Source organism: Saccopteryx leptura, chromosome 2 (assembly GCF_036850995.1).
Source record: "Saccopteryx leptura isolate mSacLep1 chromosome 2, mSacLep1_pri_phased_curated, whole genome shotgun sequence".
In the NCBI taxonomy this organism is placed as follows: domain Eukaryota; kingdom Metazoa; phylum Chordata; class Mammalia; order Chiroptera; family Emballonuridae; genus Saccopteryx; species Saccopteryx leptura.
Genome location: NC_089504.1, coordinates 83,829,135 through 83,901,223, shown reverse-complemented (window position 1 = coordinate 83,901,223; position 72,089 = coordinate 83,829,135).

Sequence of the window (72,089 nt, the reverse complement as noted above, 5' to 3'; positions counted from 1 at the left end):
GTTTTGATGGTGATCAACATGACTTTGGTTAGGTTATGTATTTTATCATTTTACTATTTAAGGCAAATAAGCTCAGTAAGAAATTTTTATTAATTGAAAGATGCCTCAATTAGAAAATGTCCAATGGTAACTTATTCACTATGAGCTTTTTTTTTTTTTTTTTTGTATTTTTCTGAAGCTGGAAATGGGGAGGCAGTCAGACAGACTCCCGCATGCACCCGACCAGGATCCACTCGGCACGCCCACCAGGGGGTGATGCTCTGCCCATCCAGGGCGTTGCTCTGTTGCGACCAGAGCCACTCTAGCACCTGAGGCAAAGGCCATAGCGCCATCCCCAGCCTCTGGGTCATCTTTGCTCCAATGGATCCCTGGCTACGGGAGGGGAAGAGAGAGACAGAGAGGAAGGAGAGGGGGAGGGGTGGAGAAGCAGATGGGCGCCTCTCCTGTGTGACCTGGCCGGGAATCGAATCCGGGACTTCCACATGCCAGGCCGACACTCTACCACTGAGCCAACTGGCCAGGGCTGAGCTTATTTTTTATGGATCTTCAAACTCAAGGATTTTGTAAAAATGTAGGCAATCTTACTGCTTATTATCTGTTTGTTATTTGTTATTTCTCAGCTTACTAGATAAGTAAAAATAAGAAAATTCTACCATTCAATGGAAAAATTTTTTTAAAAACCATTTTTTGTGAATATCCTTTCTCTCAATTTTTTTCAAAATCCATACTAGGGTTTCAGGTTAGACTTTTTTTTTTTTGCTGTTAGATGTAGATAAGACTAGTAGTAAAATAATCTTATTTTGCAGTCTCAAAATTGAGAATAAATTTTAGGTATGTTTTGTAGTCTGTATTAATCAGCCAATAATACATCATGGACATCTTTGAAAGTCGTTACACATGTACTCTTCTAAGACATCATTATTAATGGCCTCAATAGTAGCCCATTACATGACAGTGCCATGATGCATTTAACCAATATAGTTGGTGCATTCTTGATGCAATAATATTAGGGATATTGTAAATGGAGTCATTTGGGATAATTTATTCATATCTATATTTCCTCTGTGTTTCTCAATTTGATTTATTTGCAGCCCCCAGAGATGGACCACATTATCTTTCGTTCTGAGCTCATTGAGCATAAACTTACACTCAAGCCTGAAATTATATGTGTATGTTCTGTGTGTGTTCATGCTCTATTATGTACACATATGTAGGGTGCAATTAGATAGAGGTTGGGAGTAATTTTTGACCATAATCAGAGCAGATAAGGACAAACACAAGAATATTTTTCTCTTAATTCTGTCCATGATTCTAACAGCATCACAGGCTCAGGTTGATATCTTGCAGTAAAACATCAAAATGGCTTGGTTATGGCTTTTTGTCATGAAGACATTTTAGAAAGGCAAGGGAAAAAATGTAAAGAAATTCTGAATTAGAGAGTAACTACTTGCAAAGTTTTTATTATAAGGGAAAGGAAATTATATTCAGCGCCTGAATCATTTTGTCCTACTTAAAAGTGGGAACTGCTTGGTCTCCTTTATTTTAAATGCCTAGATTTAGCACTTGCTTACCTTCTGGAGCCTATTAACAACCAGAAGCATAATCTCTGTATGAACATAGTAAATGCTATAGATGCCACAGCTCTTTTCTTTGGCATTTCCATTTACATTTTCTCATTGGCATTGAAACATCACAAATGAAAGAAGAAAAATGTACAGGTTTTTCCTTCCTTTTTTGTTTTTCTTCTTTTTTTTTTTTTTAGATCAGCTTCAAAAATAAAATCAGAGAGAAAAGGTTGGTTTGTACTCAGGTACAATGGCATCCAAGAGTGCACAACTTTCTTCCTCTAATCACCCTTTTCTTCCTCTGAATGTTCATGGCTAGCATTCCCAGCAAAGAGCCTCCACTTGCTCATCATTCTCTGAGCCCTAAGCAACAATCATTGTGCACTCATGTGGCAAAGCCCTGGCCCTTCCTATCAATTCTCTTGACAAGAATGTTGTCAAGTCTTGTTTGTCCGTTTCTGAGCTGATGAACTTATTTCAGGAGGCTGGTAGTTATATTTAACATCTGTCTCTGATGTGACGGTGAGCCTTGAGGCTCTGTATCTTCTTTGATTTTTGAAGAGCCTTTGCAGAGATTACATGAGATATGCTTTGATGACTGCAGGCACAGGGTACCCATTCTCTATTGTCCAAGTTGTGCAGAAAGACTCTTTTGTGTGTGGTAAAGGGGTCTTAGTATGCATGCATAACCATAGGAAAGAAACAAGAGAGCTGATTTTCTTTTTTTGAGCACGTCAATGGGTAGGGGGCTACTGCTACCACTGGATAGATGGCCACCACACTGCTAGATGAAGATGCCATCATTTTCCAGCTTGACATGGACTAAAAGTGTTAAAACTTTCTAAAGTGCTGGGAAAACTACAGATTCCATTGGTGGTAATTCAATTAGTTTAGTCAACAGGCATGTATGCAGTGATAGCCATATAGTAGAAACCAGTTTAGGTGAATAAGATTCAAAATTCAGTGTTTTCTAGCTTCCTCCAGTTTGGAAAAATTAGAAGGGCAAAACATGAGGTAGTTTCAGTGTAAAGCGATGAGTGCTATGATGAAGGGAAGAATAGAGGAGGGGTACTCAGTCTTATTTGGAGATTAAAAAAGATATTCTAAAAGATATAATTGTCTTCCATTTTGTTTTCGTGACTTCCAATTTGGGTGTCAGAATCTATATTCTATGTTTGGTGTAGCTATACTGAATTTTCTTTTTTATATCTGAATATATTAATAGCATTTGTGACTGAAAGAAACCTATAAGTGGGCAACAGCAGTGGCTAGTTTAAAAGTAATTTGTGTTGTTGTGAGCACATACTTCAGTTTCACTATTTTATTAGCTCTGTGACTTTGGCAACTTAACTAACCTCTCTTATCCTCATTTTCCTCATCTATTAACTGGGGATAATATCACCTTCTACACAGAGTTGTGGGGTACAGATGAATCTCCTAGCAGAGGATTTCCGTATCTGGGTAAATTCTTCACAGAGCTTCATGTTAATCTTTGAATGTCAGGTGAGTGATACATATATAACTCATGTTATACATTCAAGGACATTTATTTACCTCTTGTTTTCATCATTTAACACACACATTTTCATATCTTTTTGTATCTTAGGTTCCATTCTGTTTCCTCATCTCATATTTAAGAGGTATAATGTTGGCTATACTCCTCCCTTTATAGCTAGCATAAGGATAGCTATTATAGAAAACACTTCAGGAAACCTGGAGCAATAGTATATATAACCAGCTATGACACTACATACTTAGGTTATGCAATAGCCACAACAACATCTGGATAAAGGAATTAACACTTCAACCATCACTTTCCAGAAAGCATCCACCTATGTGGACTTCCTAATACAGTGGAAGATGAGAATAAAGTTCCAAAAGAATGATGCTGCTGTATAGGTATGGAAGTCTAAGTCAGACAGACATAATGGGAATCCTTCCTTTGCTGCATATTCACTATCTGGAAAAACATAAATGTTTTTGGTTAGTAATATGGGTCATTGAGAGTTGTATTTACAATTAAAGTAACACATGAAAAATTGTGTGCTTATTTGCTGTTTCTTAGAATTGTTCTTCAAATCTAAGGTGTTCTTCAAATCTCAGGTTGTCTAATGAAGATTCTATGCAGCAAAGTGACCTCTGTCTTATCACTACTGCTCTGGCATTCAGTTTCCCACCTGGAGACTTTTCAGTTTACATTTTACGTGTGGATTCTTGATTTTATGTGTAGGCAAAGGCATTTGTAATACCATTGATTACATGTTAATTAATCCCATTTTGAATCCAATGTGTATATTTACACAAATCAAATGCTTATCAGAGCAGGCCTGATTCAAGTAAAAATAAACAAAAGCATAGTGCCAATCTCATTCATTATTCCAATTTAATGCCATTCCCAGTCCTTGGTTTCTGATCTTGCTATTTGCAATTCTGAAGCAATAGTGGCTAAAGATCACAGTTCACTTTTAAATGCCTTTTTAATGTGCTGATAAGGCATCCTCATTGACTGGCACTGTCCTTTCTATGCACTTTAACAATTCATTACAGAGGTAATTATTTGGTATTTATTCCAGTCTACCTATGTGATATCATTTTCTCCTTACCTTTAATAGGGGTTTGGAGTAAAAAAAAAAATCAGCATTTATTTAAAACTACACGGATATTGTTAAAATGTTGTCTGACTAATAAATAAACTTAAAAAAAATCAAGTGATTGCTCTTCATCTCCTAAAAGAAAAAATAAAAACAAAGAAAGAAAGATAGGTGAAAAAAAAAAGAGAGAAAAATCACCATGGCTTGTGGCTTAATGGATAGACTGTTGGCTCAATGGATGGAGCATTGGTCCTGTGTGTGAATGTCCCAGGTTCAATTCCTGGTCATGGCACACAGGAGAAGCAGCCACCTACTTTTCCTTCTCTTCCTTTCTCCCTATTGCCTCCATCCCCCCTCACAGCCAGTAGCTCAATTGGTTCAAGTGTGGCCTCGGGCACTGAAAATAGCTCCATTGGAGCACATCAGCCTTAGGGGCTCAGAATAACTCAGTACTCCAGCATTGGCCCTACATTAGGTTGCCAGGTGGATCTCAGTTGGGGAGCACACAGGAGTCTGCCTCACTGTCTCTCCTCTTCTCACTAAAGAGAGAGAGAGAAAAGAAAACTTTTCTTTTTGGTACCTGGGTACTCTGGGAATTAGATATAAATAAAAGTCATGACCCACTTGATTTTCTTTTCATATTTAAAGTAAAATCATATTCTACAGATCTGTTTCATTCTTTTATGCCTTCCCTTATTTTCCTAATAAACTTAACAAAAGCTTTAAAAAATGTATTAAAAAAGTGTTACCTGAAATCCTGAGACAGTGTCTAAAGTACATGTAGTCTAATAATACAGGGTTTTGTATTGTTAGTGCACTTTCCCTTTCTAGTATGTCTCATTTCAAATACCGGGCATTGAAGCAGTTAACAGTTTGCTGAAATACCAACACAATATGTGAATTTAGCTGGCTTGTCAGACAGGAAGTAAATCGGTAACTTTAGTATGACCTGCAAACTCAAGCTTTATTCTATTGGCTAAAAACAAAGGGAGTTATTTTGAAATAATAATGCTTTAAAATGCAAAATATAACTAGGTATTATAAAGAAAATCTACAATCATTAAAATTATACTAATCCATGTTTAAGCCTGACTCTAACATTTCTTTGTGTTGCTTTGAGTATGTCACAAATTTTCTAAACTTCAGTTTCCTTTTCTGTAAAGAAGAACAAAAGATGTTTCCTCAATGGGCTACTTTAAGGATTAAAAATAATATATGTAAATGACCTAGTATTTTGTTAGGCACACCATAAACAGTTTAAACTTGGGTGGTGGTAGTATTAATTATCTAGTAATCATAGCTGCTAATAAGTAGTTGGATTTTTTGAGTTAAAGAAAAAGACGCCTTATGAAGAACTGATCATTATTAGTAATTAAATTTGTTCATATGAATCAACTGAATCTTGGAGGAGCTTTAAGGAGGTTTAATTTTAAGAAGCTTATTCAAATAGACCTGTAAGAAAATCCACATTTCTTAATCCTAAATGTCTTAGTCTCTTAACAAATCCTGACCTTTGAATACAACAAACTGAATTATGTTAGTATCCTTTAAGTCAGTGGTCCTCAACCCCCGGGCCGCAGACCTGTACCGGTCCATGGGCCATTTGGTACCGGTCTGCAGAGAAAGAATAAATAACTTACATTATTTATGTTTTATTTATATTTAAGTCTGAAAGATGTTTTATTTTTTAAAAATGACCAGATTTCCTCTGTTACATTTGTCTAAGGCTCACTATTGCCGCTTGTCTTGGTCACGTGATACATTTATCTGTCTCACCCTAAAGGCCGTTCCGTGAAAATATTTTCTGACATTAAACCAGTCCATGGCCCCCAAAAGTTGGGACCACTGCTTTAAGTATGTAGTTTCCTATCACTACCTTTCCTTGCCATACCACATATCCCCTAACACTGGCAACGATTATCCATCGATATTATTCCTTCCAAGATCTGGAAAAGCATTGCAGAGTGAAGAAGTATTTTATTCTGTTTTCATGAAAAAATTAAGGGCAAAAAATTAAGTATATATTTTGTTCCTCTTTGATAATCAATTTCAGATATTATTAAGAACTTATTTTTTAGATATTCTTAAGGAAGTCAAATCAATAATACAATACTTGGCAAATAGCATAACATTTTCCCTTTAGGGTAGTTGTTTAACAGTGAATCTAACTGGTACTTGAGACAGTCCAGCTTCCTTTCTCCCTGTCTCTGTCCCTGCCCTGTCCCTGCCATCTGTCTATCAGGAAGTGTTAATGTCTACATGTCAGACTTTATTCAAAGTTCTGGAGATACTGTGAAGATGAATAAGGTGGGGTACATTCACTAAAGAAGATCATTCTGTTTTGGGGAAAACAACAGGTCATAAGGTTCTTATACTGCACCATCTGTTAAGGAAGTATACAGGTGAAATGCCTAATTCATGTGTGAGGTGCATCTGAGCATTTTTCCATCAGACATTATAATCCTCTTATTGAATGGTCAGTGTAATGTCCTTGCCTCTTGAATTTGAGTTTGGCCTTATGATTTGCTTTTGATAACAGAATGGGACTTGTAATTTATTTTTTATAACAGAATGAGCTAGAAGTGTCATTAGCCAGTTTCAAGCTTCAGCTTTAAGGAGCTTAGCATGTCTCTGCTTGCTCCTGTGTACCTCTGCCATTCCATGAGTAATAAGTGCCTATTGGTCCCAGGAGGAGAATAAGATGCATGAGCAAGTTTACCTAAAACCAGCAGAGTTACTCAGCTGAGTACAGCCTAGATCAATCAACAGCCATTTTATCCATAGATGTATGAGCTAAATAAATGCATATTGTTGTATGCTATTAAGGTTTTATGGTTGGTTGTAACTTAGCATTATTATTATATGAGTAGTTGGCTGATACGATCAGTGAAATAAAAAAGTAATGTATATGTCAGAAAGATATTGTAGAAGAGAAGACTAGGTTGGGAGGAGGAGTATGGAACATGTTTACATTCATATTACCAAGGGAGCCTGATGGGCCAAGAATACGGTTTGACTTTGACCAAACTGGGCACATAATACAATTTAAACTGAGTTCGCAAACACTCTGTGGTGATAGAAACCCTTTACAGGTTACTTTTTAAAAATAATGACTTAAATGTTGTTTATGAAGTAAACAGTAATCAGGGAGGACAAACACATGCTTCAACCAGCTCTGCCCTTAGGTAAAGTCTGGGAGGACTTCAGGAGATGATTCTGCACTAGGCACAGGATGAATGCACAAGAGAAGGCTATAGTTTGTCTATGAGCCTATGAGTTTGTAGAGTTTATGTAGACCTTATGGTGTCTTCCACTGACAGGGTATATGTACAGGTATTGCTCAGTGTATATTGTCCCACCTCTTCTACTTACTGCCAATTGATGCATGGGAAGAGGCCCTAGGATTGGGCAATTGTATAATCAAATCTCCTGGTGTAAGGATTTTTGTAACTGGCTTGAGTAGCAAAACATTGTGGCAAATTTCTATTTCCCTGGCTCCTTTCTTCCACCAACAAGACTATGGCACCACCAAAATGTTAGGGGAAGTAGAAAGAGTTGTCAAAACACTACACATTGAATTCTCATTCCCTTTTCTTTTTTTTTTTTTTTTTTTTTTTTTTTTTTCATTTTTCTGAAGCCGGAAACGGGGAGAGACAGTCAGACAGACTCCCGCATGCGCCCGACTGGGATCCACCCGGCACGCCCACCAGGGGCGACGCTCTGCCCACCAAGGGGCGATGCTCTGCCCATCCTGGGCATCGCCATATTGCCACCAGAGCCACTCTAGCGCCTGGGGCAGAGGCCACAGAGCCATCCCCAGCGCCCGGGCCATCTTTGCTCCAATGGAGCCTTGGCTGCGGGAGGGGAAGAGAGAGACAGAGAGGAAAGTGCGGCAGAGGGGTGGAGAAGCAAATGGGCGCTTCTCCTGTGTGCCCTGGCCGGGAATCGAACCTGGGTCCTCCGCACGCTAGGCCGACGCTCTACCGCTGAGCCAACTGGCCAGGGCCCCTCATTCCCTTTTCTAATAGTTCAAAATAAGTTTCAAATGTCAATTTTACATGCAGAGCTTGATAATACTCTTGCATTAAAAAAATAATCTTATTTTTCTGTGAAATCCCCTCACATTTTCCCCAGGACTCTTCTATAACATTTCTCACTTTCTATATTGTGTCAGGCTTTCCTTCCACTCACAGATTGCTGACTCCTGGAGAGCAGAGACCCTGCCTTATCTACTGGATGTCACCCAGTACAGTGAGTCTATCAGCCAGCACAATGTTTGTGTGTACACAATTAACATTGATATTTAATGTAGTTCATCTGCCCCTCTATCAAACCTCCAGTAGACCCACATGCCGCAAAAACAAAACTATTTTTTATTTTCTGGTTAAGTTGGAAGCACTGTCTCCCACCATTTGTGGAACTTTCTTTCTAGGGAGAGTGAGATAACTAAATCAAAGCAGAAATTCAGTTCTATTTCAATTTGGGTTTCCTCCATGCTTATAGACTCAGTTCACATTCATTCTGTATACTGTTTCCTCAAAAAAATTTGGACTTGATTTCACACATTCTAAAGTAAGAGATGCAAAAACTGCAATTTCTCATCATAGAGGAAAACAGAAACCAGTGAAGACTTGATAATTTGCCCTGTGCAAAGAAGATGCCTGTTATAGAAACCAAAATAAAGTGTGAAAAATCTAGCATTTAATTTTTTAAAGGAAGGCTATACTTGTTATTGCTGGCAAAATTATCCAGACATGAGGAGTTGTGACATGTTGCATCAAAATGTATATTAACGCCCTTTTATATGCATACACAAAGGCATTTAAATGAAGTCATTCATTCAAAAGAAAGATTCCTGGCAAAAGTCATATATTTCTATTGTATTTGCATTAAAAATTAGAAAAATTTTGGCTTAATTAAAACATTTCTTCTGTGTATTTTGATGCTTCTAGCAACATAATTCTACTGTAAAATCCAAATCAAGGGTTCTTAAAATTTCAGGAACATAAGTTCAAGTGGAATGATTATTAAAGATGCTAATTTCCAGATCACACTTGAAATAATCTGTATCTCTCCCCAAAATGACACTTTTTAACAACCACTGCAGGTGACTCAGCTGCTGGTCGTCCATGAACCAAGAGGCAGACCAAACCACCTATAGTATATATGAGTAAATTTAAGACCATTGGATCTACTGAAAAAAAGAAATCATCCTTTATTAAATATCTGATCTCTTTGCAGTTACTATAGTGGCTACTCTTTAAAAAGAACTGAAAATGGAATAGAAGTGTGGTTTTCTAGGAACCTGTTTAACTTCCACTAGAAATGAATCTAAATGGGCAATTAAGTTCACATCATTCAGCTTGCACCAACCATTTACTGTAACTTTGATTAAATCCTTTTTATCCTAATTTATTTAAAATAAACTGTTTTATATAAAAAATGTTATTAGCCACAATTTATTTGAAAAAAATACAATACAATAGCATGATCACCAACTAACATTTATTTTACTTTGTTCAAAACTAGAATTTGAATACTAAAACTAGAAAACATTCTTGTATTTTACTTTATTTTCAATTTTTGCAACTTTTTTTATTGATCTCTTCTTTAAAAAAATAAAAGGTGGAAGAACATATAATATTTGAATTTCTGCTTTCATTCATTCATATATATATTAATTTTATGTATAAAAGGTATTTATCAAAAATATATTACCATGGTGCCATCAGTTCTTATTTTTTGAGAACTGATTAAGTTCCTTGCCATATTTTTTATGTGTGTGTTTGTGGTGAATTGGCTTCAAGGCTAAAACTGAGAACATGAGATCTGAATTATGTAAAATTAAATGTATACAAACAAAATTAATATCAGTATGCCATAGAAGTGGGAAGAAAAAATATTTCTCTTAACCTAAATTTAATATATCTAAAAAGTGAAAGAAAGCTAAAAGAAGTATTTAGTGAGCACCTAGTAATTGACAAGTGCTATGGTAAATAGAAATACTGAGTTCAATACCTCACTGTGTTTATAAATTAGAAGAGAGACTAGTTGAGACAATACACTGTGCTTGGCACTACTTAGTCCAAGCCATTTAATTTTCACAATCATAGTAAAATATCTATAACATGACCTCATTTACATAACAAAAGTCATATATGTTGAAGCATATCTCATTTTGTATTTCTTATATATGATTTGATATATTTGTTGGCAGTTATATTTTGGTGTGAAGGTTTCTGAGATTAGAGCTATTCTACTTTGGTTTGAGTCTTGATTTCACCAATAATTAGGTTCATACCTTTGAACAAGTTTATTTACTCTTTCCAAGACTAACTATCTTCACTGGCAAAATGGACATGTTAATGGTTTATATTTAATGGGATAATTATGAGAGTCAACGTGATAGTACAAGTAAACCACATAGCCAGGTGTTCCACATAAATAAACATTCCATTACCTTTATTATTACTGTGTGACTATATGGAAGCCTCCTCTGAGATAAGTCACATAAGCTTTTAACAGTAGTTTGCTCTGGGATGAGGAGTGTAATAAGTAGAAGAGGATGAGGAATTTGAAGAACACTTTTACTAACCTGTCATTAACGTCTATGTTTAGTAACATGATTGTGTTTTGCTTTTGCAGTTTAAACAATAAAATTGAAAACATTGTTTTCAAATTCAAGAACATTATATTTAGAAATGGTCTAAAATTAGTCTTAATAAAATTATATTTTTGTTAACATACAATGATCCTTTTCTTTAGGTCTCTAAGTTCTAATTAGTGAGCTTAATGTTGGATTTATCTTTTGGTGCTTATTTTCTTTCTAAGAGTAGATAAATAATTGTTTTGGGCATAGGTGAAAGATATGCATATCTATATATAATAGATACTTTGTAAAACCTGTTGACTAATATTTGTTCATGGGTTCCAAGGATTTATCTTTTAACACCTCTATTTAATTTGAAATTCATTAAATAATAAAAAATGGATATGTTAAAAATGAAGTATTTTAAAATTTTCACATGGTTCCAGAATTTGCTTATGTTTCTTTTTCTTCTTTCTTTCCATGGTGTGTGGTGTGTGGTGTGTGGTGTGTGGTGTGTGGTGTGTGTGTGTGAGTGTGTGTGTGTGTGTGTTTGTGTGTGTGAGTGTATAGTGATATGATGGAAATCATGGGAAAGATGAAGTATCAACTTAATTTATACTATCACAATGACTCCATCATCTATGCTAATGTATTCAAAGCACTTTACTATATAGTGAGACTAGAGAGAATCATGGGAATATATTAATAATAATAAAATTCATCAGTAAAATTTCAATGATATAATACAAGTAATATTAAAATAGTGCATGTTAACATAGGAGTGGAAAGAAAAGAGAGCATTAAGAGGAGAGCAATTCTAATGAGAACAGGTGAAGATTTTTAATTGGATTTTGATGTATGGGTAGGAGGAGAATAAATATAGAGGAACAAGGAGGACTTCTCTAAAGACAACAATGAAGACATAGACCATAGATGCTAAACAAGAGAGACATAAACTATGTTTTCTATTTATTTCTGTTTTACTCTCATCTCCACAATCAACATCAGAGTCATCTAGGGGTATTTGTTCAAAATGCATAGTCCTAGGTCCCCTGTCAACCTATTAAATCAGACTTTTTTGGGAATTTGTATTGAACTTTATCTACAGGTAGCATACACTGAGAAAAATCTACACTCTCCATGAATGTCATAATGAATAGTATGACTTGATTTTAAATGTATTCATAGCCCCTTCTCCTCACTGTCTCTCAATATTTCACACTTCTTTGGAGAAAGCTTTCTGGTTTTTACTGAGAGGCCAAATGCCATCAGGCAAACATTCTGTATGTGTGCAGGATGGTGTTTTGGGCAGAAATCTTTCAGCTTTTCTGTGAACATTCTCATTACTAACTATACTGATTTTAACTGCACAGTTCATGGCTGTCTACAAATTCGCTGGCCACAAAGTTGACACGTCTTTAGGGTATTTGCACCTTCAATGAAGTCTTTCCATGTGTATAATCTAAGCTTTTGTTTTTTTCTATTATGGCATATTGTTAAAATGATGCTATCAGCAATTCATTCTAGACGTTTGTCAATCTCTTATCATCATATAGTGCTCATTCCCCATTATATAACTGTGTGTGTACAACTCAACTCTAATTTCAATGAGATTATGGCTAAGAGGATAGACAAATGTATGTACTCCATCTTGAACCTGAAAACCAGGTGGTCTTTTATATAATTTAACTTTTACTAATATGATGCATGTCAAGTAGAATTTTATTAATTAAATTCACAAGGCTTTGATTAATATGAAGACTGAACATTGCTTATTAATTTAGTCTTCTCATATATACATTAGACTTTGGGAGCAGCAGATTAGTTTTATGGCTGGTGTAGGCAAAGCAGCTGTTCACAGCTATACAAAAATGTGTGTTGCCAAGCTCTAGTTTCACAGAGTCTTTCTTTAAGGATGTCTATTCAGACAAAAATCTTCCTGTACAAAAGGGTACTTCTAAAAACAGGAAATAAAACTTTCTTTTCTAAGTTAATTTAATGTTCCCCTCTACTCTTCCTAAAATTTTGTAAGCAATATTAATAATCTTTGTAAAATTTTTTTATAGAGAATATAAAAGAAGTCTCTGGCCAGTCTAATCTTAGTGGGTCACCATAAATTCTGAATTAGTTTAACTTGAATCAATTGGTTTTTAATAAATAGCCCCAGAGAAGTATCATTTCCCTACATATTAAACTTGTTTCTGTCATGTAGATATTGAAAGTCAATCTTCCAGAAGAAAATAAATGGCAACGACATCATTCAGAGGTGAAGGGACAAAAAGTCTTGATATCATCCTTAAATTCTCTTTCCCCAACACCATCCATCCAATCTATCAAAAAGTTCCACCATCCAAATATATCTACCAGCTCACCATTTCCCCTCTCCACTCGATTTTATCTTCTTATAGGCTACCACTACCTTTTATCCAAATTAGAGTAATTATATCCTAACTAGAATTCTTTCTTTGTTTAGAAATTAAATATAACAGGGTGACATTGATCAAGAAGAGCACATAAGCTTCAGGTAAACTTTGCTATAGCATTTGATCTGTTGATTGTATTGTATGCCCATCATCTAAAATCAAATCATTTTCTGTCACTGTATATTTGTCCCTCTGTATTCCCCTTCCCCCAATCCTCTACATCTGGTAACCATTTCACTTTTATCTATGTCCACAAGTCTAAGTTTTATACCCCACCTATGTGTTAAATCATATACTTCTTAGCTTTTTCTGATTTACTTGTTTCACTTAGGAAAATGTTTCCAAGGTCCATCCATGTGTCCTAAATGACAATATATCATCATTTTTTATGGCTGAGTAGTATTCCACTTTACCACATCTTCTTTATCTAATATATGTACCACATCTTCTTTATCTAATTCTCTATTGAAGGATACTGCTTTCTTCCATATCTTGGCCACTGTGAATAATGCTGTGATTAACATGAAGGTGCATGTGTTTTTACATAGCAATGTTTTTTGATAGATATTGTATAAAGGGATTTCTGGGTCATATGGCAATTATATTCTTAATTTTTTGAGAAACCACCATACTTTCTTCCACATGGTTGTACTATCTTATATTTCCACCAGCAGTTAGTGAGGGTTCCTTTTTCTCCACAGTCACTCCAATACTTATAATTACTTGTCTTTATGATAACTGCCAATATAACAGGTGTGAGGTGAGATCTCATTGTAGTTTTGATTTGCACTTCTTTAATAGCTAGCGAAGATGAGCATTTTTTCATTTATCTGTTGGCCATATGTATGTCTTCTTGGGAGAAGTGCTGTTCAGATCTTTTCCCCATTTTTTAATTAGATTGTTGGCTTGTTTGTTGCTGAGCTTTGTGAGTTCTTTATATATTTTGGATATTAACCTTTCAGCAACAAACAAGCTAACTACCCTTCTTACTTCTACACAATTCTACAAACAGCATCTAGAGAGAAATATTTAAAATTTAAATCAAATCCTGTCACTATTTTTGTGACACACTGCCATACTCTTCATTACATTTTGAATACAATGGTCTAAATCAGGGGTCCCCAAACTACGGCCTGAGGGCAGCATGCGGCCCCCTGAGGCCATTTATCCGGCCCCTGCCGCACTTCTGGAAGGGGTACCTCTTTCATTGGTGGTCAGTGAGAGGAGCACATTGACCATCTCATTAGCCAAAAGGAGGCCCATAGTTCCCATTGAAATACTGGTCAGTTTGTTGATTTAAATTTACTTGTTCTTTATTTTAAATATTGTATTTGTTCCCGTTTTGTTTTTGTTTTTTACTTTAAAATAAGATATGTGCAGTGTGCATAGGGATTTATTCATAGTTTTTTTTTTATAGTCCGGCCCTCCAATGGTCTGAGGGACAGTAAACTGGCCCCCTGTGTAAAAAGTTTGGGGACCCCTGGTCTAAATCAAGGGTAGTTAACCTTTTTATACCTACCGCCCACTTTTGTATCTCTGTTAGTAGGAAAATTTTCTAACTGCCCACCAGTTCCCCAGTAATGGCGATTTATAAAGTAGGGAAGTAACTTTACTTTATAAAATTTATAAAGCAGAGTTGTAGCAAGTTAAAGCATATAATAATAATTACTTACCAATACTTTATGTCAGATTTTTGCTGTTTGGCAGAATATATCTTTATAAAACAACTTACTATAGTTAAATCTATCTTTTTATTTATACTTTGGTTGTTCCACTACCGCTCACCATGAAAGCTGGAACACGCCCACTAGTGGGCGGTAGGGACCAGGTTGACTACCACTGGAATGATTCTACTGGATCTGGTATCCCACTCCCTCTCTTTTTTTTCCACTGCCTTCTTCCCTCATTCTCCTCTAGCCACTCTTTATTCTCCCATGAATATGCCAGGAATGTTCTTTTTTGTAGGAATTTTGCACTGGCTGTTTCTCCTACCTGCTTCACCATCTCCAAGTCAAATACAACCTTCTCAAGATGATCAGAACTTACTACTCCCAAGCTCTTCCCTCTGCACAGCCAATTCCCTAACTTTTCTATTCCCACCTCCACTTTGTCACTTTCTCATTTTCAAATGAGGTTTGGAATTTTAGGTTATTTTGTTCACAAATGTACTCCTGTTGCTTGAAAGAGATTCTGGCAGATAAGTGTTCCATAAATATTTGTGCAAAGCTGGAACAAGACTGTTAGATGTACAGCTGACAATAATCAAATATCTTTGCTAGATAAGATGCATATTTAAAAAATTATTTCTTGCAAAGAAGAGATGTGTATTGTTATTTTCTGGACATCAGCTGAACTTCTACTTCTCAGAAAATTGAAGTATTTATCTGACCGATATTGATTTACAAGATTAAAGTACCTTTAAGTTGAAGAATACTAAGAAATAATGGGTGGGGTTTTTAGTACTTTTTATCAGAATTATGACATTTCATGTAAAAATAGTATTTTTGAGTAAGTAAAAAATTGAATTAACTTTATTCTCAAACATGGAAAATACACATTGTAAAGCCTTGGGTAAATGATTTCTATTAACCTACATGTAATGTTACTCAGAGCATAGTAATATAACAAAAGCAAGATTGTTACTTTTGATGAAAACAGAGAAATAATTTATTTCCATCTTTTTACTCATGTTGATTCAAACAAAAAAGCTAATGTAAAGAATATGAAGATGTGAGTATATGTTTAACATTTGGATAGACAGCTTCTTGAAGCTAGAATTATATTTAGTAATTGTGTGCCCTTGATTTGTATGCAGGAAGACTAAATGGCAATTAAGCACTTGGATTTCAAGATTCAACCTGTAGTTTTGTTGAAATATCTCTGTATGTGTGTTTGTGTGTCTGTGTGACCTCCTTCCCTATTTCTGTAAGTTCTTTCTACTAGTCCATCATAAGTTTTTTCAATTAATAAATAGAACCAGCTTCCTAAAGTAACAGACCATCTCTTCCACACAAAATGTAAATGACAATGATGACACTTATAAACTTGGTAAGGTCACACGTCAGAATAGATTATTGTTCTCTGCCTGTTTTCAGTTTTTTTTCTCTCTCTCTCTCTTCATATTTATACCACCAGAATAACCCTACCAGATGATGTCATGATCTATCTAAACTCCAATCAACATAATTTAGTTTTTATTTTAAGAAATAACACCTAGTTTGAAGAAAGATTAACATGTGATAAATCAGAATAAATTATTTAACAATATCTTTGCTAAAATGTAATGTTTACCAGATTCAAGTGAAAACTTCTCTTTTAGGTATTAACTTTCAGAAAGAGTATTTTGAGTACACAGCTGTTAGAAAATGATTACACTCTACCAAAAAATATTCTTGTGACATACAGTCTCAGGACATCACAGAAGTTGGCTGGGTTGAGAAAACACATGTTTGTCAGTGTGAAAAGGTCTTTCATGGCCATAATACAGTCTGGGTGTCATACTCACAAGATGCCATAGAGATTAGCTTTTTATTCCATGATTGCATTGAAAACTTCCATTTTCAGTTTAAAAATCTTGCCAGAAGAAAATGAATATGGCTGAATTGTGAGATTGCTTCTGCTATTCATGCACTGTGGGCTTGCATTCAGAATTTAAAAAGAGGGGGGTAAGAAGAAAGCAGATGACTGAGTCTGATTCCCTTTGATGGAGCTGGGAGGCGCCTTTATATGTAGGCAACAATTTAACTCTACATGAAGGCTACTTACTGGTGCTTTAGCAAGAGGTACAAGACATGCTAGTTCACTCTGAATAGCTTTATTTTTATTCCATTTCTGTGTCAATACTATACCTACCATATATTAATATCATATTTTCAAACCTATGTTGTATTGTTTTCTTTTTAAATTTTTCTTCTCTCTAGTCTATATCTTTTTTTTTTTAATTTTCTATTTATTCATTTTAGAGAGGAGAGAGAGAGAGAGAGAAAGGAGAGAGAGACAGGGGGGAGGAGCTGGAAGCATCAACTCCCATATGTGCCTTGACCAGGCAAGCCCAGGGTTTCGAACCGGCGACCTCAGCATTTCCAGGTTGATGCTTTATCCACTGTGCCACCACAGGTCAGGCTCTCCAGTCTATATCTTAACCTTTCTAAACTTCTCTTTCTTCATATGCACCATCACCTTCTTTAATTTATTTCTTTAATGTCCATCTTCTTTAAGTTTTAACTATATATATTTTTCTCCAGCTCTTGGTTCAACCTTCATTTCTGTTTCATTACAACAGTTTGGGATGATCTTTGGTGTCTCCCTCTCCCACTTCCCATGCCCAATTATTTGCCAATTCAAATACAGTCTATTTCTGTAACATCTCTCATCTTTTTTTTTTTTTTAATTTTTTCAGAGACAGAAAGAGAGTCAGAGAGAGGGATAGATAAGGACAGACAGACAGGAACAAAGAGAGATGAAAAGCAACAATCATTAGTTTTTCATTGCTACACCTTAGTTCATTGACAGCTTTCTCATATGTGCCTTGACTGTGGGCCTTCAGCAGACTGAGTAACCCCTTGCTCAAGCCAACGACATTGGGTCCAAGCTAGTGAGCTTTGCTCAAACCAGATGAGCTCACGCTCAAGCTGGCGACCTCGAGGTCTCGAACCTGGGTCCTCTGTATCCCAGTCCGATGCTTTATCCACTGCACCACCGCCTTGTCAGGCTAATATATCTCATCTTTATTCTCTCATTGACTTTCCGTTTGGCAGTTCTAATTTATATTTTGATTACCATTTGCTGAGAATTTTTCAATAGCTTCCCAGGTGGCCTTTTTGTTTCTTATTGTCTTAACCCAAAACAAACTAAAATTAATAATATAAAATAAAAAGAAGCTTTTACTTGATTAATGACTACCTATTGAACTGAGTACATAAACTTCAGGCTTCATTCAGCCAATTTACAAGGAACACACAAGTTATCTTTCAGTTTTTCTACTCCTTTTCTCTCTAATTGAATATCTTCTGGTCTTCCCAAAACTAATGCATTTGAATCCCATATCATGATATTCTGTCTTTGTTTTTTTCTGAATCAAAATTATACTCTTTCTCCTAAGGCATACCTCAAGTAATATATTTTAATTATCTGCCATAACTATGACTCTTCCTTCTTTAATTTCTCATGATATATGTGGTGCATCTCTGAAGGTATAGGCAAAGTTTTGCTTTGCTCCTACATGTCTTGCCCAAAACCCTACTGGAGTAAACAGTTTGATGTCAGGCATTTCCAACTGTTGTTTTTACCTTCTTTAAAATTTAGCACTAAGAGAGAGTTCCTAATGGCTCACCATCACAGAAATGCTAAACTGATGTGACCACTCAGGTGTTCCTTTAGCTAGGTGTTTAAAGCCTAAAGGGGCACTCGAGTTCTATTATACATTGTATCTATCCTGCAAGTGCAATAATGTCCTAGATCCTGTGAAATAGAGAGAGTTTAATGACATTTGTGGCAAACAGAAATGCTATAGGTTTTAGTAGTAAATGCAAAAAAATTAAAGTTTGTGTGTTATTCTGAGGTTCAATTTTTGTTGTTTTTAAAGATAATCTGTGAAACATCGTCTTTCTCATTTAAAAACATATTTTTGTTTGATATAACTATATATCCATTGATATTTGACCTTTTAATTAGTACTACATAATCATTAACATATATAGATGACATATCTATATGGTAAAAAAAAGGCACAAAAAATTAAGTGGAATTATGACACAGGCATTGCTGAAGTGAAATGCTATAAGTTGGACTAGAAATGAATAAATGGAAAACTAAAAACTGTGTCATTTAAAAAGAAAAAAGAAAACAAAGGACAATTTACTTTTCTCACATTGAACTAATTACTTGTCAATCTTATACCTTATTATACTTAAATCTAATGTCAGACCTGTGTATACAAGACATTTGATTGACAACTCAGTTTTTTACACATGGTTGTGATGTTATACTTATGTTTAACAAAGCATTTAATTGACATAATAAAACCAATATATCCTTATATTTCCATCTTAAAGTTGATATTATCCAAAAACAAAATGAAGATGGTTAGCAGGCATTTCATTATGCATTAATATTTTAGTTTTCTCTTTTTGGCTTATATATAATGGCCATGAAATTAATTTTACTTTAAGATTTATTTTAGAGCATCTCTTTACAGTATTATATTTGAGAACTCTACTGAACCATTAATGTATATAAGCTACAAACCAAGATCTCAATATAATTTTTAGATATACTTTAGAATCCCATTATAATACAACTTGCTACTATATGGATTCAGATACAGTAAAAATAAAACTCTTTTCTGAAGTACAACAGTCACTAAAATTGAAAACAGCAATATGAGACTGAGACATTCTATTAAAAGTATTAAGATTTTGCCACTATATTTCTTCATAGGTCTAATTATTTTAAATTGATTTTCAAATGCTAATCAGTAAGTAAATAATATAAAATATGCTTGTTTTGAGTACAATTCTGAATGTGCTTTCATTTAAACTTGGGCATTTTCAAATTATTTTCTTTAGTAACAATGGATATCCTAAAGCACATCAATAAGTATTACATCAACAAGTTTCTTTAGTGCTAGACTTCTCAGGGTCTTTGAAATGCAAATATAAGATGTGAATATCAAAGTGTGTGAAATAATATCATGTTCTCCAAACTTCTTTGAATCAAACTCTTCTCCTGGGAAGCATCAAGTGAGGGCAGAAGAGATCTGCCCATTATCCTTCGGGAGATACTGCTCTGAGCAATTGTTGTTAGTTTTTGTACATTAGGATTGGGTAATTTTATAAATATTATTAGAAAAATAGTATAGTGTTGGAAAATATATTAAAAACCTTAAAAACATGATACATTTAAAAAAACAGGTATTCTTTTTTATTAAAAAAGTGGAACTAATGAAGAATGCATCTTTATAGTAGCAAAATATTGACTATAATTTGATTTCAAAATATACAGAAATAGTATGCAGCAACTAAAATCAATATGGTAGAATTATATTTATTGATATGAAAATAGAGTTCCAAAATATTAATAACAAGCAGGTTACAAAATAGTGTATACAAAATGATTTTTTTTTGTAAAAATATACCTAAATGTGCATAGAAAAATGAGATAAACATATATCAAATTGATCATAGTAGTTTCTCTGGGTGGTGGAGTTTTAAATGTGATATTTAATTTCTCTTTTATGTTTGTTTTTTATAATTCATTTAAAATAACTTACACGGCATCAAATAAAAAAGAAATATAAGTTTAAGAACATCATTATCTCAAACTGTAAGCTTCCTTAGCACAATAAACTTTTAATTCTTATGAATCATTTTCAGGGAGAGAGACAGAACCCTTATGTGGAACTGGACTAAACTGTACATACTTAGATCACAGCCCATCTGATATAAAATAAATTGAAAAGGAGAAATCTTTTTCTTTATGGATTTTGAAATTTATCCAAACATTTAGAAAGACCATCGAACACTGATCACATTTGGCAAGCCATGGCTTTCTCACTTCCTTCATTTCTGACAAGTCTTTGACATTGAACAGGAAGAAGAAGGAAATGCGTTAAGAATACAGGAAAATTTTATGAACAAGTAGTTTGCGTAGGTCTGTTAGAATTTTTAAAACAGATTTTTTGAGGTGTAATTGACATGCAAAAAAAACCTATAAGCTTAATGTATATAATTTGCTGAGTTTGGGCATATATGATATCATCACCAATGTTAAAGAGAAATTCACAGGTCCAAAATGGTCTCAGTTGTGCTAAAGCTTATGATATTAAACCTAGATTTAATAATATCTGACCTAATAGATGTTTCACTGGAATTTTCTAGTCAAACACCAGTAAAGTAAGGTAACACTGGGGAACAAAATTTTTGTTGCATCCACAAAAACACTTGTTCTTACCTAATTCGAGTGTACTGATCTCAAATCTGACATTAGTTTTTCTCTGTAAGCTACAGTTTTTTGCAATTCAAGATTTTATGTTTTCACCTTATTGTAAAATTTTCAACATATAGTTTAACATAATGAAGTAGAATGCCTTCTTGGGCATCATCTTTGTGAAAATATAATAATTTATATAATGCAGTAAATACATTAATATACTATAAGATATGATTACATAAGAATTTATCTACAATTTTGAAATAGAACATATTAAAACACTTATTTTAATCACAAAATTTGCACAAAACTTATTTAAATTCTATTCAGGCAAAAATTCGCATTTGTAGCTCTTGCATTTGTGTACTTGTTGAGGACAGTCTTGTTTGATGCTCCAGCAGTAGTCTGCTCATCACTAACAGCTTCAAGATTTTCGGGAAACTTATCAAGGTGATTGTTCAGGAAGTGAATCTTAATGCTCATGTTACATCCAATGTGGAAAGCCAACAGCATCCTTTGAACCAGAAGTTCATAGTTTTCTGCTTTTTTGTTACCAAGGAAATTCTTTGTAACTGCCACAAAAGACTGCCATGCTGCTTTCTCCTTCTTATTCATCTTCCTGGCAAATTCTTCATCATATACAAGGGTTCAAATTTGAGGTCCATTGAATACACCTGCTTTTATCTTCTCAAAAGACAAGGCAGGTAAAGCAAAAATAATATGTTGTAAGCATTCATTTTCTCTATTCAAAGCCTGAACAAACTGCTTCATTAAGCCAAGTTTGATGTGAAGTGGGGGAAAAATGATCCTGTCTTAATTAACTACAGGTTCTTTCACAATATTTTGTATCCCTACTTCCAGAGCTTCACGTTTTGGCCACTCCTTCTGTGTCCGGTGTTTCTCCCAAGCTCGGCTGTCCCACAAACACAGAAAGCAAGGATACTTTGTGAAACCTCTCTGTTGTCCTAGCAGGAAATTTACCATTTTAAGATCCACACAAATGATCCAGTTATGCTCCTCATACTTCAGAAAGTCAAGGACAATTTTTATGTCATTATAATCTTCTCGCAGATGAGTTGAATAACCAATTGGAACCGCTGCATAAACATTACCGTTGTGTAGGAGAACAAATTTCAGACTCCATCTAGAGCTGTCAAGAAATGGCCACCATTCTGTTGGACTGTAAGTGGTAACACCTAGCTGGCTGAGAAGACTACTGATATCATGACAGTAAACAAAGTGTTTGTCTTTGGAAAAAAAGTCCACAAAAATTTGTTCAAGCTTCCTGAAATGGGATACTTTAGCTGACCGGTGAAGTACATTCTTTTCTTGAAGCCTGGAGGCTAGTGACTCAGCTTTCTTTGATAGGCCCAAATCTCTTACTAAGTCATTCAATTCGGGTTGGCTAAACTGCTGAGGGGTTAATGACTGCTTGGCATCAGAAGAAGACCCTTCAGATTCTACAACCATTTCCTCATGCATCTTATCAAAATACACTTGATCACCATGTTCACTTTCTTCATCCTTAGAAGAAATAAAACCATTGAAAACTGGAACCAGGAGTGTCTCAGAGTATGGGATAGGTCGTATTGCTGAAGAAATATTAGGGTATAAAATCATATGCTGTTTTTTCTTGCCGATGCCCTTTGTATGGATCAGACAGAAATAATAGTCACTGCTGTGGTCCTTAGGTTCACGCCAAACCATGGGAATACCAAAAGGCATTCCTTTGCATTTTCCTTTTGTCCAGTCACGAAGCATTTCCTCACAATTATGACACACAATATGAGGAGCCCAATTCTTGTCTTGATCGCCAAGGGGAACTTGAAAATAGGCAATATGTGCACGTGTCACAAATGATAAAATATTACACCTTTGACGTTGAAGTGTGTAAGAGTCACATATATAACAGAAGGTTTCAGGACTATTCTTACATTAATACCTACTAGAAGAAGCCATGATTCAATCTTAAAACAAAATAAGAGGGTGTTTTTATCAGATAATAATTTTTTACATTTAAAAACAACTACATTTATGTAAAAGTAATGTTTGTAAAACATTAATTGCCTTGTGGTTATATTCAATCCAAGAATCATTGCCCTTTAACTTCAATTTAAAAACTAAGGCATGCCATTAACTGTAACAAAAAGAAATGAAAATTGCATAAAATCTAGAGCATGCACCAAAAAACAGATTTCATATTTGGAATCAGTGATGCAGAAATATATAGAAACAGTTCTAAAACCTCATGCAACAGAAAAAGAAAAAAATTGTTTCCCAGTGATCTGTCACAGGTCCTCTTTATCCCCTGATCTCATAGAAAACAAATCAATCTACATGACAAAACCCTTGCTGTTTCTTTCCTCCCAAAAGATGATGTCCTAGTCTAAGTATAATCCTATTTTTGTCTTTTGATATAATTGTTCTTTTGCCACACTCTTCTTATAAAAATCTTCCAATTTGTACAACCCCTTTAGTACCCATCTAATTGTCTGATTCATAAATCCTAATAAAACAGATTAGATATTCAAATCAGGTTAAATTTTGTTTTTAATACCACAATAGCCTGACCAGGCAGTGGCACAGTGGATAGAGCATCAGACTGGGATGCAGAAGATGCACGTTGGAGACCCCGCGGTCACCAGCTTGAGCGCGGGCTCATCTGGTTTGAGCAAAGCTCACCAGCTTGAACCCAGGATTGCTGGCTGGAGCAGGAGGTTACTCAGTCTACTGAAGGCCCACAGTCAAGGTACATATGAGAAAGCAGTCAATGAACAACTAAGGTGTCTCAATGAAAAACTGATGATTGATGTTTTTCATCTCTCTCCGTTCCTTCTATGTCTGTTCCGATCTATCCCTCTCTCTGACTCTCTCTGTCTCTGTTAAAAAAAATAAAATTAGAACCACAATAAAGGTAATAAACATATCCTTCACCTTCAAAAGTTTCCTTTTTTTCCTTAAAAAAATTTAGCCTACATTTAAGATTGCAGGGATTTGAGTATTTAGATATTCACAGCCCTTATTAATATTATATTTTTTAAACAGTTGTACATTTAAAATTGGTTTGTAAATTTTATATCAATCTCAATGTATAGTCTTTCAAGTCATACACCAAATTTTGTGTCAAAGTTTCTTTTCCTTTTAGATCTTAGTATCAAAGAACTGAAACAGATTCATGGGGAACCTACCTCCTGGTAGGATTAAGTCAAGTAAACATAAGATTGATTCCCAATTGATTTTATTCCTCCAAGTGAATTATTCTGTTCTCATATTCATTCCTGATGAACTTTATTCTGTGCCTTTCTAATCACCTTCTCTAAACTTCATGACCAGATTATAGTAACAAGGTCATAGATGACAACATTAAGTATCTCAAGCCCAAGTCTATCCCTGTTACACACCGTATCTGCAATTCTCTCCTTTCCTCTATGACCAAGATTGGCTTTGCTCCAGTCATGAACATATTTGAGTAAGATTATGAATAGGTTATTCCACAAGTCAAAATGAATAAATTCTCATTATACTGGTATGCAAGACATGATCCACTTTTGCCACATTTGTTCAACATAGTACTGAAAGTTTTACCCAGAACAATTAAGCAGGTGAAAGAAATTAAAGATGTCTAAATAGGAAAGGAAGCACTAAAACTAACTGCTTGAAAATGACATGATTTTATATATATGAAACTCTAAAGACTTCACCAAAAAACTGCTAGAATAAACAAACTGAGCAAAGTTTCTATACACTAACAACAGATTATTTGAAAGGGAAATTGAAAAAACAAACAAACAAACAATTCCACATATAACAGCACCAAAAGGAATAAAATGTTTAAGAATAAACAGATATGAGATATCACTGCCTTAATTATTCTACATTCTTTTCGCTCTCAGCCAGGATAGTTGTTTGCCTGGTAGGATGCTGTAGCCCTTCGTTCAAGAGATAAAAACCTTAGTTATTGTCTTATTTGGGGCCAGTGGTTTTGAAAATGCCTGCTGTAGTTAAACCCAGGCATGGAAGCACCTTGAGTCACCATAGTAAGTTTCCTGGGTTTGAGATATATTGGTACTTCTTCTACCTTATTATTTAACAGCAACCCCATTTCTTAATGATAATCAGGGTTACTCTACTTATCTAGTATTGTAATTTATTTTTTTAACTTCTGTTCTACTGTCTTGGAGGTAGGGTGTCTACAAAATGACCATGTGATAGTCATAGTTTTAAGGTTAGTGGGATCCTTATTCTGGTCCCTGATAGAAGTCCCTTCACGTCTCTTGCTGGCAATAAGAAGCTCTGGCATGGAAGAGATTAACTTTGTGGGCTTGGAAGCATATTTCCCTTAATGCAGTGGTTCTCAACCTGTGGGTCACGACCCCGGCGGGGTTGCCTACAGCCATCGGAAAATACATAATGCATATCAGGTATTTACATTCCGAATCATAACTGTAGCAAAATTACAGTTATGAAGTAGCCACCAAAATTATTTTTTGGTTTGGGGTCACCACAACATGAGGAACTGTATTGCGGGGTCACAGCATTAGAAAGGTTGAGAACCACTGCCTTAATGGGTCTCTGAGATTGGTGGTGAAAGGAACACTTTTATGTGTAGCCATTTGTTCTTAATTTTTAAAGATGCAGCACAATACGACTTTTAGTTCAAGGCATATAATGCATCATAAAGGATAGGGCAGAACTCTATAAGGTGTTTTACCCAATCTAATCCCGTAATCATGCCTGCATGGAAGAACAGTGGATTCTGTATTCATGTCTCCATTGTTGAACTTCCTTCACTAAAAAGTGAGTGTCTCATTAGAGACAATATTATGAAGCATCTAAAGAAAAATAAAGCAGATACCTTGTGACCTCTTGAATAGGACGCTAGCCCCTACTACTGGTTCTGGTGAGACTTAGTAATATTTGCCTTTTAATGTAGGGTCTAGGCTGAAGGGACAGCAGCTTTCTTAGATAGGCCTCCTCTCATGGTGAAGGCAGAGGTATAAGAAAGATATTTCAACTATGCAAACACATTTTCATCTTCTCCTGGTGTCATGTTGATAACATCTCATTGGCCAAGCTAGTCACATAGTTATGTTACAAGTCAAGGGGGTGGGGATATAGTAGGAGGACAAGTGAACAATTTTGAATAACTGAATCTACCTCCATCTGTTATTTTGTTCATAAATACCGGTACCCCTCCCAAATGCTAAATACAGTTATTTCCATTCAAAACCCCTGCCCCCCATCTTTTGGATAATCATAGCATCAGGGTCACCAGGAGATCATTGTCCAAATGTGATTCCTTTTGATCTGGAGAACCATGAACTAAAAAAAACAATTTATCTGCCTCACAAATAGCCAACATACAGTGGTAAAATATGGGATGGAGAAAGCCAAGAAACATCCCTATTTGAAAAGGGAAAAATAAGAAGACAAAATACCTAGTTCATAGCATTGTTGACACCTTTCTGAGTAAAACTTGTCAGGCTCTTGATATGATATCTGATCTTTGTACATTTCAAAGTCTCAATCATATGAAGGCTGCATTAGCAGTGTTTTTAAAAATACAGGTTTCTCAAGAATTTTGTAGTTTTTATGTATTAGAGCTATATTGACTCACATGATTCTGATTTGGGACATAACTCTCCTTCTATACTCAATTATGTATATATGAGACATGCCAGGATTTTGTGAGACCATGCCCTAAATCATTCTATGAATTCTTTTGTCTAGCAAAGAGAATCAAGAAGGCTTCAATCCGATTTTGCCACAAATATTAATAAAGGCTCCTACTTTAAAGGGATAGCTATCTGGAAACTGCTGGATTTGCTGAGGTCATGGTATAAAGTCTAAACCTTTTATTTGGTCAAAAATAGTTAAAATTTTTAACATTGCAGTTTTTGGATTTCAATATCCCTAAAATGGGCTTACACTGTAGCCAATTAGTATTAATTTTTTTTAAGTGAGAATTGGGGAGGCAGAGAGGCAGACTCCCACATGGGCTCTGACCGGGATCCACTTGGCAAGCCTCTTATGGGGCAATTCTCTGCCCATTTGAGGCTGTTGTTTCATTGCTCGGCAACCAAGCTATTTTAGTACCTGAGGCAAGGTCATGGAGCCACCCTCAGGATCCAAGGCCAACTTGCTGCAACCAAGCCATGGCTGTGGGAGAGGAAGAGAGAGAGAAAGGAGATGGGAAGCGGTGGAGAAGCAGACAGTCGCTTCTCCTGTGTGCCCTAACTGGGAATTGAAACTGGGACATCCACACACAGGGCTGACACTCTACCATTGAGCCAACCAGCCAGGGCTGCCAATAATTTTTAAAATACATCTCATTCTTATAGTACTCTATTACATGTGCTGGTAGCAAACATCTCATTCTTTAAAAAATTTTCATTGATTTCTCTTTCCAGTTCTACTCATTCATTATGCATATATTTTGCAGGCAACAATTTTACCAAATGTTACTGGTACATAATACGGGTCACCATTTTTTTAGCCTCACATGACTGTTTCATCACTATTATTTCCAGGCTCCTGTAACAGTTTATTCAATGTCATATTACAAAATAATATCACACGTTTTAGAAATTTGTTATCTTCTGCTATTCAATAAGCCACCACACATAGTGCCTTATAATAGCATTTCATTATTTTTGCTCATTTGACTGTGAGTTGGCTGGGGGTCAGTTGATTTAGACTGGGATGAGTTGGCCAGCTCTACTTCAATCTCTGATTCTTAATGTCTGGCTGGGCTTGATTTCACAATCCTAGTTGGGTTTGGGTCCTTTCCACATGCATTCATTCTTCTGCTCAGGCTGAAGTGGCAGGAGCAACATAGAAAAACCTCTTCTCTGGGTGATGGCAGAAGTGCAAAGAACCCATTGCATAGCAACATTTCTAGTCCCTGCTGTATAATGTTGGTTAATATCACATTGGCCAAAGGAAGTTTCATGGCAGAGGCAAGTATACTTTGCTGTGGAGGTGGGGAAGGAAATTGGTGAATATTTTTGAACAATTATCTAATCTACTGTAAAATATAAGGATTCTGCCAGCTGACAAGTATGTTCATCTTGACTGTGCACAATACTCATGGATTAGGTAAATAACAAGTAGGTTCCGGGATCCGCTGCTTCCACTAGGAGATAAATCTGGACCAGAATGTCATTTTCCACATGGCCTTTCCATACCCCTCGTCTAACAAGGGTGGGCAATATGAGTTTGTTAGTATCAGTGTTAGCTCATACACTGTATCCCAAATCCTCCAAATGATTTGGATATTCTTTTCTTTACAGTGTACAGTCCACTTTGATAAATGGCCATAGTCCTTTGGGAAATAACTGAGGCAATAATTACTGTCTGCTTGCAGGGGCACTGCAAAATATTACCTCAATGCTCTTACATTCTCTTTTAGTTGACTGACTTTGGGTCTGAGAACAGGATCAAAACTGAAAATTGAGCAGGGATCATGATTCTCTACTGCTGCACTGACATTTGCTTTTTGTTTATCCACTTTTGATTTTTATATACCATATTATATATGTATATGTATATATCAAATAATGAGTTCATGGCTTCAAAACATAGACAGCCATCAAGCAAAAGGATGTAGACAATGGTAGTTACAAGTTGGAGGACATGAAATGAAATATAAGATCCAGGTAATATGGGCAAGGTTCTGGATTATTTGCTAGCTCTCTAAGACATAATCTATTACTGTATCCTAGCAATTGTTTCTTATCTGGTGTTTCTGCTTCCACTTTTATATCTCTTCAAAATATTCTCAGCACAACAGTGAGAGGGGTGGTAATAAAACTCAAGTCAGATGTGCCTTTCCCCTGCTCAAAATCCTCTGTTGACTTCCCATCTTAAATAAGGTAAAAGAAAAGTCCTTGCCATGAAATTAGAGGTTTTGCAGAATCTTTCCAACCTTCTTGACTTCCTCTACCACTTCTTCCCCTCTCCATTTTGATTCAAAAAAAAAACAAAACAAAAACTGGACTCCTTACTCTTTAGGTATCTTAGGTCATTGCAACTGCTACCTCCTTTGCCTGGGAAACCATTCCCACACATAGAGGTATGCTTTTTTCCCTCACCTCTCTCTGATCTTGACTCCAGTATCCCCTCAGTGGGTCTTTTAAACTCAAAACCACCTCCTCAAGTTTTTTCTTCCAGTTTTTTATTTTTATTCCTTATTCTTATCACATGTTAACATTCTGTATTTTCTGTTATTAATTTTGTTTATTCTCTGTCCACCCTCTAAAATATAAGCTTCATCAAGACAGTAGCTTGTTTCTTTTATTCACCATGTATTTTCAGTACATGAGAGCTACTCAATAAGTATATTCAAAGTGATTAAAAGAAGCAGTTTTAAAAACTAATTACTTTCATTGGTCTCTGTGTCTTTTTCTGCCAAAACCATGCTGTTTTGAGTATTGTGGCTCTGTAGTACAAGTTGAAATCAGATAGTGCGGCACCTCCAGCTTCATTCGTTTCTTCTCTGGATTGCTTTTGCTATTCAGGATATTTTGTGATTCCAAACAAATCTAGTGACTTTTTTTGTTCTCTTTCTTAAAAAAAATAACATTGGGATCTTAATGGGGATTGCACTAAATTTGTATATTGCTTTCGGTAATGTGGTCATTTTAACTATGTTGGTTCTTCCGATCCATGAAACTGAAATATTTTCCCATTTCATTGTCTTCTTCAATTTCTTTCAATAATGCTTCATAGTTTTCAATGTTTAAATCCTTTCACATCCTTTGTTAAGTTTATTCCTAGGTATTTTATTTTTCTGTTTTTGCAATTGTAAAAGGAATTGCTTTTTTTTAATCAATTCATTTTCTGATGTTTCATTGTTAGCACATAGAGAAACAATACATTTTGTGTATTGACTTTGTGTTCTGTGACATTATTGTATTTTTTTATTGTTTCTAATAGTTTTTTAGTGGAATCTTTGAGGTTTGTTATATACAGAATTATGTCATCTGCAAAAAGTGATACCTTTACTTCTTCTTTCCCAATATGAATGCGTTTTATTTACTTCTTTTGCTTGATTGCTATGGCTGAACTCATAGAACTAAGTTGAAAAAGAGTGGTGAGAATGGGGAACCTTATCCTGTTCCTGAGTTTTAGAATAAAAGCTTCCAGTTTCTCACCAATGGCCTTTATTATGTTGAGGTACTTTCCTTCTATACCCATGTTATTGGGTGTTTTAATCATAAATGGATGCTGTATCTTATTGAATATCCTTTCTGCATCTATTGATAGGATTATATAATTTTTGTCCTTTGTTTTGTTAATGTAGTGCATGACATTGATTGATTTGCATATGTTGAACCATACTTGTGCTCCTGGAATGAATTCCACTTGATTGTAATGTATTTTGTTAACATATTGTTGTATTTGATTTGCAAGTATTTTGTTTAGGATTCTACATTTGCATTTATTAGAGGTATTGGTCTGTAGTTTTCCATTTTTGTGTTGTCTTTGCTAGGTTTTAGTATCAAGGTTATATTGGCCTCATAAAATGTGTTAGAAAGTATTGCTTCTTTAATTTTTTTGGAAACTTTGATAAGGATAAGTATCAAATCATCTTTACATGTTTGGTAGAATTCACTAGTAAAATCATCTGGTCTTGGACTTTTATTTTTTGGAATGTTTTTGGCAGTTGTATCTATTTCCTCTCTGTTTATTGGTCTATTTAGGTTTTCTACTTTCTCATGATTCAGTCTAGGAAGAGTATAGAGTTCTCAGGACAGAATAGAAAGCCCAGAAATAAAACCTCATGTATATGGGCAAATAATTTTTGAAAAAGGAGCCAAAAACACACAATGAAGAGAAGAAAGTATCTTTAATAAATGGTGCTGGGAATATTGAAAAGCCACAAGCAAAAGAATGAATCTTGACTATAGTTGTTTCCCCTGCACAAAAATTAATTCAAAATGAATCAATGACCTAATAAAAATCTGAAACAATAAATTATATAGAAGAAAACACTGGTACTGAATTTATGGATCTTCGCTGTAGATAACATTTTATGAATTTGACCCTGAAGATAAGGAAAGGAAAAGCAAGAATAAGTGAATGGGACTACTAAACTAAAAAGCTTCTGCACAGCAAAAGAAACCAACAAAACAAGAAGTCATCCAACTGAATAGGAAATGACGTTCAGAAACAACAGCTCTGACAATGGGTTAATATTTAAAATATATAAAGAACTTATAAAGCTCAACAACAAGCAAACAGACTATCCAATTAAAAAAATCGGGTGAGGACCCGAATAGACACTTCTTTCATGAAGACATGCAAACAACAACTAGATACATGATAAAAAGCTCAACTTCTCTAGCTATTATAGAAATGCAAATCAAGACTACAATGAGATAACCACTTCACAGCTGTTAGAGTATCTGTAATCACAAGGCAGATAGCCTGACCTGTGGTGGAACAGTGGATAAAGCATCAACCTGGAATGCTGAGGTCGCCAGTGGACATAGACAAAATTAAAGTGGTTAACAGAAGAAAGGGTGTTTGGGAGAGGAGAATGAAGGGGCCAAATATACAGTGATGGAAAGCATTTTGTTTTCGGGTGATGGGCACACAATGCAATGACAAATTCACATGTTTTGGAAATGTATACTTGAAATCTATGTGTTTTATGGACCAATGTAACCCATTAAATTTAATTTCTAAATAAAAAATAGTATAAAAATAACAAAGGAAACTAGTTAATGAAACTGGCCCAGGCCTGACCTGTGGTGGCGCAGTGGATAAAGCGTTGACCTGGAATGCTGAGGTTGCCAGTTCAAAACCCTGGGCTTGCACGGTCGAGGCACATATGGGAGTTGAAGCTTCCTGCTCCTCCCCCCCTTCTGTCTCTCTCTCTCTCTCTCTCTCTCTCAATCTCTCTCTCTCTTTCCTCTAAAATGAATAAATAAATAAAAATAATTAAAAAAAAAAGAAACTGGCCCAGTTTAAAAGTTTACCTCTTAATTTCTTGAGAGACAAAGTAACATTTTTTAAGGCAAACTGAAAGCTTGATTTAGCAAAAGGATGATTTTCTTTTAATATTGTTATTTTATAGTACCTTTAAAATCATAATGGAGCTGAATTTGTAGCATTAATCTCGATATAGTTTGGTTCAGATATTAGAGTACACAAATATGATATTTGTTATTAATTAACTAAGAAAAAACTATTTTTATTAATTTTGATTTTTTTCTATGTATCGTTTTTTAAACTATAAGCTTAAATATTTTCTAAATTAAATAGAAGAATTTGAGGGTGATCTCTTTGGGCTACCTATTACTCCTGCTTGATCATACTAAATATATTTCATTTTTATTTTCACTTAACATATCTTCAATTTTATAATTATTTTCAACATTGCATTAAGCTTCTGAATCAAATTCACACAGGTGAATTTGCTCAAATGTTTACTTATATATATTTTTCCACATATTTCCCATATTTTTCTTACAACTTTTTTTTCTCCTGTTTTCTAAACAGCTCATACCTGTTGAGAGAGGCAAACAATGTAGAAATGCATAACTAAGAAGTAATAATTGTTCTTCTTTCTACTCCACAAAGAAAATGGTTAATCACGGAGTTTGTATATTTTATTTACATGTTTAATTTATGTAATTTTCTTCTAGATCATAAAATATATACTGTTGATGCTATTTTATATTTTCACATAGGTATATGTACCTTGAAAGATACCTTTATTTATTTATTAGAACATTTAACATAAGATCTACTCCCTCAAAACATTTTGAAGTGCACAATATACAAGTGTTAACTAAAGGTTCAGTGTTGTACAGCAGATCTCTGGAACTTATTCATCTTATAGAACAAACTTTAGTAATATATAATTTTATTATTTATTTATTTATTTATTTTTTATATATTTTTTTATTTTTCTGAAGCTGGAAATGGGGAGGCAGTCACACAGACTTCCGCATGTGCCTGACTGGAATCCACCCAGCACGCCCACCAGAGGCGACGCTCTGCCCACCAGGGGGCGATGCTCTGCCCATCTGGGGCGTCGCTGTGTAGCGACCAGAGCCATTCTAGTGCCTGGGGCAGAAGGCCAAGGAGCCATCTCCAGCGCTGGGGCCATCTTTTGCTCCAGTGGAGCCTTGGCTGTGGGAGGGGAAGAGAGAGACAGAGAGGAAGGAGAGGTGGAGGGATGGAGAAGCAGATGGGCGCTTCTCCTGTGTGCCCTGGCCCGGAATCGAACCGGGACTTCCGCATGCCAGGCTGATGCTCTACCACTGAGCCAACCAGCCAGGGCCTAATATATAATTTTAAATATTACATCAAAGAGGCTGAAGGTTATTATCATCAGACCTGGATGCCTTTTTTAAATTTTATAGCCATAAAGTTTTATTTATTTATTTACTTTATATTTTTCTGAAGTTGGAAACGGGGAGGTAGACAGACTCCTGCATGCACCCGACCAGGATCCACCCAGCATGCCCACCAGGGAGCGATGCTTTGCCTATCTGGGGCGCCACTCTGTTGCAACCTGAGCGACTCTAGCGCCTGAGGCAGAGGCCACAGAGCCATCCCCAGCGCCGGGGCCAACCTTGCTCCAATGGAGCCTTGGCTGCAGGAGGAGAAGAGAGAGACAGAGAGGAAGGAGAGGGGGAGGGGTGGAGAAGCAGTTGGGCGCTTCTCCTGTGTGCCCTGGTCGGGTATCGAACCCGGGACTCCTGCATGCCAGGCCGACGCTCTACCACTGAGCCAACCAGCCAGGGCCTATATATAATTTTATAAATAGAATATTAAACAATGGTCATACTTCTATTCAGGGATAAGTGTTAAATAGTAGCAGATATGTTGAAGGGCACTGTGATAACTATGAAAAAAATAACTTGTCTTATAGTATTTGAAACTTACCAACTATGAAAACCATGAAGATTGTAGAGAGGTAGCTGGTATAAAATGTAAAGATTTCTTAACATCTCATATAAGTTGTCTTTATAAGTTCTGTGAGAAGAACTAACTTACAAGTAATATAGCCATGAGCAAGTCATCTTATCTTTTCTTTCATAAGGATAAATGTCATAATAGATCAGTGCTCTGCCTCTATTTTATATATTCAAAGTATATTTTTTCCTCCTCTATTCTTTGGGACTGAAATTACTTTAGAGAGTAGTTAGAGAAAATTGAAAGTGTTTTGGAAGATGTAGGGATAAAACATTGAGACTGCAGTGAAACCTTTAATAACTTGTGAATTTTGTCATCTGTGAAGTAACAACAGATGACAAATTCAGCTGTAAGCAGTATAAAAGCATCCTTTTCTTAAAGGAGAAAAGCGAGTTTCCCTCTAAAATTATGATCAGCTTTAGATCTTCAATGTTTTTTGTGCAAAGTTTTAATGCACCATAAAGTATATCCTAACTACCATAAAGATAGTACTTTCAATGGAGTCTGGGATTCAAGTACCAGTTTCTAAAGTGTTAAACCTATTTGGTTTGTCTCTTATTGGGGAAAAATTCAGTTTGTATATATCTACATTATTTTACTAAGGGATTGATTACCTATGCATTCTGTAGACTACATTTTCTGATAAACAAAAAGGTTTCTTATCAGAAATTCACTATCTATTGTTGCTATTACTGCTCACTAGATATTTAATTATTTCTTCTTTCATGTCTAATAAACATCTCATACATGAAATCTCCAACACAGATTCCTTTATACCACAAATTACATTAGCAATAAGATTTAATGTATTTTTAATATTTTGTTTTCAGAAATCTTTCCCTTTGTGTAGAATAGGCAGTTTAACTTTTTAAAGTCATATACATAGAACATTCTTTGCTAAGAAATTCTTATTTTTTTAGATGTTAATTATTATAAATTCTAACTGCTTAAAATATATTTCATTGGTTTGCAGGTCTGTGCTCAGTTAGACAGTGAGACTGCACATATCTATTAGTAATACCTAGAGAATAAAATGTCTCAGTGAAATGAAATATCAGGTTAGAAGTAATTCAATTGCATCATGTAATATAGTAAAATATTAAACTGATACATAGCAGAGTTTAGTATTATTTGTTAAACATCTATCACAAACTTGTGTGAGTTTAACTTTATTTATTTATTTATTTATTTATTTATTTTTATTTTTGTATTCCTCTGAAGCTGGAAACAGGGAGAGACAGTCAGACAGACTCCCGCATACGCCCGACCGGGATCCACCCGGCATGCCCACCAGGGGGTGACTCTCTGCCCACCAGGGGGCGATGCTCTGCCCCTCCGGGGGGTAGCTCTGTCACGACCAGAGCCACTCTAGCGCCTGGGGCAGAGGCCAAGGAGCCATCCCCAGCGCCCTGGCCATCTTTGCTCCAATGGAGCCTTGCTGCAGGAGGGGAAGGGAGAGACAGAGAGGAAGGAGAGGGGGAGGGGTGGAGAAGCAGATGGGTGCTTCTCCTATGTGCCCTGGCCGGAAATCGAACCTGGGACTTATGCACGCCAGGCCGACGCTCTACTACTGAGCCAACCAGCCAGGGCGGGTTTAACTTTTTTTTTAATGTCAATCCAAATGATCTGTTCTGTGATTTAAATTCTACTTATTTTCCCCAGGTCATTATCCTGGGGGAAAATGACCACTTTTCTTCTTTCTTTCATGAAACACAGAGTTTAATAGTATCTGGTTCAACTTATAGCTTCAGCTCTATAATCTTCTGATTAATTTTACAAATTCAGTATTTGTTCCTGTTTATAGTCAAGTAGCCATCCAAAATATCTTAAAGAACAGCCTATAAAGAATTATGCTACTTAGAAAAGAGAAATTTCAGCCATAATTCTAATCAACCAAATTTATATAAATACATTTATTTTTGAATATTTCCTTCTTTTTTTATATGTACCTATTTTCATACTGTTACATTTGTATCCTGAATTTTCACTTGACAATATTTAATAAGCATTACACTATCATCATTATAATAACCATTGAATAGTTTAATAATTTCCTTTTGATTTAACATAATCTAATAAGCCAAAACTTTATAATACTCACATTAAAAATTTAAATCCTACTTAATATTCTATATAGTGGATGTGCCATATTTAAGGAGCTATTTTTTTGATGCTTGTCATTTAGATTTCTTCAAATTTTCTACATTACAAATTATGCCCTAATGAATAACCCTTAATATCTTTGGAAACAGAGAAAAAGACAATGTGATAAAATGTTAACATTTGGATAACTTGAGTGAACTTTACACATGAATTCTTTGAACTATTTATGCAACTCCTTCCATAACTCTGAAATTATCTCATAATAATTTCAAAGAGTAGATTTGAATAAGTGGAATTATGATATCAAATGCTATTCATGTTTTGAAAGCTTTCTTTTTATATTGTCATTTTATACCAATAAGTGGTACAGCGGTATGTGAATACCTATTTCATTGCTCAATTAGCAAGTTATCTATGACTAATCCACGTAGAGGAGAGATTTCTGCTCTGTGCTAAATTCATCAACAAGTTCTGAATGGGAAGTGGAGGCTGTGGAAACGTGCGTAGTGTAGAGGTCTGACGGGAAAGAAGGAAGGGAGACTGAGTTTAGAAAAATATCATGTCAACATTTTTTTTCCAGATATCTTTGGAAGTGCTCACACAACAGAATAAGAGAGGAAATGACAACAGATTGCTATTTTGTGGGTTTTTCCCCCTTATTGGTTAAGTTGCTGTCTGGATTAGATGCTCCGTGGAGCAACGTCATTGTCAGCAAGACCTGTACCTATATGTAGCATGTGTACAGGTTTCCTCCGCGATTGGGAAGGAGAGCATTCCTGTGAAACCTTCTGTAAATTGAAACGACATAAATCTAAGATGTAAATTATATGGAAAAAACTTACGAGCTACCTCAGACCTCTAAAACAACCTCCCAAATCATAACAAATAACATGTATAGGACCTAAAATAACACATCTCGTCAAATAGTGTCTCTCGCGGTGTAGGGTGCGCCCTGCGCCTGTAAGGGCTGCTGCAAAGTGAAGGCTGGACGCAATTTCAGCAGACACGCTCTCAGTTTGACTTTTGGTTCGCGGTAACCGGAGTTAAGACAGGTTTTTCACAAAAGAGAAGTGGTGTAATGGGAACTTTCAAAACACAGGGGATACCTGTACATGCAAAGTCAACGAATCAAATATTTTTAAAGCTGGAAGGGACGTTAGAGATACCCCAATCAAAAATCTTGCAATTTTAGAGATAAAGTTATGGAAACCGAGAATTAAAAAGTATAGTTAATTTACAAAACTGATCAGCAATAAGCCATGTCTACGACAAAGTTGTCTTTTTATATATTACTGGGCTTTTTCCATAAACATCATAATCTTAGTAAGTCTATAAAACAAAAACTGATACCATCATTTTCATATAACACTGACTGCAGTTACTGAGAAAAACTTTTAGTTTTCAGTAGTTCTTAAGACTTTTTAAAATCAGTGAACTAACCAAATTATCCAAGGTTCTTTAGTATTTGAAAGCATACATGAGTTAGTGTGCATCCTGGACAAAAATTATTATTATTATTTATTATTATTTTGAAGAGCAGTGCAGTACATTTCAGAAATATTAATAGTTGAAGATCTTCATCAGAGGGACCGGACTTATTTTTCAGCAAATATATATTGACTGCCTATTATATGTCACTTGTTCTTTTTTCTAGTTGCTAGAGATTGGGGATACAGCATTAAAACAAAATCAAGCCTTTCTGGACCTTGCATTTTATTGAGAAATTTACATTTAAGTGTTTATCAGCTTAATATGAACTAGGTAAATTATTCTTATAAATTGCTGAAACTAATTATAAAGATAATTCCATGATCTTTGTCTGGAGAATAAAAGTAAATCTATAGGAATCATAGTGCTTGGGATCAGCATTTGTGAAAATGAAAACACAAGGAAAAGAGAGAGAAATAGGAAACAACCAAAAAGCCCTTCAATAGAAGACTGGATAAAGAAGATGTGGCACATATACACTATGGAATACTACTCAGCCATAAGAAATGATGACATCAGATCATTTACAGCAAAATGGTGGGATCTTGATAACATTATAAGGAGTGAAATAAGTAAATCAGAAAAAAACAAAAACTACATGATTCCATACATTGGTGGAAAATAAAAATGAGACTAAAAAAAAAAGAGACATGGACAAGAGTGTGGTGGTTACCAGGGGTGGGGGGAGGGAGGACAGGGGGAGAGTTAGGGGGAGGGGGAGGGGCACAGAGAACTAGATAGAGGGTGGCGAAGGACAATCTGACTTTGGGCGAGGGGTATGCAACATAATTTAATGACAAAATAACCTAGACATGTTTTCTTTGAATATATGTACCCTGATTTATTAATGTCATCCCATTACCATTAATAAAAATTTATTTTAAAAAAAAAAAGAAAAAAAGAAATAGCCTTTCATGGTAAACCAACTGTTTTGCATTTTACAGCTATAAAGTTAACAGTTCAGCACTAAAGTGATAATTCATTCATTTTTATCATTTTGAAATTTCCCTTTAATCAGATGTGAGGAATGGGGCTAACTATCTCCTAGCCCAAATAGGAGGATATCTTTATTTAAAATTCTTTTGGTGACTGAATGTTTAACCCAATCAGATTTAATCCTCAGCTTAATAACACCAAATTTATACTCATACATATTTCACCTGGTGGTGACTTTTCCTAGAGCCCTCAGAGTTTTGCTTCTATGAACAAATGTGGCAAATGACATTTTCATGCTCAAATGTATAAGTATATTTATAGAATAAATTCTTACAGGAATAATTCTGACTTATTGTTTGTAAATTATTAATTTAACGTAGTGTCAAAATGTCCTCCGAAACAATTGCACCAATTTTTATGCTGACTAACGATATAAAGGTATTAGTTTCTCCACAAGCTTCTCCATACTGTTTATGCTAAAAACTTGTCCTTCTTGTAAGTGCAAGTGATTTTATAATATTGCTTTACTTTGTATTTATGTAATTATAAGGATAAATGCCTTTCACTTGATATTTGAAGAGATTTAGATTTTATACTTCTAGATAGTTGAGCAGGTTCTGAAAAAAGGAAGTAATGTTCTTAGCTTCTAAATTTGGAAACTGAATTTCCATTTATTTTAGCAAAAGAAACATTTTAAAAATAAAAATATAAAAAGTTATTCAATGTAAAAAAGACTTTCAGCACATCTCTCGTCTCCTTCACAATAATGCTTTTTTTTGCTATGTGGATATTTTTGTTGACTTGGGTTTCATAGGAGTGTGTGGGTGTTTTCTTCCGTGAATAATAATGAGATGAGTGCATTTAAAAATATTGAAAAAAGATAGTGTGTTCCATACACAAAGCCAATCTTTTAATTTTCTTGTTATCTTATGCTGAATCAGTGCAAGGCTAGGAAACAATGCATTCAATTTATATTCTTGGTATTTCTGGAGGTGATTATTTTCTGAGAATTGTATTCTACTTGGCACATGCTTTGTTTTGGGGGTTGAGGGGTTTAGAATTCTTTTGATCTAGAAAGTTGTCTTATTTTTGAAAAATCTGATGCCTCAGCTATAAGTAAGTCTATCATATGTTATTTTGGTGGTAGACAGCTAGCTACCTGCTACCTAGAGAGTAAGCTAAAAGGCACAGGATATAGACATCATAAGGGTTAAATTGCAAATCTTTTTTTTTTTTTTTTTTATTTTTCTGAAGCTGGAAACGGGGAGAGACAGTCAGACAGACTCCCGCATGCGCCTGACCGGGATCCACCCGGCACGCCCACCAGGGGGCAATGCTCTGCCCACCAGGGGGCGATGCTCTGCCCCTCCCGGTGTCGCTCTGTTGCGACCAGAGCCACTCTAGCGCCTGGGGCAGAGGCCAAGGAGCCATCCCCAGCACCCGGGCCATCTTTGCTCCAATGGAGCCTTGGCTGAGGGAGGGGAAGAGAGAGACAGAGAGGAAGGAGAGGGGGAGGGGTGGAGAAGCAGATGGGCACTTCTCCTGTGTGCCCTGACCGGGAATCGAACCCGGGACTTCTGCACGCCAGGCCGACACTCTACCACTGAGCCAACCGGCCAGGGCAAATTGCAAATCTTTTAACAAAACAATTATATCATCCTTAAGAATAAATATTTATGTCTAAAATATACTGACTAGATTTCAAGTCTCATTATTTATGGATTTTATGAGTCAATATAAAAACATATTACATTAGTCATTTAGCTTTGGATGGCAACTGTATTATGAAGATTGCTTTTTAATAAAACTTAATGGGGTTCATATCAAAATTCAGTGACCAAAAACTGTTAAGATTAAAAGTAGTATTTTGATTGATAGTTTGAAATCAAACTCAAGAACCTTTTTATAGCAAATAAAGTGACCCACTCTGATATTTTGAGATGTCATATGGATGGCATAGCATTTTGTTTTAATATCAGCGATAGTAGAGGAAAACATATATTTTTTTGAACCAGGTTGTTTTGGGGTTCTTTACCATTTGTTAATTCATGTTTACCTAATTATTACCATTATTTTTTCTTCTGGTCAATGCCCTCTGGTTAATGTTATCTTCTTTTTCCTGATTATCAGATATTTCAAAATCTAACTATTAGCTGACAATTTTTTCCTTAAAAAAAGAAACATTGGAAAAAGCAAGACATTTATTGAGTTCTTATAATATACAATACAAAGCATTGTTCCTTGGCACTTGACTCATTTTGTACCTGAGAAAACTAGGCCTCAGAAAGTATTGGTAACTTGTAAATGACTCAACAGTTAAGTGGTGAAGTTGTGATTTGAACTTGTGATTGTTAGACCATAAAAACCAATCTCTTACCAATATACTATGCTACTCTAATCAGATCAGCTAGTGAGGAGAGGGGCCAATTGCCATCTGTTTGAACAGATGAATTCCACTGTCAAACTTATTGTATCTTGCAATGCATTTCAGGATCCTACTGCTTTGTAATTGAGGCAGAGAATAATAGTAATTTGCTATTTCTGAAATCTTTTGTGTGATAATGTCCTTGGATTTTTTTTACATAGGGGGAAAAATTGTATTTGTTGAGGTTCTTCTGCATAATGGTTATACTATTTATAATCACATTTTAATCCTTATTTTAAGTCTGTGAAGTAAAGATGGAGAGATTGAGGCTTATTAGCTTCCCCCAGGGTGACAAGTGGTCTATGTGCATATCAAAATTTCAAAGGTTCCTATCAAGCTGATGCATGAGGTAAGGTGAACCAGAATATAAGTTTTGTCCTATAGAAATAAACATCGTAAAAGAGTTTAACTGGTTTTGTGCTTGCCCCATATTTAAAACACATTTATTTAATTTAGGTGTTTGCCTTAAATTACAAAACAATAAAGTCTTCACTTATTTTATTTTGAAGACATTTTAACTTGACTCTTCAAATGGGTAAATGACTTTTTTTTTTTTTGGTACCTTAAGATTTTAGAAAATACAGAAACAATGCTCTTATGACTCTGCCTTTTCCCACCAGAGTGGACCTACTTTTCAGAACCAAAATATCATTATTTTACCATTGGGAAATTTGGAGAAATATTTTCGGTAACAGAATAGCCTATTTGGACATGTATCCATTATTTTATTTCAGATCTGCCTCTGGTCAAACAGATTCTTGAAACATTGTCTAATAAAAGCTTTTTGTAGAACAAGAAATTATTGTTATGTTTCCCTAAAACTAATACCAAAGAGACATTATATTCTACTTAGAACATGTGTTCATGAGTTGAGATGGCTGAAACAGGTCTGAGCTTAAACATTAACCATATTATATTTAAGAATTTCCAAGGACTGCAAGCAAAGGAATTTAAAATTCTTAGGTGATTAGAATGTGAGCTTAGTTTAGTTTTATGAATTTAAAAGAAAGAGTTTTTGGAGATTAATTTTTATAACATTGTTATTCACATTGAAATAATTAAACAGTCTAGTTCCAACATTATAGACCTTAGAGATGAGAATCATGGACTTTTTGTCATTTAGTACTTAAATATCTACAGTAAATGTGGGTTTCTCTGTATAGCCTCATCTCTTTCCTCCAACAATTGTCCAGGTACTCGGATTGGTTTGGGATGTGTGCTTTATTTAAGCATTTGTTACACATTGTTTCAGAGATGGGGCAGCCATTCAGAAACATCCTCCTCCTCCCATCAGATTTATGAATTCTAAAGATTCCACATTATTGTGCATGGAGAAATAAAAACTAGGAAGTAACAACTTTTGAGAGTGTTGATTTAGCATGTCCTATGTAGGTAAGAATTCTATTAAGTGAGGATTTTAGTATTAAATGTTCTTCCCTATCCAGGATAATTGAATTAGAAAACAACTGTTCTCTCCTTTCTTACAAAACAAACAAACAAACAAACAAACAAAAAACCCAGATCCTTTGATCAGCATTTTACATGACTTCTTTTATTTCTTCATTTTACAATACCATGAGATAAAAACTGTCATCCCCAGTTTACAAATGAGCAAGCTGAAGTTTAATGAAATCCAGTAACTTGCTGAAAGTCAAAAATAGGTAGCAGAGTTAGAATTCCAAAACACTGAATAAAAGCTTAGTGAAATTAATGGATAAACAAAAATATTGGGTGATGCTTATCTTCTACTGCATTCAAATCTAGGACAAAAGTTTATACAGTATTGTGAAATGGTATAATTTGTATCCCTAGGACCATCATGCAGTGTAAGAAAATGCAAACTAACAGAGGAGAGACAAACTCTAGAGGCTCATTCCCTATTTGCTTATGGTAGCTTAGTAAATTTGGGTTAGTGTAATAGAATAATGCTTTGCTCTGGAGGCCTTATCTAGCACCCCCACCATTTCTGATCTAGACAAGGGAGCTTCCACCGTTGCATAGTTGCATAGATTCTCCCTGAATCTTGGTTCCTATAAATGTGTAAAGTTTTCAAAGCGTGGAGACCCCCACAGTGGGAAAGCATCCAGCCCAGTTATGCTCATTTTAGCATATATCTCTGTGCAATAGAGAGATTGGGGGGTCAAGTGTGCTCTGCAATTTTTGTTTATAAATTTCTACCCAATAAACATTATTTAATATTTATACCAGTAGCATAAGTGTCTGTGTTCTCTTTACACAACACTAGAATGTCCTATGCTGTTTAAAACAAAGTTAATGGCAAGCAAATGTCTTATTACTTCAGATGAGAGAAATCTTTGAAGCTGAATTATCTGAAACATAGTTTGTTGTCATTGACTCTCACTTTAGCATTTTGCTTTCTGCTGGTTTATACCTGATAATCCCCCAAATGTGAAGCCATTCTGTTCAGGTACTCAGCACCAGCTTCATCAAAATCAATCCAAAATTCATAAGAAAATACGATATACTAGAATTATTAAACATGAATCTTATATGTCAGAAAGAAACATCTTTCCATAAGTAAAGGGAATCCCATAAGGAAATGAAAATAGGCCATTTTTCACCAGTGATTTTTTTCTTCTTCCTTTTTTCCTTACTCTTCTGACATCTTTCCCTCATTCTCTCCTTTCATGACCCTTCTTTTTCCATGACTCTTCTTTCCTCAGTGAATATGCTGTGCAAAAAAGTACAAATATAATAAAAATTTATTTCCTAATATTAATACAATAAAAACTCATATTGGTGAAATATATCTCTTGGTATGATACAATGTATTTCTTATTTGTAAATTCATTTAACTATTCTTAGTGACTGTGTCATTTTTCCTTTCCAAAACAAATATTTAATTTTCTAAAAATTCAATATTTGGGATTCTTATATTGATATAATTCCATGCTTATTTGTGGAGAAAGATGTAGAAAACATACAAGAAGGAAAGCTTATCTTCTTTCATTTAATTTCAAGGAAATCTCAAGTAATTTTTTTTCTTTTACATTTTAAATTCTCTAATATCATATTGGGGGAACAAAACACAATTACTCAATGAAACATAGAATGATAATTTAAAACTAATAAATAAACCAGATATACTCATCTGGTACTATTATTTTAATTATGTTCAAATTATGTGAGGATAGCTCTCTTTGTAAGAACAAACATAATCACAATAAGTCACTGTAAATAAGGTACTGGTAAATGAATTACAGTACTTTCACATGACATGGACACTGCTGAAATGATATAGATATGTAGACATTGGTATGAATAAACACTTTCAAGATACATTAATAAGTGAAAAATATGGTATAGAACAGTGAGTATAGGATGATCACTTTTGATGTTTTTTAAAAAAATATATGTTTCTATATATACACACACATATATGCATATACATATATATTCATATATATATGTACACACAACTGCACACATGGATACTGTTTCTGGTTTTCTAGACTGTTAATAGTGAGAAGAGGGACTCAGAGGTGTGGAATCATGAGAGGCTTTGACTTTTCATTATATACTTCTCTGAGCATTTATCATATCTAATTATGTATATGTATGTGATTTTTTAAATATCAAGAGGTTAGAGAAATTATAGAACAGTTTGGCAATAAAATACACCTATAAATATAACTTGAAAAATATTAACTTTTGGCTGACACTAGTAAAACATCACAATATAAATCTAGAACTTATTATGGATTCTCTATAAAAAGTCATTATTATTTTCTTTTTTTTTTCAAGATTTTATTTATTCATTTTTAGAGAGGAGGAAGAGAGAGAGAGAAAAGGGGGGAGGAGCAAGAAGCATCAACTCCCATATGTGCCTTAACCAGGCAAGCCCGAGGGTTTTGAACTGGTGACCTCAGCATTCCAGGTTGTTGCTTAATCCACTGTGCTACCACAGGTCAGGCATATTATTGTCAATCAGATGCTAAGGATTCCTGGAGCAAGTTTAGAATGACTGACAAGAATCATTTATGTAAAGTTCAGAAAAATTGCTAAGTGATATGAAAGAATGAACAATTACTGACTTATATTTGCTCAGGTCACAGCAGCCAGGGCAATTTAATCAGGTGCATAGGATATTGGAAAGAAGTGATTTCCTGTTCTTCAAGACGTCATTGATATAGACTCCATGCCTCCTTCTCTGAACCTTTTACCAGGTTCCCAGGGATTCTTGCCCAGGCAGAGGAAACAATGGTCTCTTGGTAACAGAGATGTTTCCACTTGCCCTCCTTTGATGCCCTGGTACTCACTGTAAAGATGTGTAGATCCACTGACACCACACTGTGGGTCCTGGTCCTGCCCAGGTTTGCAGTACCTGTATCAGTTTATTCATTCATATGTTATCTATTCATCACTTGATGTCCATTTGTAATGTTACCAGTTTTTTGGTTATTACCAATTATACTGCTATAAATATTAATGAGAAGTCTTTATATGGATATATAGTTTTATTTGTCTTGTGTTAATATTTAGGAGTGAAATAGCTAGGTCATATGGCAAGTGAATGTTTCATTTTTTAAGAAATTGTCAAGCTCTTCTCAAACTGATGGCACCATTCTACAATCTTACCAACAGGGAATAAAGGTTCCAGTTTCCCTACAACATCACTAAAAAGATGAGATATGGTTATATTGATATGGTCAGTATTTTTATCTATCTATCTATCTATCTATCTATCTATCTATCTATCTATCTATCTATCTATCTATCTATCATCTATCTATCTATCTATCTATCTATTTATCATCTATCTTATTTTATTTTAGTGAAAGGCAGGGAAGCAGAGAGCCCCAACCGGGATCCACCTGGCAAACAAACTATGGGGCGATGCTTTGCCCATCTGGGGCCATTGCTTCATTGCACAACAACAAAGTCATTTTTTACTGCCTGAGGCAGAGGTCATGGAGCCATCCTTAGTGCCCAAGGCCAATTAGCTTGAACCAATTGAGCCATGTTTGCAGGAAGGAAAATGAAAGAGAGAGAGAGAGTGAAAGCAAAAGGATGGAGAAGCAAACGGTTACTTCTATGTGCCCTGACTGGGAATCGAACCTTGGGCATCCACTCACTGGGCTGATGCTCTACCACTGAGCCAACTGGCCAGGGCCAATATGGTCAGTATTTTTTATTTTTGCTTTCTAATAAGTGTATAGTGGCAACTTTTTATGGTTTCATGTTTAATTTAAATGTAAATAAAAGAGAGCTATTTTTCTGAATAGCTAATAAATTTCCATAGAACTCAAGATATGAAAAACTAAGCAGAAAGCAAAATTATAAAAGGTACATGCAGAATATTTAAAAAGTATTTTGTTTTACTTTGAAGCCAGTTATTTTTTAAGGGGAAGTGCTAGAATGCTTATTTTTTAAAGTAGTTTTTAAAGATTACAATGGATAAGATATTTACTGAGAATCCAAGTATTATAGCAAATCAACCATTTTACTTGACTGTGGTTCCTAATGAAGACAAACCAAGCCAAACGAAACCAAAACAAAACCTGTCCCTAGTAGCATTAAATTATCCAGAGTCTTGCAGAAAATTAGTGACTGATTTAATACTAAGATTCATATTTCTTAACTCCTAAACTAGTGTCACACTAGTCATACATTGGATACTGTTGTAGAAAGTGTTTTGAATTTAATATGCACATTGGAAATTTTTGAGTATAATGAAAGTACATGGATCTGTTGTCGAAACTGTAATAAGAAGTGCTTATGCGTATCTACACAACATGCAGCAGGAGGAACAAATCACTCAATTGGGCTTGTAACTTGGATTTGCCTGATTGGGGTAAAGTCTTGTTATTTATTAAACAAAGAAAAGTTATAAGAGAACACCTTACATGGAATTGTGGAGCAAACTTTATAGGAAGAAGAAGTAAAAGGAAATGAAGAACAAGAGTTGCAAAAACACTGTGTAGAAATGAGCCTTTCAGGAGAAAAGCAATTAATAGCTGTATGGTCAGAGAATTAGTGATAAATGCACAGATAAAGAAAAGATAGCCAAAGAGATAATTTCAGATCCACGAATGGAACAAAATACAAAAATAAATTATAAGAACAAGAAGCCCAAAGTAGAAGATTCTATCACTCACTAGATGTTGAAATACTGTAAGGTAATGGTACAGAACATAGAAAGAGAGAAAAATGTAAAATTTTAGATGCCAAACAATAGGGGTATATTAAGAGTAGTTCAAAGAAAGGACCAAACAAAATAATAAAAAATCCAAAGTCCTGGAAATAGAATTGTAGAGTACAAAAAAAAACCTGTAGGAAAACTGATTACCCATAAACTGTTTGCATTTGTGGCTTCTAATAATAGTAGATGATAAGAAAATATCAAGAATTTATGTTTAATTTATAAAATATTATATGGAATCTATGTGAGAAGATATATTATCACAAGAATTGACTTTGCTAAAGAATACATGGTTTTTATGATATTCAGTCCTCAGAATGGTTTTACCAAATTAATCAGCACAAATGGATAATAGTTCATTGATATTATTTATAGTAGTAAGCTAGGTTTTATGAAAGCAAAACAAACTGATAGAAATAAACATATGGTCCTACACATCAAAATACCAAATATAGATATATAGGATAGTAGAAAAAAGCTTAGTAGCAACCTACATGAAACAGAGTGGACTTTAAGAAATATTGGCACATCATGGAATGGATCATTTTTATAATAACTTTTATTTGTGATCCAAATTCAAACTAAGAGGAAACAGAAAAATTGAAAATAAATGACTAATTTTCAGACTTCCCCTTTATATGGGAATTCACTTTTAATAATGGATTGGTTTAGATTCAAGTTGGATCATGCTTTGTTAGTAACAGCTGGAGTGGGATGGGTGTTTTTCTAATATCAATTCATATTTTGCCTAAAAAGTTCACATATATCACTAAACCATAAGAGTATTTTTTAGTGTGAGGCACTAGCTCAAATATACTGGCATAGCTATTATTTCAATCCTTAGAATAGTCAGGAATGTTGATAGTATATTCAGCTTTGATATATGAGGCTCTTTCCAGGCAGAGGAGAGCTGAGTTTGTTGCTGATTGGTGCTGGTCCATCTACATTACAAAGCACAGATTCTCATTCCCTTTTGACTTTGACTCTCATCCTTATAATTAAGACTCCTTTGACTTTGTTTGGCAACTCACCATCTGCAGAAAAGGAGGGCAAGCCCAGAAAACTGGCACCTTCACAATTTCACAGGGTCCTTGATTAAACTCCGTTTAATTCTGAGTATCTTAATCAAGGTAATTATCTGACTCTGGGTGTCTGCATCTGCACTCGCTCCTCTTGTGGGTTCCTCCAACAGCTGGAAGGTGTTTGGATGTGGCAGCTCTCCACAATGGCCCCACTGTGGAGAGCAGTGTGAGCCTATCAGCGGCTCTATTTATCATTGTCCTGAGTATATGGCTACACTGATTTTGTTTTTAAAACCTTCCAAATGTGTACAAAGCAGACTGTTTATATTGTGCCAAAATACTAGATTAGCTAATTTGCAATAATGCTGAATTCAACCCTTAAATATATTTCTCTGTAAGCCTCATAATTCTCACACCAAAATTCACTAATTACTTATCTAGCACATTCACTACCTTCCCCAAAATACAACAGAAAGTTCAATCCAGAAGAGAGCCAAAAGGCATATTCAATTCATCAGTCATTTCACGCCATTTCAGGTTTGCCAAATGCTAAATGCTTTAAATTTGTTAATTAATCAACACTGTAGAAAATACAAATAAGAATACATTACAATATTAGAAATGTTGCTTATCTTGAAAATTTTAAGTTTTGTTAGTCAAAATAGTTTTGAGAACTAGTTAACTACAGAGCTTAGCATTTTGTTGTATTATGTTTTGTACAAGAAAGTTCATCTGGGGTTGTGGGTACATAGATTTTCTTAGAAACAATGTAGACTTTTTCCTTTGATTTATACCTCATGAGTGAATCGATCCAGCAGAGCTATTATATATCTTCCTTTTCTATTTCTTTCCGTCAAGGCCTTCCATTTTTGGGTAGAGGAAAGATGAGAATCTTCTAGTCATGCCATTTCAGAACAGGAAGGCCTTGGAGAGTCTCCAATATAGTATTTTCTCATCTGCTGTTTTTTGTTTGTTTGTTTGGTTTGTTTTTGTTTTCTAACTTGCTAAACTCTTTCATAATAACATAAAATCTCTGAACAGTTATAGAAATTTCTCATTAATTTAAACTTTTGGTGCAGGTCATATAGCTTATAAGCCAAAAATATTTTATTTTAAATCAGTATAGTATTTGATTCTATAAAGCTAGTTTAATAAATGTACAATATATTCAAACCATATAATTCTATTGTCTCTTTTATTTGTTAATTTACACTGAACAGTTTGTAAGAAAAAGTATTTTTGCTGACCAAAAAATTTAAAAAGCCATATTTTATATTTTGTGTGACTAAACAAGTTTTTATCAAAATAGATAAAAACTGCATTCATGTTTTCATATTTGAAATTTATTAACAATTTAAAAATATATAGCATTCATATGTTGTCTAAGATAATAAAATAATAGAGACCATGCTAGGTACTTTTGCAAGTATTTCTTATATAATATCATATTGCCCATTTGAATCATTTTAAAATCTAACTTTATATTTTATTTCTTAAAAACAAAACTACACCAGTACTTTTCTAAACTTGAAAGTGTCTAGATGTGCAGTATAGAAATTCAATTATTGATTGATTCAGTTTATAGATCTGCCACAGATTACTTTGACATGAATTTCCAGCAGAATATCTCTCCTAAATTATTCTCTAACTGGTTGTTTTTCAGTACCAAAATTCCTCTTGATACCTTCTTTAAAATGGTTATTCATTTTCAAAATCCAAAAAAATATATGACTAAAAACAAAATTTTGAAATTACATAGTAGATTTAAAACACAAATGGAAAGGTAGATGATATTTATGATAGTGGTAGCATTCGTGAGCAAGAAGACAGGAAGATGACTGTGGGTCAGGAAGACTCGTGTATATTTTAATTTATTTTTTTAAAGAAATTCAATCAAATATAAAATCTTAGCTATTTTTAATTCTGTGTGGTCTGTAAAAATCTCTTTAAAAAACTCTTCTGACTTGGTTTGCTTTGAAAATCTACCCAATAGCTTTCTGTCCCTACTTGATTATAAGTAAATGGTTACTCAACATCTCTGTGTTTCCACATGTCGATCTGCTTTATAGAATGATTGTAAAGAGTCAATGAGGTTGTTTCGGAAAGTGCCTAGCACAGTGCCTGGACCAAATAGCAAATCAAAATATTAGTTTCTTATCTTCCTCTTGTTCTTATCTCTTTCGTTTATTATTACATTTACAGAATTTTCTAAAACTCTATGATTTTTTATCCTCCAATTTCTTTATATGACTTTTGATTTCCCTTCTAATCTATAGGTCATTCCAGATGGGTGCTAATTGTCTTCCACTCAGCACCTTGGTCATCTCTTCTCGTAGAGCAGTTCAACAGTGACTGTAAAACTCACTTTCTCAGTACACAGTCCATGTATCAGCATACTTGGAAGACCATATTTTTTTCTTATGGTCTAATAATAAAAAATAAAATTACAATTCAGAAGTTGATTTTAATGCATTCCAAACCAAAAATTTTTTCAAATGTCCATCCATTTAATGTGGCTTTTCTCCTTTTTTTTTTTTTTTTTACAAAAGAGAGTATTGGTAATGCTTGGGGAATTGAAACAATTGAAACAGAAAAATATAAAAATAATAATAGAATAATAATAGTATTAATCAGAAAGTCAATGTAACACCAGGATGAATTTTTTTTACTATTAAAATGCATATATTTTATAACTATTAAAAATAAACCAGTACACTCTAGTCTGTATATATTTTAATTAAAATTATATTTAACAGTATACAAATCTGACCTGTGATGGTGCAGTGAATAAAGTGTTGACCTGAAATGCTGGGGTCTTCAGTTCGAAACCCTGGTCTTGCTTGGTCAAGGCACATATGGGAGTTGATGCTTCCTGCTCCTCCCGCCTTCTCTCTTTCTTTCCCCTCCTAAAATGAATTAAAAAAACCTTAAAAATATATACAAAAAATCTGTTTATATTACATATAACTAGAAAGAAACATTCTTACATTTCATTGGTGATCTCAGAGAAGATATTCCTTCTCTTATATTTGTGAATTTTCACATTTTCTATTATTGAACCTGTGTTACTTTGTATATGAAAAATTAGGTGAATATTTAAAATAAGAAATGATAATATCTTAGATGACTTGTACATAAGCATATCTGTGCACACTGTGAGATACGCTCATGAAAAATAGTGAGAAGGCTTAGTACATTGAATAAAGATAAATTTGCGTGCCATTGGCAGCAATTTTTTGGTAAAGTCTGCCTGGAAATCTATGAAGCATGCAGTGATTCTTAGAACAAGCAATCAAGGTTATTTCAGCAAGCAGCTATCTTACAAATACCTCTAGGATGTCTTTGAAGGCTGAAGGATGCTGATCAAAGCAAAAAGTCTCTTGGGAAACTTCAGAGACATTTGAGCAGGACATTAAAACAAAACAAGGACACTGACATCATCTTAACTCTTTATCCTGATAAGGTTTGTCCTATTTTCACCAAGCCTTTCATATTATGTGTACACAAGAATTTAGATGACAATGCATTACTTTTACCACAGAAGAAACAACATAATACCTATTATTATATATTCCACGGTCCACAATGTTTAGAAAAAAAGCACCATGTTTATTAGCACTAACTTCTCATTCATGGGGCAAAATGGAATTTACATTTGACTAGATGCCTTTTAAACTTTGCCTTTCCCTATGTTAGGGCCAAGGAAAGTCATACAGAGGAACTACAGATTTAATTCTGCTCAATAACAGTTTTGCACACAGAATCAAAAGGAGACTGCCAATCGCTCATCCCTATTTTGGCCTTCTGAAGAAAATAGATCATTCTGTGTTAACTGATAGACTCAACAAAGCAGAAAGACATTTATTTGGAATGCAAAGTCTTAAAAATCTCTAAGGAATAGATTTGCAAGGGTAAAAATTGCTCTCCAATCCATATTTCATGGGAAATATGCAAAGAATTAAAAAATTCTATAAACAGTCTAGTACAGGTATATAATACTAAGCTGTTTCAAAGTCAGCATTCTGAAACAGATAAGAACATGGAATATATTTGAAGAATAAACACTTGGAAGCTTTAATGAGTTATTTCAAAACTCATATAATAAAATTTTTAGTTTTAAAATTTTAATCTTTGTTACCTTTTTCTTCACCATATACTTGTTTCCTTAAACAAAAGAATGAATTCAAATCTTCACTAAAAGGTGAATTACTGACTACTCTATTGTTAGGGACATGCAAAAAAGGCCTACTTATATAAGACAGAAGAAAGGGGAAACCATATCACATATGCTCTCTCTCTCTCTCTTTCACACACACACATACATGTGAGACACACAAACAATTATATATACCAGGGAACTTTCTGATCTAGCTCTCTTCCTTTTTGTCCCTTTCTATTCGTTAACATTTAAGAGCAGAATCAGAAGCCCAGAAGAACTTGGAGTTTAGGTAGTTCTTTTCCATGTAATCTTTAAGGAGAATTGTATATTGTCTCAACTACTAGTACAGTAACCTAAATTTTGAAACTGAGGGGAAGAGTATAGTTGTAGCTTGTTGTACATCATGACCTAGAATTATGTGGGATTGTCTCTGCAATTTAGTGAAATCAGTCTATGTTAATAGGATAGAGGAAATAAGATAATACAAAGTAGAAGAAATTCATAAAACCTGATAGTCTTTATTAAGTGTACACACTAATGTGAGGAACTGGATTAAAGTTTGAGTTTTCCTTAGTGCTCATGTCCAGTAACTACCACTACATATTGATATTTTCTGATTGTAATTGTAAAATCCAATACTCTTCTTGATTTGGTCTCAATCTTTATTTTTAAGCATCACACTGAACTTGTAATGTTTTTTCTACAGTGAACTATAGCCTGTCTTAAAGTTGTCCTTGCATGTTCTTGCTTCTGAATCGTTGTCTATTACCTTATATTCACTCCACCTGGAATACCATGACAGTTCTATCTCTGCCTGAAGGATTTGGAGCAATTTTCAATGTTCCCAATGGAGAGTGGAAAATGTGAAAACCATCTCAATCTGTCTTGCTAATTGACCTTGATCATGCCATTATACGGCACTCCATGCATACTGATTTTTCTTAAATTGAGTTCTATACATCTCTGAACTGTAAACTTGCATGCCAGAATGGTTTATTACCAAAAGTATTAGGAGAATGAATCTTAAAGTTACATAAACCAGAGAAGATACCTAGGCTTTTTAACCTGGAAGCTATTTGAGGTTAAATTCTTAACCTCTCTGAGCCAGAGTTTCCTAATTTGTAGTTCAGGGACATAGCTGCTATGGTTGTGGTGAGGGTGATGCATGGTGGTGGATTTAAGGCTCTTAGCACAGTGGCTGGCACATATCAAACAATAAATACTATTTTTGCTATCTGTTTATCTCCAAAGGGTTAAGATCAAATTGAATCCTTACTAAATATGTATTAATTGCTTAATGAGTAAATAAAAATGTATTCTTTTTAAAGTTACTGAAGTTTTGTAGTTTATTTTCTTTTAATTTATGAGAACTAAAGGGAAGTAACCAAGAAAGTTAGTTCTGTGTCCAACAAATAAGTCTGCTAAAACATTCACAAATCAATTGGGGAGCACTATAATTGGTGAGCTGAATGGGATTTCTCCTTGAGGCAGTTCTTTGGAAGAACAAGGAAATGCAAAGATATGCAAAGAGTATTATCCAGCTGAGACAAGCTTATTAGTGTTCTCATTGACTCTACCAGAAGCCCACCTGCTAAAGCTCTGTCTGGGAACCCTCAGGGACTCCGGGGGCCTCAGATGTGCAATAACAGCCAGTGTACACAGCAAACCAGGTCATCAGCTTGGAGATGGCTCTCATTCACCCAGCCTGTCCTGGTTTGGGTTCTGGTGCCACATTATGAGAAAGAAAAATCTTACCTTTATATACAGAAAAAAAAAATTTACTTTTGCCTGTGGAAATTATGTCTTTACAATAATTCAAGTAAACAGGAACAAACACTGTCTATCCAAAGTGAACTGACTTGCCCATAGATAAAGGAGAATGTTTAAAAGTATTCTTGTTTATTACTCTTAACTTTAAAAGTATTTATGTAATTTTTTACTATAACTAAAGTAAGTACCTGTGAAGCTAGGGGCCACCGCCATCGCCATTGTGGCCATTCACATGCAGGTTCACAATGAATTCGAGCAGATGGTAAAGGAACAGTGGAGCCAAAAATTGGTGGGCCATTCCTTTATTCTAACCTCACAACCAGCCGGTGAGTAAACACATAGCAGGAAAACACTTCCCTTTCCATACAGGGCTCCCAAAGCCATTGACTCATCCAGTTTTTTCTAGAATCAAAGGGCCCCTCCAGTCTCAGTCACCTCTGGTTCCCCATCTGCACACCTTCTCCCTTCTGCACCCTGCCATCTTGGCTTCCTTGCCTCTCTCACTCCCCCAAAACAGCTTCCTCCTTCCTTTCTCCTGCTCCTTCCCTTTTAAAACTTCTTTGGTGCCAAAAATCTCTCTTCCAGACAATATTAGCATAACAATGGCCCTTCCCAAGCAGGAAGGTAAATAGCAGTTTCACCTAGGCAGTGCCATTTTTAACAATAAAAGTGAGCAAAGTCAAAAATTATATTTTACAAACTCATTTGCCCAACAATACCCATGGTATTTCTTAAGCTGGATATAATACTCTATTGTTAGAATTGTATAATATAATCTCCCCTTTCTCTTTAGAGTTGGGAAAACAAAATTATTTTAACTTAAATGGAATGCCAGTGTCCATTGGGAACTCCCATCCTCTTGAGACTTAGAAAAAATTATTTGAACCACAATTCCATAGCTTGGAAGTGTAAAGCATGATCCAATATTTCTGGGACTATAACCCATTGATCACTTCTATTTTGGGGCTTTTGCTTTCTTTTCTTTTTTTTTTTTTTTTTTTGGTAGGTTTTTTACCCCCTGTGAAATCTCTGTTCTCTACATTAACCCAGATGTGAAACTCTGTTCTCTTGCTGTTTTTTTATTTTAGATTTACTGTTGGTGTAGGAATCATGAGAAGGGACCACAAATGCAATGATCAACAAAAGAATGTAATGTTTCGTATTTAACACTCCCACTCCTGTTCTTAAAGATCCTTTCAGTCAGACTGCCCAAAAAATCAGAGGTCATGCCCATTATCTTCCAGATTTTTGCCATTTCTCCGGTTCCTTTTTTTCCCTGCTTCATTTTATTTCTATTGTCCCATTTCTTTTTTCTAGAAAAAACAACAACAAACACCTAAAAAATTCTTCTTTATTGGATAAAGTCAACATTAAGTATGGGTTGTGGATTGAGGCTTCTTTGGCTCAAATCCCAGACCTGTCAATTGTAGTAGTACAACCTTGGATAAGTCATTTTACCTCTATACCTCATTTAAAAAATTATTATTAAGTGAGAGGCAGGGAGGCTGATACAGACAACTGCATGCACACTGACCGGCATTCCAGCAAGCCCCTACCAGGTGTTGCTCTGCCTGGCTGGGCCACAGTTTTGTTGCTCAGCAACTGAGCTATTTTAGTGCCTGAAGCAGAGGCCATGAAGCCATCCTCAGCACCTGGGGCCAACTTTGCTGGAAGCATTCTAGCTATGGCTTCAGGAGGGGAAGAGAGAGAGAAAGATTGGAAGAAGAGTGGAGAAGCAGAGGATCATTTCTCCTGTGTGCCCTGACTGGGAACTGAACACGGGAATTCCACAAACTGGGTGATGCTCTACTGCTAAACCAACTGTACAGGGCCTCAATTTTATCACCTATAAAATGGAGGAAAAAATAATTCATGCTTCATAAGAAAAGTTATGATAATTAAATAATTTAATATGCATAATCACTTAGAACATTTCTTGAAACAGAGTAAGCAACAAACATGTTCATTTAAAAATTACTCCTTTGTTCTTGCTTGTATTCCCTCAGCACCTTATATTCAATCTGCACTGATTTATCAAGTTACTTTCTAGCAAAACACCTTTTGCTTCCTAAAAGGAGTTCTGATGCCAGCTGTTCAGAGAACACTGGTTTCACATTATTAAAAATGTTTTATCCTAGAAATTATTTGTAAAATATTGGTGTTTGCTATTTTCTTCTATCAGTGCTAAAATACGACAAGGAACTGATATTTACTGATAAGTTGGTAACCAACCAAGGAACTTCATAATTTTATATATGCGGTACATGATCCCACAGGAATTACGGTGATTAGAAAATGCTTATTGTATCATCTTTTTCTAAAAGAGTTATTAAAGAACAAAGCTTTTCAAGTTCAAAGACAACACCAGAAAAAAAATTGTTCAACAGCAGCATATAAACATTATTACCCAAGCAGAAATGAAACTGTTTTTAACTCCAGCCATGTGTGGTACAATGACCAAGACCCACAGGCCATATAAACTTGCCTCTATATTACAGTGTTTCTCCTTCAGTGAAATTGTAAGCAGAACTATTTAAAGTCATCTCCTGGGTAAAGTTGTATCATGTGAACAGTAGCTCCCAGGAACTTTTAAAATAAAAACTGAAGTAAAAGGAGGTATTGTTAGAAGTAAAAGAGAGTCATCAGAAAGAAGAAAACTGATTAGCCAAAGGTGAATGACAAGTTATCTAAAGACAAAGTAGGCTGAACTGGGAATGCACACTTCTAGCTGCTCCAATTCACCATCAGCATCATCTCGGACCTTGTTAGAAATGCAAATTCTGGATTCCCTCCCTCTGTACTTAGTCACACTTAGAATCTTTGTGGGAGGGACCCAGGAGTTTTACCAAGCTCCTCTGGTTATTCTTACTTGTGCTGAAATTATAAAAGTCCTGAGAAATATACATTTTTGAGTCACCCACATTCTCTAAATTATTCAAGTAAAAACTCAGAGAGAGAGAGAGAGAGAGAGAGAAAGCATAAACTTACTTTTGCATTTTCTTTCATTTTATCTGAAATTCCCTGTTTAATTTCCTTGATTAAGCTAAGTGTCTCCTTTAGTTTACCTGCTTTGGGAGTAAATTGAAGATTTGAGTAAATTATTAACTGGAATAAATAAATTTCTCTCACGTTTCACATTATACACGGTGGGAAGCTTTGAGCAAGTAGATGTCAATTTGTCTAACACAATGCCTTCTTGTCTAACACAATGACCTTCTTATTTATCTCAACATTTTCATCAATCTATATGGTATCAGGATGTATAAAGGACAGAAGGGAGAATCATTTTATTAAGGCTTCTATAGATGCTGGTCTTAATCCAGCATCAGAGATTGTAGTGGGGTTTTGTTAAATCAATGATAGTCTTTAATTATTTAAAAGTTCATTTCTTTTTCATTCTCATTTGGAAAAGTATACAATTTAAAAAAATAATTGACATTATTAATATAAATTCAAGCCATCTAAGGTAAAAATGTCTTAAATAATACACATATATAGAAAAGGAAAAAATGATAGGCATATAAAATTGGGATAAAAAGATGATATTTCCATTAAAATTACTAATTATATTAGAACTTAACAGACAAAATAAAAACTAGAAATCAACCAAAGAAAGTTGTTTTCTCATTAGAGGTAGTTCTTTAAAAATTCCCTGCAATGTTAAGTAAAAAATGACTTAATTTTTTTGTCAGATTTTGAAAATTCTAAAATTATCCATCTGTGGACTATGGTTATCTCTGAGCTGGCTCCTAAATTATTTTGACATGATTCCGCTAGCCTTTGAAAAATTTACTTGTTTTCTGGGAGGACAAGAATTCCTGCCCTACAGTTGGAATCAGCCATTCCCCCCCCCCCCCCCCCCCCCCCCGCCCTCAGTTGTGCTGATTCTTTTAAAGGGTGAATCACTTTTAGAGACTATAACTGTGGCTAGGGATTGCTATGAACAATTCCTTTATAAATATTTATTGAAATGCTCAAAAAAGATTTTTTTTTAGTTTGTTAGAATTGTTACCAATTTGGTCTTTCTTGATCACATCCAAACTGGTTATTTTCATTTTTAAAATTCCAATTTTATAAAGAAGAAATAAAGTATTTACATTATTTTTATAAACACCTACTTATTAGCAAATTGAATGCTTGCTAAGGCTTATCAATTGTTTAAGTTCTTTTGTGAATTGCCCTGTTAGTTTGCTTGTTGTATTCTTTCTGTATATATTAAGGGTGGAACACCTTGTCTCTCATAAATGTTTTTAAAAGAAGTCCTACATAGCCTGAACTGTGGTGGCGTAGTGGATAAAGTGTCAACCTGGAACGCTGAGGTTGATGGTTCGAAACCCTGGGCTTGCCTGCTCAAGGCACATATGGGAGTTGATACTTCCTGCTCCTCCCCCCTCCTCTCTCTCTCTCATATCTAAAATAAATAAATAAAAATCCGAACAAAAGAAATCTTACACATTGCATTGGCATTCTGTCTTTCTAAGATTCATGTTCCTATTTAAGATAATTTATAAACAAATATTATTTGATTATCTATTCTGTGCCACAGAACAAATATTTATTGAGCATCTATTAGCTGGGTGATACAGAGGTGAATAAACAGATAATCATTCCTGCTTTCTTGGGGTACAATTCTAATAGAAATATTAAAACCATTATTTTTTCAAAGCTACTTGTATAAGAAGATAATTATTATGTATAATTTTTAAATAAATAAGAATAAAAGTATTTTCTTTGGTTAATGTTTGTCTCTTATATTTATTCCAAAATAGCTTATACCTAAATCACAACATGATATCATTTGGGATCCTTAATATTTTTAAGGGCTTGTAACTGGTCCCTGAAATCCAAGTACTAGAATTTCATTCCTTTCAGTGTTGCTTTCCCTCATTCCCAGCCCCAAAAGCACATCTCTGCTATATCAAAAACAAAGATATAAAAATGTTACTTATTTTATGAAAGTTCCCTAAAAGAGTAAAGACCTATACCATCTAATACCAATAAGAGACAATAAAGTATCAAAGGAGAGAAGAAAAAAAAAGCCAGTATTAACTATTTTTATAATATGGTAGTATTATCAAAAGTATAGCAAGTGAAAATATGAACAGGCAGGATTTGAGTTTTCACTAACTAGAGCTGAGTTAAGAAGAAAAGAATTAGAGATCTATAAGATCTGGATTAAAATTAGTGGGATGTTCAATTGCCTAGGCAAATCATGATAAGGAGCAGAAAAACAGCATTATATTATGAGTAGAGAGAAAGTAACACATCTGCACACATAGTATAAGCAGGAGATAACATTACTGAATATGAGGAGGCTCATACTGGTTTTTAAAATATTAAAATCGTTTCATACCTTTTGGTAAATAGCTACTGGCTCAAGCCTGTAATTCTTTTATTCAACCCATTCCTTGAAATGTTCAGCTTTCTATGAACCAAAAACCTGTAGTTTCAATGAAACTACATTGGGGACATCCTGAGTCCTGCTTTAGCACTAAGGCTAATGTTCCTCTGAGGTGTTGGTGCTTACGTTATTTTGGTGATTGTTAAATATTTTTAGTATCACTCTTTCTTTAAGAAATAGATATGGACTTCTTTTTTATATATCCTACTTAGTACCTGATAGGTACTTTCAAGATAAAGATGCATATTTCTCTTCAATTCAAGAAGAGTCTTACCTGCTATCTACTTAAGAATTTTTTTCTTCTCCAATTCTTCTATTTTCTTCTTCTGCAACCCCTATTGGACTACTTTTGAACTTATGAATGTGTGTCTTTTAGCTGGATCTTCCTGTTTTTAATACAGACTTATTTATTATTATTATAATACTTTAATATGCACATTTAAAAAGTCATTTTTTATTATGCTGCTTTCATTATTTTTCTAGAGAGAATCCATTGAATGCTTCACTTACTATGAGTTTTAATCATGTATTTTGAATTGCTTATCAATAAGAAAATCACCTTCTTTTCCTTTCTCTTCTTATTCTTTCTCCCACTTTTCTTAAATCCTACAATGTCTTAACAGTTTGGTAAATGCTTCTACCTGTTCTCCTAAGGGTCTCAATCCAGATTATCATGCATTGGTAGCACAGAGATCTTGATGAGGTGAGCATTTGGGAAGTTGCAGCTACTGAGATTTAGTAGCTTATCTCCCATCTTTCCCTAGCATATGGACAGCAATAATTCAGTTAAGGTTGAGAGGTTAGTTTTCTGTCTCCTTCAGTAGGTCAAGAAGAGAGGCCACAAACCTCTCTTTTCATGGAAGGGCCCAGGCCCAGTTTGCTTACCCTTCTTTATATGAAGAACCTTTAACCTCCACAATGCTATTAGAATAGAACTCTAATTCCAGATTTGAGGATCTGTATATCTGCTTTTCAGGACAGATTATTCTTTATGTCCCTCTTTCATTATAGGATCATAGAAGTATTTATCTTCCCATTTGACACGAACATTGCATTTTACTTTTACTTTATAAGTTATCATATCTATGGGCTTAAAAGAATGAAAGACAGTGCTTTTTATCAGTCACGGTTTCAGAAGGAAACAGATGGCACACTCAAATTAGGATAATTCAAGACAAGTTTTAAAAAGAGACCACTGAAAACAATGTTGTCAGTGTGTAGGGAAGCAAAATCAATACTGTCATATCCCAGAGCTAATACAGATGAGACCTGAAAGCAAGAGGAAAGGCAATGTTTAATAGGAGCAGGAGGGTATAGGTCGAGATTGCCCTTTGTATGGACAAAGAAAAGGAGTCCAACCATATCCACTCTCCTTCAAACATGCACACGAATATATGAAACACTCATTTGGGATGATTCCTGCAATTTACATCTTACCCCTAATACTGGTTTATAAATAGGTCAAATGTATGGATCCTTTATGTGATGAAATATGAGGGAAATTTCAACTGTGTAAACTTATGCAACTTTATCACTGTTAAGACTCAAAACAATCTAAAAACACTAAAAAATATTTTATGCAATATGCATTCAAGAGAATGAATGGAGACTTTTAATGAGGATGATGCTATATATCATCTATTTTATACACTGGGCTGGATAACTTTTGTTGGCTATTTCCATGGCAGAAAACAGAGAAGTATGGAGAACTTGAGTGCTTCATAAATGTCATAAATGTGTGTGTCTGTGTATGTGTGCATGTGTGTGTAGGCAAAGACTGTAGGCAGAATTTTTTTTAGTAGCAGTAGTGTAATATCCATACCCGAATGGTGACCCAATCGGTATTACTTTGACCCAAATTATTATTAATTTTTATGTCAACTTACGCCCCATCTTCCTCTGATTTCTATCAGTTTCTGTCCTTTGTTTTTTATCTTCCTAGAGACTTTACTAGATTTTCTTCAGTTATAGAGAATCAAGAATATCAGAGTCAGAGACAGAAAGACTATTAAGCTTGGAGTGAAAGATGTGGTGTTTTAGTTTGGCCCTCTGATTTAAAGAATTAAGTTCTCTGAATATCAGATTCTTCACCTTTGCAGTGGAGGCGTTTATGTTCACCTTTTCTCAGAGGTTCAAAACCAAGAGGATAACATAGGTGAAACTTCAGACTGTTATTAAATGAGAGATTATTTTAAGAGAGGATCAGAGGGGAAAAGTATGTTCTATATCCTGAGAGTAGGCCAGAAAAGGAAACTTAAAAGTGAGCAGTCTGGTTAGGAAAGAAGAAAGATCCTTGAAGACAAAATGTCTCCAGCAAAATGTCTTTATTTCTTTTACTCAGCATGCCAGCTACTCTCTCACATTAGGGTCTTTGCATTGGGTTTCCTCTGCCTTAAATGCATATCCTATGAAGATATTTGCCTGTTAAACTTCCTTATCTCTTTCAAATCTTAACGAGGCTCATACTGATCACCCTGTTTAATATTGCAAACTACAGCCTCCAGCACTCCTAATCTCCCTTGCCTGGATTCATTTTTTCCCCCATAACAGTTATTACATTCCAATATACTCTATAATTTACTTGTTTATTATGTCTACTGTTTTTTCTGTCATTTGGTACTACCTCACTGTCCCTACAACAGCCACATTAGAATGCAAGCTTTGTATTGGAAGGGATCTCTGTTTGTTCATGGGTGTAACACATAGGTTAGTGCTTGGGAAATAGAATGCACTCCATAAATATTTGCTGAATGAGTAAATGTGTCTGTTACTCTAGTACTTTGATGCAAGAGTCGCCAGATTTCCCTGGTTACCAGCTGAATAATAGCATGTATCATGATTGGAAGATTAGATGAAATCTGACCACAGGGACTGAACATAAGGCTTTTGGACACTCTAGTGACGGGACCAAAGTTAGGGAAATTCTGTATGTTGCTTTAGTATAGATTTCCTCTTTTAACACAGTACCAAGGCCACGATATCCATTGTATGAGTGTACAGAGGAGAGGTTCTCACAAAGGACTGTCATTCTGGGTAGACAGTCAGATTATGTCCCCTGAGGAAGACAAACACACACAATCTTACATTCCACTAGACATAGTTTACTTACTTTTTTGTCCATTTCAGATTGTTCTAAGTTGTATAAGCTACAACTTGTAGAGATCAAATTGTATAAGAATACATAGTATTTACCTTATGCTTCATCACATAAAATATCCATATATATGGCCTATTTACAAGCCAGTGTTAGGGAATGTTGTATGTGAACTATTATGTTGCATGCTATAATTAATTAAAAATATATATACATTAAATATTTTCAAGGTAAAAAATCAATTGCAAACATCTATTTTGTGTGTGTGTTGGGAAAGTATAGAGGTTACCATTAAACCACTGTGTATAAAGCCTGTAATGAAGAGAAGTAAGGCAAAGACTTGAGAATTTAGAATAAAAAATTCCTTCAGATTTGAGTAAGCTACACTAGGCAATAGACTAGAGATCTCAGACTGCAGTTATACTAACAGAGCCATCGAGAAAGTCTCCCTAAGCCCGGGAAGGCCTCAGGAATGCCAGAGAAATATAAGTTATAGATTCCAAATCACTACTCAAATAAGTTGTTCTTTCAGGTTCACAAGACCCCCTCCTTTTCAAAGGAAGAAATAGTTAGGATCCCCAACAAAAATGTGGAAATTTGTAAATAATGCCATCACTTATGTTCATTCAATCTATACTTTCCATCCATCCAGAGAGCACCATTCATTTATACTTGGATGTAAAAAACAGTCCCCATGATGCAATGGAGTACGTAGAATGGTACAACACAGCGACCTGGTCCTCAGGTCCTTCTAATTAACCCCAATTTCACCCCTGGGTACTAACATTTTCTTACATCTATTTACAACCTCCACTAATTAATGGGAGATATGGCTTCTTACTTTTTCTTTCTACTCTTGAAATACAGTGTTTATAATCATTTAATCTAACTTACCACCTTTTGATTCAAAGTCATGTTTTGTTTTATGTCTCCTCATCTTACTCAATTCTTTTTGTCTGCTGCATTTGTGGTGGGCACGTGGGCCAAAGACCTGCAAGAAGCTGTCCATCATGGTCTATTTGAAAATTCACAACTGTGGCTTGAGTGACACCAGTGAGAAAGCTGGCTTTTTAAAAACCAATTATTTATTTAGTTTCCAAATTTTAATGAACCCTATGAAAAGAGGTATACTCTATTAGTTTCTGGCTTGTGAGCCATTTAATGTCAGTTATACTGAGGCAAAGACAAGGACCTTGGAATAAATTATGCTGAGTATTCAATTTGTGTAGTAGCTGTGAGTGTCAAGTGATTTGACATTCTAGAATATCCATATATTATAAGAAGATTTTTACAAGCGTTGTAAAAGGCTGTACACTTGGAACCTTTTATTTGCTTTAAGAGACATAAGAAATAATGGGGATCCTTTTGCATGCCTTATTGCTCCAAGCACTTAAATTTGTTAAATTTGTAAAATTAGATTAGCCTGAGTGTTCTTTAAAATATAATATTCTTTATAAAAATTCTTTCTCTACAGTTTTTTCTTTTACTAATTTACTTATGCCTTAATGTTCCATTAAATTCTATTTTCCTTAGGGCTTATCCTCATGTCTTTTTTTTTCTATAGTAAATAATTGTATAATTTATTTATTTTTTCTTTATGCCTTTTAAAATTAAACTTTTATTACTTTCAAAATATGCATCATATATATACATACACATATATTTATTCATACATGTTTATATACACATGTACACATTTGTGTATATGTATGCATATTTATATGTATATATGAATATATGTATAAATGGCCAAAATTTACTATAAAAAACTGGAGTTTTTTGTCTTCTTTCCCTCCTCTTTCCATGTCCAATCACACTGATACCAATCTCATAACTTTTAGATACTTTTTTAAAACTTAATTGTCCAATTCTAAGTAATATGATTAGACTTATGTTTTGATTTTCCAGTATTAGACATGACATGATTTATTAATATCGTATGGAAAATTAGGATTGATTCACTTATGACACCACCTTTCTCTTTCTAAACACACACACACACACACACACACACACACACACACCTGCCCTCCTCTATATCTCTCACAATAATATCTAAACTTTTGGTTCAATCAATATTTATTGTAATCATTATTATGATTAAATAATTATAATTCAATGCTAAGCTATACAGTAACTATGAATACATTTCTTTCTTGCAAATCTTTGTTTTCTTGTAAGTTAAAAATTGTCTTTTTTCCTTTCGTGAAATTGTTTTATAGCTATATCATAAAATGTTCCTTAAACTCTATGACAGAGTAGACAAACTTCTCATTGGAGTCAAACACACATTAAACTAGAAGCTCCATATTCTTCTGCACAATGTTCCTTCTAGAGTCTTCTATAGTGCTGTATCAATTGGACTGTTGTATTGGTAGGCCCTGTGCATTTATTTTATTATTTCTTTGTTATTATTTCAGGGTTTTCTTTTGTCTTTTATATTGTTGATGAACATTTTTTGTGGATTCCATTTCCTTCTCTTTTTAGATTTATTCTGTCACTTTAGTGAGCATGTGCTCCCGGTGTTAACATGGAATGGGTAAACAAGAGGTTAAATGTTTGACCTTTGCATGACTAAAAACATTTTTATTCAACTCTTGATTCAGTGTTTGGATTTATACAGAATTTTATGTTGAAAATAATTTTTAATCATTTTGAAGTCTTATTCTTCATTATTTTCTAGTATCTAGTATTGCTTTTGAGAACTGGAATGTAGTTTTCTAAGTTTTGTATTGATTTTATCTGTTATTTCCCCCAAACTGGAAATTTTAGGATCTCTGCTTTCTCCATGATATTCTGAAAATTTACATTGATGTGTTTTGCTGTGCGTTCTTCTCTAGTCATTAAGCTGGCACTTGACAAGCCCTTAAATTTGGAGATGCATGTCTTTCAGTTACAAAATAAAATCTTATAAAATCCCTTCAATATTCTTCTCTCATTCAGTTTTCTCTGCATAATTTATTTTAGAACATGTGAAGTTGGGGTTTGGACTTTCTAGATTGTTCTTTTAATTTAAAACATTTTTTTCTCTAAAATTTGGCTTTATTTTCTGTGAGATTTCTTTAACTCCATCGTTTCAGCTATTCTGTAAGTGATATTTGTTCCTGTTATCATATTTTAAACTTTTGAGAGCTCTATGTTTTTATTCTCTGAAGGTTTCTTTTTTATATATAGCATCTTGCTATTGTTCTCTATATCTGAGGGTGTTAAAGTTTTTTTGAACTTTCATTTCTGTTTTGTGGTTTCTCTTTATCTTTAGTTTTTTTATGGTGAGGAGAAAATAGCTATTAATTTTTATTTTTGAGAGTTGTCAAATGTTTAGTGTTGTTAAACACTTAGTGATTTAAAAATAACATGCTGTTTATCAAAAAAACATAAAACATAGATTGAAATCCTTGAGGAGATGAGTGGCACAGATAAAGAATGAGATTTGTTATTGGATATTTAGGTAGGAAAATGATGTTTTTATTAGGTTATTCACAAATTTATAAATATTTCTGCTCAAGCTGCTTACTTTCTTTGGAAATAAGACCACACTCACTGGGAGAAGGGTATATAGCCTGTCTCAGGGGTCTCAAACTCGCGGCCCACGGGCCGCATGCGGCCCGCCGAACAATTTTGTGCAGCCCGCAGACTAATCCACGAAGTTCAAAATATTTTGGATAAAATTAAGTAAGCCTAGGGGCCTACTTGTATTTTTCATTTCTCTAGCATCCTAGCTAGATATTAGCTTAGTTAACAGCAGTTGTGATGCGAACTACAGTTTCTGGTCGTATTGTGACACTGAGTAAACTGCATGTACGATTGTGCTTGTTGTACTGATTTTTTTTTGTTTTCAACTGCAGTGAGAAAAGTGTTGCGTAACAGTTGCCTTTTGTAGACCTAGTGCGGCCGCCGAAGGGCTGTGATCTTGCTCTGCGGCCCACATGCTGAGTTGAGTTTGAGACCCCTGGCCTGTCTGCTTGTAGAAATTGAGTTAGGAGTAGATGATGAAATGTCCATCACAGGTCTCAATAATAAGTCAGTAGAATTTTATTCTATCTGTTTTTGGTATAGTACTTCATTCTTGCCTTCTATTTTAGCTGGTTCTCTGTGTGTTATTCTTTAGCAAATAAATATATTTGCTAAGTTGATGTCTGTACTGTCTCCATCTAATACAGAGGGTACTCACACTCTGGGTGGAGTTCTTAATTGTGGTTATTTTATTTGTTTGTGTTGCTTTTGATTTAGGGCTTTCTACAAAGAATGAAAGCACACAGAGAGTAATTTTATATTTCTCCATGATATGCGTGCATTTGGTAAATTTTAGAGAAATATAAACATATATGAATATTTAATATTATAGATTTTTCTCCTAATATCCACAATCTGTCCATAGAGGAGGAAGATGGAGCTGGGATCAACAGTTTTTGTCATCTCCACTCCCCTTACATGCCTTTATCATCATTTCTCCTCAACCAAATCCTTTTGGGGAAATCTTTATCCTTAACTTTTTACATGTGATTTAAGGAGTGTCTGACAATTGTATCACCTCACCAACCATAGAGTTGAGCCTGTGTTCAAACTAAGTCAATTGGAATCCGTATATCTTACCCCACCTCCCAATCTTCTGGAAGTGTAATTGGGAAGAAAGAATCCTTTTTTCCCAAGAGGGTTAGTAAAATAAACTGAGTTTAGAAACTGTTGGTGACACATAGTAGAGAAAGAAGACAATAGTGGAGAAAAACGGGCAGAAAATAACATGCTGCTCCTGGTCTCAGCTCTGCTCCATCAGCACCATGTTCATGGGCCTTTTTATTGGTCTAATTCAAGTTGAATTTCTGTCTCTACAAACCACAAAGGCCTGACCACTGGAATGGTAAATTATACCTAAAAAGCATTCTTGGTTCAGGGTCTCTCAGTGCAATAATAGAAAAGGTTATTCTAGGAATACATATTTATCATGAAGCCAACTATTATTTGATAATAAAAGAACGAATCATAACGCTTCTTTCTTAACTTAGGGCCTGAATTGATTTGGCATAGAGAGAATGAAGATAAATCAAGAACACAGATCAAGCCTACTCTATCATGACTATCTTGGCACAAATTTCCTTTTGTTTGGAAATCTAGATCAGAAACTTCATTGCAAGTCTGCCTGAACTAATCTTCCTGACGTTGAAGAGAGGGTCATATGGAAGCCAGTCCTAAAACAGTTCTCATCCTGAGGTGGGTCTGAGGTTCAAGCTTTACTATGAGAAGTCGACATCTTTGGGAGGAGTTTCTGAGCATGTACCTTAAAAATCATAAGCATTTTTTCTCATACAAGATGAAGGTTGATTTTACTTTTATGATCTTTTTAAACAAATCTAGAATTTGTTTTGTTGCTTGGTATAGGAATCTAACTAGTAAGAGGCAAGAAATTTGAACATAAACATAGTAAATAGAAATAGCTATTCCAAGTATTTGTTCTTAGAAGTATTTTTAAATATTATTTTGTATATTTTCTCCAGATGATCTGAAACTATCTTCCCTAAGTAATAGGAAGAAATTACTCTGCATGGTTTTTAGGTCTGTAATTTGGAGCCTATCACACAACAATGTGCGTCTATTTCTTAGGAACATATTAAGGATGATTTTTCCAAATAATACTTGTTTATATCAAAGTGTGTAAATATTTTTTGCTCTTTTTATTTTAACTAAAAGAGCTGGTAAATGCAAATTGTCTTTAGGTAGACATCAATATTTTACTGGAATAAACACTGGAGGATTGAATTTCTTTTGGAAAATAGCAATCGTATGACATTTCAAAGTGATTAAATAGAAATTTGATTATTTGGAAGTATTAGCAAAAAAATCCCACCTCTAATTTCATGCATTTTGCTGAGAAATCATGCAGTTCCCATGCCAGGTAATTGAGTTTTCTCATCTGAATGACAAATCTAAATAGGGACCTGATAATATAATTCAAATGGTCTATCTAGCTTTTCATTTACAAAACTCAGATTTTTAGGGGGTTGCGCTGAATTCTAAAGCTGCTTCCAGCATGTAAATGTTATCATAATTAGTTGATAAATTGGCTTTTGCTTTTAGTTTGTTTATATATTAATTTGTTTTCCCTGACTTTTCTAACCCAAGTTATCCTCCTTTCTGTTATGTTTTTTTGGGGCATAATTGATCACTATCTACCAATCTGTGCATGATTTAAAAAGATCACATTTTCACAGGTGCATATGTATCAAACCACAGAACAATGAAATGAGATTTTTGTGCCATAAGAGTTTATTTCCAAACTTCTTTGACCTTTGTGTAATCCTGGATGCCATTTTGTGGTTGTACCATTTTTCTTTAAGTGACTTGGGTAGCTTCCCCCTTTCTCACTGATGTTCAGGAAAGCAATTTTCCTTTTAAGGAGCTGCTGCAGAGTAGCTGAAGCTGGTTGCTCAGGAATGTTTGTGTTTGCAGGGCGCACAGTTTCCCCCCAATGACTGCTATCATATCGATTCACTTTGATAATCAAAATAAGTCTTTTAAAATGTTTCTCTACACTCCAGACTAATCCAAACCTAAAACAATCAGGCTGATTTTGTTTTCCTCTTTCAGCACCAGCAACATCAAGATAGCAGACATTTCCAGCTTCAAAAATGATTACTGTTGCCAGAGATGTGAGAGCCTGATAGAGGAAGCTTGACTTTCATAAAAGAAATCCTCTCTGAAGGGCTTAGAGTGGCTCAGAGAGAGCTTGCCTAAGGAATCGGGAAGATGGTATCAACAGCATAGATTCGAGGTGCCATTTCACAAAGAGCTTCATTTTCTCTCTCCAACCCCTCCAATACGGGCAAAAACTCTTGCAAATTTGTAGAATGAAGGTGAACAGGACAAAATTAGTAGATTTCTGTGAGTCATGACAGTTTCAACACAAGCCCTAGCTGTTCTTCATGTTAAATTATAGTGTGGGGTATAGTATGTATTCGGATGATTAACAATGGGGCAATCACACCTCCCAAAGTGGTACTTTATGTCACTGTGCAGCATAAATTGAGAGAGAAATAGAGATGGGGTGGGGGGCAAATGATCTGAATTATACCATTTTCATCTCATTATCTTAATGTATGGCACAGGCGGCAGTCTTACTAACTTCAAAACTTCCTGTTAACAAAAGGGATCCATAATGAGACCTGGGCATCAAAATGCCAATACTCAAATGGGCCACGAGACCTTTCTTAAAGACCTGATATTAACTATGAGAGTACAAGCATGGCATTTAAAAAAGAAAAAGAGTAAGAAATGAAAAAGTATCTTTCTGGATTAAAACATCAAAGTGATCTCTTATTATCACTGAATTTTAAGAAGAAGGGATAAATTAAACCTCCCATTACCATCACTATTTGAGATAGAGCTGCCAGCAGACAGGAAGAAGTTTCTTTTTAGCTCTCTTACAGCAGAGTGGGGTAACTGCAATCGCCACAACTAACGAATGCTGCGCTCTCCCTGCATGCCAGATGCTGTGCTAATTGTTTATGATAATACACTACAGATTCACATCCACTCTATGAATTAAGCATGCACTCATGTCTGTTTTTAACACAGAGAAACTGAGGCTTAGAGAGATCAATTTTTCTGCCTAAGGCCACATTGCTAGTCAGCGTTGAGACTAGAGGTTTTTTCATCTCTTACTGGGTGAAAAGTGATATCTACACTGAATTTGGAAATATGAAATGAATATAACTGGGAGGCAAAACTCCAACCCCATGGTTCATCTTGCTGCTTTTAATGTCCTAACAAGAATGGGGCCCTGGTTTTCTAAAGCAAGCTCAGTCAGTATCAAACACCATTTTCGTTTGGCTGCAGAGTGGAAATACAAATGCATTTGTTTCTGTTCGCACTCTTTTCCAGCTGAAAACCTCTCTTGTTAGCTGCCGACAATGTCACTTCCACATTTTCATGTGATGAGTTACTACAGCTGCTTATTTTGAAACAGAGGTGATAATTAATCTTCCCACATTCAAGCATTGCAAACATATTTCAATTTCAAATGAGATAAGGTCCAAGCTGAAACACCCACACTTATATTTTAGAAAGCTTTATACCATGCATTGTAACTGGCCTGAATTTTCTCTGTGGCAGTCACATTACTGATGATGAGAGCAGAAGCATTACTTCTAACAGACAGTCTCAGCAGTATAGGAGGCTGACATACTAGCAAAAGTTGGAAGGAAGAAAGTGGGAATCAGGTTAATGCCGGTCTCTTTGCTGACCCTGTTTGTATACTTCCCCTGCCTCATCCACTTGTCTTTCAACAGCACAATTATTTTGAAATTATCTGTTATATCGGGTAAATATATCACTTACTGTATTCACTGCTGCTGGTTTTGAAGGTAGGTTCTGGTCACAGCATATTATAATCAGAACTCTGAGAGACTTATAGGTCATATAGTTTATACAGGAGTGTGCAAAAATAGCTTAATAATAATAGTAATATAATAATAAATTAGTAATATTAGAATAAATTGTTTCATATACTCACAACTGTAAATCTAATTTTGCTTTCCCTTGCATTTATATGTATATGTTTGAATACTGATTTCTTTTTTGTGTGTGACAGAGACCAAGAGAGAGAGACAGAGAGAGGGACAGATAGGGACAGACAGGAAGGGAGAGAGATGAGAAACATCAATTCTTAGTTGTGGCACCTTAGTTGTTTATTGATTGCTTTCTCATATGTGCCTTAACCGGGGGCAAGAGGCTGCAGCAGACCGAGTGACCTGTTGCTCAAGCCAGCAACTTTGGGTTTAAACTGGTGAGCCTTGCTCAAATCAGATGAGCCCGCGCTCAAGCTGGCGACCTCAGGGTCTCGGACCTGGGTGCTCTGTATCCCAGTCTGATGCTCTATCCACTGAGCCACTGCCTGGTCAGGCTGAATACTGATTTCTTGATTAAGATTTGTGTAAACGTTATTTACAGGTGACTTAGTGTGACTTGTGATATAGTTTCATCTCAAGTCATAAAAATAGACAATTAAATCTCTATGAGTGTATATTCTAATTCCTTCTGTATATGTATTATATAATATATTATACATGATTCAGCTTACTCATGGAGCTTCTGTTGAAAAAATCACAAATTTTTCAAAATCCTTAGTGATATTATTATTCACTTAGAATCTTAAAATATATAAACATTATTGTTTATATTCTCAAAGAGGCCAACTCAAGAGTCTTGCAGTGCATAATACATGTCATGGGTACTCATATTTCACAGGGCAACCATGAAATATCTATTTCTCTTTGTTCTCACTTCTTGTTTCCTTTTATCTCTTATGTGCTTTCGGACTATGGAAGCACACTCACAAGTCAATGCAGGCTGCTTGGTGATGGATGGAGTCCCAGCAACTTCATAGCATCTGTACCATGAAGTGTACCATTTCTTACTCTGAATGTTATTATTAGAAGTTCTTGAGATTTTTCTGGTAATTAAAATGTTTTTGTTTTCATTTTGTAGTTACACACACATAGATTT